This window comes from Heloderma suspectum, chromosome 2 (assembly GCF_057233095.1).
Source record: "Heloderma suspectum isolate Gila_16-S chromosome 2, 16-S_ref, whole genome shotgun sequence".
Taxonomy (NCBI): domain Eukaryota; kingdom Metazoa; phylum Chordata; class Lepidosauria; order Squamata; family Helodermatidae; genus Heloderma; species Heloderma suspectum.
In genome coordinates this window covers 57,246,790-57,318,878 of record NC_139459.1, presented here as the reverse complement: position 1 = coordinate 57,318,878, position 72,089 = coordinate 57,246,790, and the positions used below count along the sequence as shown (strand labels likewise).

At 43.2% G+C, this 72,089-nt stretch overlaps 1 protein-coding gene across 2 annotated transcripts; it reads left to right on the top strand.

Annotated features, from left to right (window-relative positions):
- Positions 1-18,789: 18,789 nt before the first annotated feature.
- On the top strand, positions 18,790-52,662 carry TMEM161B (transmembrane protein 161B). 2 transcript variants are annotated; one of them, XM_084833617.1, is made up of 12 exons: positions 18,790-19,099; positions 28,718-28,821; positions 30,626-30,709; positions 32,833-32,930; positions 34,457-34,613; positions 41,340-41,491; positions 42,158-42,218; positions 43,562-43,702; positions 45,596-45,709; positions 48,163-48,337; positions 50,305-50,401; positions 51,423-52,660. In XM_084833617.1, the coding sequence occupies exons 1-12, from the start codon at positions 18,989-18,991 to the stop codon at positions 51,698-51,700; spliced, it is 1,572 nt and encodes a 523-aa protein (XP_084689743.1). In that variant the 5' UTR covers positions 18,790-18,988; the 3' UTR covers positions 51,701-52,660. The 2 variants fall into 2 exon arrangements, with proteins under 2 accessions (XP_084689743.1, XP_084689744.1); XM_084833618.1 differs by lacking the exon at positions 18,790-19,099 and adding an exon at positions 19,190-19,345 and having other exon boundaries at positions 51,423-52,662.
- The last annotated feature ends 19,427 nt before the right edge of the window (positions 52,663-72,089 follow it).

Below are 72,089 nucleotides of genomic sequence, written 5' to 3'. Positions count from 1 at the left end.
AATTCCCATATTTTCCAACCAGCATGGCCACTGGGAGTGGTGGCCCTCCCTTCTCTAACTGCCAGAAGATGGACTTTTGAAGAACATCTTGCCCTGAGGAGATAGGAGGAGAAGCAGGCACAGCTTGCTGAGCTGCCACCATCTAGCTCTCAGTGGCGGCCCCTCCCTCTCCCAACTGCCACCAGAAGGGCATCTGAGTAAACATTTTGTCCTTAGGGGATGGCAGAAGAAACAGATTAGGCTTGAACTCAAAAGAAGAGACCCTGCAGAAAAGAAGAAAGAAAAGAGGAACAAGCTAGCAAAGAACAGGCCAGCCCAGAAGGACAATAGATGCAGGACAAAACTGAGCTCAGTTAATCCATCTGGGCAACTGAATCAAGAATCACCGTTATGCTTTCTTCTACCTTCCTTCTCCCTCTCAATCCTTTCCTTTATATCTCCTGTCTTTTTAGTTTGTGAGTCTGGGGGTAGGGACTGTCTGATTGTTGATTCTTGTAAGCCAGTGTAGGCGACTTTTGACTGAAGAGCAGGATAGAAATGCTTTGAATGAATGAAGGAAGGAAGGAAGGAAGTGAGCAAATGACCCTGTGGCTGAAAGTGTGTGTGTTTGTGTGTGTGTGTGTAGGTCATTGCTAATTCCATCCTCTAGATCTTTTGCTTACCTTCCTGTCCAGGTCAATTACATTCCTGTGCTCACCTAAATTAGTTGTTGTTGTTATATATATTCTGTTTAAAAGCTAACAACCCCCCCCCCCTCTGAATTGGCAGGGGGCTGTTCAGCTACCACTTTCCTAGATCTTGGGAATTCACATTCAGAGGTGAGTACTGATCCTTATGTAGCGATGTCGCAGAAATTGGCAGCAGAACCAAATGAGTTGGGATTTTCATGAAACCGACCCACGGATTCCACAGCGGACCGGCTTTTCCCCTGTTGGGTGGATTCCACAGACTTGCAGACTGATTTTCTATCCCAAATTTTCATCTGTAGAAAAATATGCAAAATAAAAAAACCTGGCCAAAAATGTGCATTTCCCCCAGAGGCTAAAACTTGAAATGCACATTTTGGGGGAATTTGCACATTTTCACAGTGCAAAATTGCCCAAATGCAAATTTGCACCAATTCGGAAACAAAAAATCCAGTTCCGTCAATGGACAGACGATGGGACAAAAGGTGCCTGACAATCCACAAAACACAGACAGAACAGAGTTTACATAATCCATATATCCCTATCCTTATGTAGCTATTGTGGCACCATCTGTGCACAAGAGGGAGGTATCAGCAGGCTTGAGGGGAATCCCAGGCTTTGAAGAAGTACAAAAAAAATTCTTTAGAAAAGTCCTAAAGGAGGGGAACCCCCCAAATGGCCCTATGTGGATTAAGTATGCTCAGTGGCAATGGGATGCTGACTGATTGTTGGGGAAATATGAAAAACCAGGTAAAAGATGGAATGGATTATCCTGGAGGCAGTCAGATTGACTGGAACAACTGACATTCCACACTACAACAGTTTGTTTCAGGTCCCACTTGTACAGTCGCACAAAACTAAGCTAGGTGAGATGTCATGTTTTTTAGCAGTCAGCTTAACTTGGTTCAGTCCAAAATGGAAGGGTGTTGTCTTTTATTTTTGTCACTGGCTATTCCAAAAGAGGTACTCTTTCAGCATCATTTAGCAAAGGAAAGTGTATCCGCTTCATTGATATCTTCTTTACATAACAGGCAAAATTATGCTTACTGTGCCTCTATGACACTTCTTATTATGCAGAGAGAGTGGAGTTCTTCACATTTTTACCATAGGTCTACTTTGGATTCACAGTAAAGCACACTAGGGTATAGTTGAAAGCACTCAATACTTGCCCTGCTATGCTCTATTTTTTAATTTGAACCTGACATTCTAACTACAGAACTTGTAAAACAAAACAAAAAACCTGACCTAGATTCATCAGTGGTGTAATTGCTGAAGTCAACAAATTTGTACCAAATATGATTTTTGTCTTAGTGTTAACATCCCTGCTTCTCCATAATCAGCCAGCATCAAGACATTTTCATGGTCTCCTCTATTTGAATCAGAGTGAATATTCAGTCATATAAACAGCACTCTCACAGACACACAGTGAGTAATAAGTGCAAACAACAAAAAATCCTCGCTAGCTTTTATTCTATGAACACACAACATTACTTCCAGCTAATGCTACTGAAGCAATGACAGACTTTACTATGGGGTATAAACAATACAGAATGAGCATCTATGGGATGCCACACAGCTCCCATCAGTGAAGAAAGAACTTCATAATTCACATGTTTGTTTACCACTTCAGTTTATTTAACTCTGTCATTAGGTAGCAATTGTGTCCTCAGCTGGAAGTGGCAACTGCATGTTTCTGAAGCACTGTAGGCATAAAGGAGTCCCACCTGTGTACTTTGAAAGGGATCAGGGAGGAGACAAGTTAAAACATGATGCATATACAGTGGTACTCCAGCATTATTGTAGAATCAGAGGCTGCTATAGGTGAGAGCAAAGCACCCTTTAGACTTCCACATGTTTGAGTTACCACTGAAAACTGGCACACTAATTAATCAGCTGATCTTCTCACTATAATTATGCTCCCTTGCATTCCTGCTAGTTCCCTAAAGCAAGGATTGGTTAGAAAACCTGCATATTAAACTACATTGCCAGAGAAGAAGAAAAAGTGACCATATCTTTCCTCACAGAAACCAAAGGATCATGTTTGCACCTGTGTGGTCCTAAGACTTAAAGTTTGTTCTTTTTCTATTGAAACCAAAAGTTTTAAAAAATGTAATATTATTGTATTGGGAATTTCATATTGTATTACACTGAGATTACAGCCTGATTTTAAAAACTGAGGCTGCAGTCTTATATCTACTTACCTGCAAGTAAGCCTTATTGAATTCAATGGGATTTACTTCTGAGTAGGCATGCATAGGATTGTGCTGTCTGTTCTATGATTGTGTTCCAGGGATGTTGCACATAATTGTAACATTGGCTAAAGGCATTTTGACATGGAAAGGATGTGGAAAATACTAGCTTATTAAATTTGAATTTAAATCTATTATAGAGAAGTGAGAATAAATATAATCTATTATAGATTATATTTATAAATATAATAGATTATAAATATAATCTATTATATTTATTATATTATAGAGAATAAATATAATCTATTATATTTCCTTTCCTTTGGGCCTAAAATCTCATTTCTAGGCTCTTGCTGATAATCTTTGTTTCATGGGAGAATTGCTGGGGCTGGAGATCAAAATGTTGAGGTATTCTAGACCAGGTATATCCCTTTGGCATGTATCTGAATTGCTTCTAAGCTAGTTTGTCCCAGTAAATACCAGTCTTTATCAGTAAATGATGAAAATGTGGGTGGAGTTAGATCATTTTTAAAGCAGCAGTTGGTGGTTCTTGAGATGTGTTCACAAATGTCAGAAATGATTGTGTCTCAAATCTTGTTTTTGACAGTTCTGCCTTTAAGGACACAATCCTATGCATGTTTATACAGAAAAAGAAACCTACAACTCCCAGCATTCTCCAGGAAGCCACACAAAACAACCTACAAAAATACAAGTCACTTACATGCCCGGCGTGGGGGAGAGGATGGTGGAAGAGAGGGATGTGATGGGTTAATAAGGGATGAATGCAAGCAAATACAATAGTAAAAACGTAGGGCTGTATCCACCTGTGTCTCCCTGTGAGGAATGGACACCTCGGGGAGAACAGATCTCCTTCCCCCCAGGTGAGCCTTGCCCATTCAGTTCTGCTCCAGACCAGATTTGGAGGGGGCTCTAGGGGACAAGAAGGAGAAGTCCCATGAACATAAGTCTAGATGTGCAACGTTTGATGGAACACTGTTTCATTTCAGTTGGGAGTTCAGACTAACAGCACAATCCTATACATGTTTATTTAATGTGTTCAGTGGGGCACACTCCCTAGTAAATGTGTGTATGATTACAGCCAAAGGGATTATTCTAAAGGCTTCACAAAAGAGGTCAATTTCAAACTGGACTTTTAAGGAAAAGGTAAGCCTGAGTAACTCAAAATACGAGTTGCTCTGCTTCCTTACTACTTTTAAATTTTGTATCTTACCTTCAAGCTCGGTTTCCACTTGAGCACTTTCATTTCAAGAGCTAGAAAATGTTTATTTCTTCACTGAAACATCTTGAATGTTTGTATAAAGAACACTGTATAAGTATGTATAAGGAACACTGCTTGATTGACACAAAATCTGAGTTGCAAAATGTTTTTTTTAAGTAGTCAGTCTAGTTTAAAAAGTGTAACATAATGTCTTCTTGCTCTACAGAGTCACTCTTATTGTCAAGGTGTTCTTAGAATATTAGCTTTCCAATGAAGCAGGTTTTATTTGTATACCATCAAACTTTTCTGGTAGGTCGGTTGTCGTGACATCTGAACAAGGCGAGGTTAAGACCTATCTCTTTTCCCAGGCATTTGGCAGCACATGATGAGTTTTAATCGGTCCTGGATGTATCTTTAATTATGACTGATAGTTCAGTGTTTTTAGTTATGTTATTTGTGTATATTGTCTGTGTGCTTTTATGTGCTTTTTTTAAAATGGCTTTTAAACTTTTTATATTGTATTTAATGTTTTAACTTCTGTAAACTGCCCAGAGAGCTTCAGCTACGGGGCGGTATAGAAATGCAATAAATAAATGAATAGAACAATTTCAACAATGGCAACCAATTTGATAAGCTTACCATGAGTAGAAGTAATGTACCAGAATTCATTTCAATAGCACCTCTGCAAATTAAGATAAGTAAAATAAACTCTGAAAGAGGTTACCTCCTATTAAGACTATTACTTCTAATCAAAGCACACACCCCTGCAAAAGAAAGGATTTACAATTCATTGGACGATGAAGTAAGGTCATGCAACGGAGGATTACCAAAAAATCTTTTTATTACAATCTGTAGAAAGCTAGACAATCTGTTGTTAATTAGAAGCAGCAGATGGAAAAGAACTGGGAATTCTGTTCAGCTATGAATTGCATGGACCAGGAGTGGGGAACTTTTGGCCCTCAAACCTAATTCAGCTCATGGGGCTCTCTAATCCATCCTGTTAAGCCTTTGCCAGACATGCCCGTTTAAACCCCCCACTGCCTCTTACTGTTGATCTGTCCTTCCCCAGAGTTTTTGCAGGGTTATTATTATTGGCTCGGCACTGTAAAAAGCTCCCTTTTTCAGTACTCCAGTGGGGAACTGTTCTTATCTCCAAGTAGCTGCTGACTGGATATAAGAGCTTTTCCTTGCAGAGGAGAATGGGTGGGGCCTGGGGAGGAAGCTGTTGAGTGATTCAGTCCTGCTTATTTTTGAGGCTAGCCCTGCTTACTTCTGAGAAGATATGCAGAGGCTTGTCCGGCTTATTTCTGACAAGACATGTTGTTCATGCTTATTTGTGAGTAGACATGCAGAGGCATGGTACTGGAAATGCTATCGGAAAGTGCTGCTGCTCAGCCCTGCTTATCTGTCAGACATTCAGAGGCTTGTCTTGCTTACTTCTGAGTAGGCTTTAAATCCGTAAGAATTACATTTTGCCCCCACTCTGCCTTTGTCCACACCCAATTTGCTTTTGGTCCCTCCCACAGATAGAATCCCCCCCCCCCCCGGACCTTTCCTTGATTAGAATTCGGCCTTTGGACTGAAAAAAGTTCCCTACCCCTGGCATAAGCTAGGAGTCACTAACAGTATATACTGTGTATGTTTATGTGGAAGTCAGTCCCACTGTGTTCAGTGGGGCTAACTCCCAGATGTGGCATAGGACTGCAGCAAATACAAGGGCCAGAATTCAAAGAGGCCAGATTCTGTGCATACAGAGATGCTTACAATTTACCCTTTTGGCAGCAGTTTCCCAGAATGCCACTCTTCTGACCATTGGGGGCAGCTTTTCTGGGTGGTGGGCTGCTGCCAGAAGAGTGTATCAAAGGTAGGCAACATGGTGCCTGTGGGCACCAGTGTGCCGACGGCACCTTTCTTGGTACCCACCAAAGTGCCTTACTCTTCCCCCTTTCCTTACCAGCAGCTGGGATTGCTTCAAAGCAAAGGCCTCCAGCTATTGCCATCTTCATTTCCCATGAATGCCTCTGGGCCACACATGGGGCTCAGAGACCGTCTGAGCTAATGAAGATGGAAGATGCCTGCAGGCCACTTCTTTCCTTTGCAGTGCATCAGCCTCCAAGAAAATGGGACTCTATCACTTCTGTCTGGTGAGTGTGGGCAGGGGAAATAAAAAGAGCAGTGCAGGCTAGGGAGAGCAATGGTGGTAGTGGTGGTGCCAGGAAAGGTAACGGTAAGCCAGCTTTGGGGCGAGGGGGGGGGGAGATGAGGGAAGCCAGAGATGGGGGAGTGAGTTGAGAAAGAGATAGAGATGTTTTGGCTGGCAGTGGGGAGGGACAAGAGAAAAAGTTTCCCTTCTGTGAAATAGGTTTCTGTTGGTGCTGAAAACTGGGTTCAAATAGTTTAGTATGTTGGGGCTCAGGCCCCACCTCTGTCTTGTACTCAGTCTTTTGGGCAGGTTATTTGTCCTTTATTACTGGCCACACCTCCCATGGCAGCCATTATATAGTGATGCCCAGGCCAGTTTCTCAAATTGCCAAATGTGTCCATGGGCCCAAAAAGGTTGCTTCCCCTGGTGAAGATGAAAGGCTCTGGTACACATGCAGCAGACCTCACGTGGTCCTTTGGATTAGGGCTGTGCACGGATGCCCCGATCCACTTTGGATGCCGCTTCAGATTGTCCAAAGTGACCCTGGTCCGGTTCGGACTGATTTGGACTCCTCCTGCTCTGACTTGGATCAGAATCCGAAGCAAAATTCGGATACCCAGATCACCCATTTGGGGTGTTTTCCCTTTGACTTGCATGGGAAAATACAAATGGTCATAACTTTTTCAGTTTTTAAGATACAGACATGACATTTGGGGGCCTCTCCAACCCCCTGGAGAGGAGGCCTCCTGCAAAATTTCAGACAGTTTGGCCAAGTGGGTTTTGTGCTACATGGAATTAAAATCTGATGTTTTCCACAGAAACTCTCAAAGCAAAGAGCTGTAACTTCTCCCTGTTTCCACACACACATGTCACACCTTGGCCTGTGTGCAAGGTGCTGGTGAAATTTGAGGTTTTCCACAGAAACTCAGAAAGCAAAAAGCCGTAATTTTTCCCTGTTTCCACGGACGTGCGTGACACCTGGTTCCCTCCCTGCCCCCTTGAGGGCATTCCACTTGCCAAATTCCAGGCACTTTGGCCCACTGGCTTGTGTGCAAGGCACAGGTGAAATCTGATTGTTTCCAGAAAATTCCCAAAGCAAAGAGCTGTAACTTCTCTCCACCTCTGCCACTGCCAACACCCCAAAGATGCCTCATATCGCATTTAATTGCTTTGCCACATAGTGGACTGTTATTGGAATAATAAGGTAATTAATATAAAAACTATGAGTCTCATGTTTTTTCAACACTGCCTTGAAATTTGGAGGTATAGTGTTGGTGGAACTACAGCCTAGACACAGACACACAATAGCTAAAGGAAAGCAGAACTACCTAAGCAAATGATGGGTGTCTTTCATTTATTGTTTTATATTCCATGTTTTTTTAAGGAAGGCAGGGTAACTTCAAGAAATACAGGACAGTGCAGGCAGTAAGATAAGAGCAGAAATCAAACAAATGTTAAACAACACCCCTTCTTTAATTTCTGTTTTGGGAGGATCAACAGAGAGAGAAGACACAGATGGTTCACTTCAGCATGGTGGTGGTTGGGGAACAAACACTACATAGGTTGCTACCCTAACCATAACCCTATAATATGCCTTTCTTTCAGAATTTAGAAAGATAAAAGTAAATGCTTGAATATGACTTAAAGGGGAGGGGGACATGTCCAGAAGTCAATGTTTGCTTTTAAAAATCAAAATAAGACTGAGTTTCTAAAAATCTAAAAGAGACAGAGTTGACAGACAAAAATGACAAGGAAATAGAGTGGAGAAAGCAGAAGTCAAGGTCGACGTTACACAACAAACGCAGCCTTTTCCAGAGTCCAAAATCGAGATAAACAAACAAACACAGGAATGGCAAGGGTGGGGAGAGCATAGCAGCAACAACTGAGAAAAAGCTATGTTAGTTGGAAAAATTATGGAAAGATGAATCTAATCAAATACAAATAACAAATGAGTTGGAGGTAGAAGGAAATAGGAGGGTGTGGCTGGAAGAGGTGCTGCAAAAGACACTGTTCCAAAGGGGACGGAGTATCAAGGAGTGAGGAAATGCTTCCAGTACAACCAAGATGTTTCCTTTTAATTTAAATTTTGAGGAGAGCCTAATGGCAATGAAAGTCAAATGAATTGAAGGAGCAACTCCTAGGAATGCACATGCACATGCACACACACACACGATCATCTGTCCACACCAGCCCTCTCCCAAAGACACAGCTTACGCAATAACCGAACGCAGCCATTCACAGAAGCATATATACCGCATATATACCGCCTTCCTTCACCTCTCTCTGATTGGAGACTGCTGGCATTGGTTCTGGCTGAGAGTTCCTATTCATAGAATCATAGAATCATAGAATAGTAGGGTTGGAAGGGGCCTACAAGGCCATCGAGTCCAACCCCCTGCTCAATGCAGGAATCCAAGTCAGAGCATCCCTGACAAATGGCTGTCCAGCCTCGTCTTGAAGGCCTCCAGTGTGGGAGAGCCCACCACCTCCCCAGGTAATTGGTTCCATTGCCGTATTGCTCTGACACTCAGGAAGTTTTTCCTGATGTTCAGTCGGAATCTGGCTTCCTGTAACTTGAGCCCATTATTCCGTATCCTGCACTCTGGGATGATCAAGAAGAGATCCTGGCCTTCTTCTCTGTGACAACCTTTCAAGTACTTGAAGAGTGCTATCATATCTCCCCTCAGTCTTCTCTTCTCAAGGCTAAACATGCCCAGTTCTTTCAGTCTCTCTTCATAGGGCTTTGTTTCCAGTCCCCTGATCATCTTTGTTGCCCTCCTTTGAACCCTCTCCAGCTTGTCTGCATCCTTCTTAAAGTGTGGTGCCCAGAACTGGACACAGTACTCCAGATGAGGCCTAACCAGTGCTGAGTAGAGGGGAACTAGTACTTCCCGGGATTTGGAAGCGATGCTTCTATGAATGCAGCCCAAAAGAGCATTTGCCTTTTTTGCAGCCACATCACATTGTTGGCTCATATTCAGCTTGTGATCGACGACAATTCCAAGATCCTTCTCGCTCGTAGTGTGGTTGAGCCACGTATCCCCCATCTTGTAACTGTGCATTTGGTTTCTTTTTCCTAGGTGCAGAACTTGGCATTTGTCCCTATTAAATGCCATTCTGTTGTTTTCTGCCCAGCACTCCAGTCTATCCAGATCACTTTGAATTTTGTTTCTGTCTTCCAAAGTATTAGCTATCCCTCCCAATTTTGTGTCATCTGCAAATTTGATCAGCATTCCCTGCACCTCCTCCTCCAAGTCATTAATAAAAATATTGAAGAGCACTGGGCCCAGGACTGAGCCCTGCGGTACCCCACTCGTTACCTCTCCCCAGCTTGAGAAGGTCCCATTGATAAGCACTCTTTGAGTCCGATTCTGAAGCCAACTGTGGATCCACATGATCGTTGTTTCATCTAGCCCACTTCGAGCTAGTTTGCTCATCAGGATATCATGGGGCACTTTGTCGAAAGCTTTGCTGAAGTCGAGGTATATGATGTCTACAGCATTCCCACGGTCTACAAGGGAGGTGACTTGATCAAAAAATGAGATCAGATTTGTCTGGCAGGACTTGTTTTTGACAAATCCATGTTGGCTTCGAGTAATCACGGCATTGTTGTCAAGGTGCTTCCAGATGGATTGCTTTATGATCTGCTCCAGAATTTTCCCAGGGATTGATGTCAGACTGACTGGTCTGTAGTTCCCAGGTTCCTCCTTTTTACCCTTTTTGAAGATAGGGACAACGTTAGCCCTCCTCCAGTCATCTGGCACTTCCCCGGTCCTCCATGATTTCTCAAAGAGAATAGACAGCGGTTCTGAGAGTTCTTCTGCCAGTTCCTTTATGACTCTAGGATGCAGTTCATCTGGCCCTGGAGATTTGAACTCATTCAAAGTAATGAGGTGTTCCTTGACCATATGCCTGTCGATCTCAAGCTGCAATCCTGCCCCTTCAGCCTGTACTTCGCCTTTGCCAGGGGGGTCATAGACCCTCTTTTGGGAGAAGACTGAGCCAAAGTAGGAATTGAGCACCTCTGCCTTTTCTTTGTCCTCTGTTATCATTTTGCCATCCTTATTTAATAGCTGAACAACCATTTCTTTCCTCTGCCTTTTACTATGCACGTAGCTGAAGAAAGCCTTTTTGTTGTTTTTAGCATCCCTCGCTAACCTCACCTCGTTCTCCGCTTTAGCCTTCCTGACGCCATCCCTGCAATTCTATGCTACCTGCCTGTACTCTTCCTTTGTTACTTGGCCTTCTTTCCACTTCCTATATGTGTCCTTTTTTGTTTTCAGGTCATCCCTAAGCTTTTTGTGAAGCCACATTGGCTTCTTATGTTGTCTTCCACTTTTTCTTCTTGTTGGAATTGTTTGTGATTGTGCCTTGAGAATTTCCTTTTTTAAAAGTTCCCACCCATCTTGGACTCCTTTTCTCGCTAGCATTGTTTGCCATGGGACCTTACTGATCATTGTTCTGAGTTTATTAAAATCAGCTTTCCTAAAATCCAGGGTACGCGTTTGAGTACACTCGGCTTTTGCTTCCCTTAGAACCAAGAACTCAAGTACAACATGGTCGCTTTCCCCCAGAGTTCCTGTAACTGCTACTTTATCCACTAAGTCATCTCTGTTGGTTAGGATCAAGTCAAGGATAGCCGATCCTCTAGTTCCTTCCTCTACTTTCTGTAGAAGGAAGTTATCCGCCACACAAGTCAGGAATTTCCTGGAGGGGCCATGTTTTGCAGAATTTGTCTCCCAACAAATATCGGGGAAATTGAAGTCCCCCATTACTACTACATCATGCTTCCTTAAAACATTGGCTATTTGCTTTTCAAAAGTTTCATCCTTGTCTTCTCCTTGATTGGGTGGCCGGTAGTAGACTCCGACCACCAGGTTCCTTTTATTCTTTGCTCCATTTATTTCAACCCAGATGCTCTCGATGGGGCTACCAAGCTCCTCCTCCTGTATTTCTGTGCAGAGATATGTATTTTTCACATACAGTGCAACCCCGCCTCCCTTTCTGTTCCTCCTGTTCTTTTTGAACAAGTTATATCCTTCAACTGCTGTATTCCAGTCATGAGAGTCATCCCACCAAGTCTCAGTTATACCTATCAAGTCATAATTTCCCTCCTGTATTAAGAGTTCAAGTTCGTTCTGTTTGTTTCCCATACTCTGGGCATTAGTATATAGACATCAAAGACCATGTGCTTCATAGTCTGGCTTTCTTCCTACCTGTGTCTGAAGACTATTATTGGACGCTATCAGAGCTGTTCTCTCCATTGCAGTGCATGCGCCTACGTCCATTGTTACCCCCAACATTACATCTCCCTTCCCCGTAGGATTCAGTTTAAAGCCCTCCTGATGAAGTTCTTCATGCTGTGGCCAAACACATTCTTCCCAGCCTTTGTGAGGTGCAACCCATCCCTAGCCAACAGCCCATCTTCCAGGAAGTATAGCCCGTGGTCCCAGAATCCAAATCTCTCTCGTCGGCACCACCTTCGTAGCCAGTCATTCACCCGGAGTATTTTTCATTCCCTTTCTATCCCTCTTCTAACTACTGGAAGGATGGATGAGAAAACTATCTGGGCCCCAAAGTTCTTGAGTTTCCTTCCCAAAGCTTCAAAGTCTGACGTGATCTCTTCGTAGCTCCGCTTGGCGGTATCATTTGTTCCCACATGGATGAGAAGAAAGGGATGCCTGTCAGTGGGCTTTATGAGTGCAGGCAACCTTTCAGTCACGTCTCTAATCTGTCCTCCCGGGAGACAACATACCTGGCGAGTCCACGGGTCTTCGCGACATACTTGGGTCTCGATCCCACGCAGCAAGGAGTCTCCCACTACTACCACTCTTCTCTTCTTCTTCTTGTAGGCCTGGGTTTCATCGCCTCTGTTTGACTGACCTTTAGCCTCTTGCTCACTCTCATGCAGGTTCCCCTGTGATTCTTCCTCTGCAGGCTGTCCTCCAGTCTCATCTGCAAGTACCTGGAATCGGTTCCACAGCTCCACCGCTTCCACTGGTGCAGAGTGTCGTCTAGTTCTTCTTCTCCTAACTGTCACCGTTTTCCAAGGAGTATCCTCTACTCCATTTTTCTTCACCTCAGCATTTCCCACTGCCTCATCTTGCTGTTGCTCTTCAAGCTTCTGGTCTGCCCTTTGCTGCTGTAGTTCCCCCATTCTGTCCATTATTCGCCAAAGCACACTCCCTCCTCCTTCTGCACTCACCTTCCTGCCTCCCTGCATCTCCCTCCCTCCTTCCTCCTCCTCCTCATGCAACTCCACGTGAACATTCAGAAGTTGATGCATTTTGGAGACAGCCTGTCTGGACTGCTCAGGCATTAAGTAGAGCTCCAAATATACGAGGCAGAGGAGGCGCTTCATGGGGGGGGGGAGGCTTTGCCCCAGTCGCCCCAGGCCACCTTGGTACTGCTCTGACCCACCTCGTATCACAAGGATTTTGCTCCAAATAAGTCCACTTCGCCTCGTCATTTGGGCTTTGTAACGAGGCAGTGCACAGCCCTACTTTGGAACCTTGCCATTTTGTCTGTATTAGCTATGACATTTCCATTAGTAATAGGGAAGTATTAAAATTATTGAAAAGCACTGGTGAGCTGTCATTTGGAACACTGTGTATCCCTCCCTCCTCCTAGCATTTGAAAAAGATGGATTTGAACCTACCATGTGGGAGAGCAGATGGCAAAAAAGGCCTGTTTCGCAACCTCCATTACATCCCCAAATACTCACCAGTGGAGCTCCTGAGAGTGGCTCAAAGGTTCCTGACCCCAGAGGGAGCTCCTAAAGAATTGTCAGAGGCTCACTGTGATGCTTTTTCATTGCACTTTGAGGACAGCTCATCCAGCTCTGAAGCAATTAGATGTGACAGTGATGGCAGATCCAAGTGAGGTGTCCAATGCTTTGTCCAGCCATGTTTTGTGGGATCAACTTCAATTTATGCACCCTGATGACATAGACAAGGTGCTTGCAGTTACGTATCCAACCACATGCCCTCGCAATCCCTGTCCCTTATGGCTTATTAAGGCTAGCCAGGGTGGCTCCAGAGGATAGCAAATGCATCACTGTGTGGTGCCTGCCATCTTGAAGGAGGCAGTGTCATGGCTCCAGAAGAAGCCTTCTCTGGACCCAAGGATTTGTGATAGTGTTATAGAAATTTCAGTTGTAGTATGTCTGTTATCCCATGATTTTATAAGCTAGGCTATGTCTGTTTTACCTCAGTGTGAGACTGCCATGCTAAACAAAGACACCGCGCCTTATCAGAGACTCAGGAATGCCAAGAATGTGTTTACTAGAGTACAAGGCTACCTCTCTGCGCATGCCTAGATATGTCAAAGGTGCTGCCTGTCTTCTGTTTCCCTCTCAGCTAGACAAAGAGATTAGTACAGCGCAAGCGTAAGACAGCCCCAAAGGTCTTGCCTATATAAACTTTTGAATCACATCACTTGATTGTAACCTTTGTTGGAGCGTTAGCCCCAAGGGTTGCCTTATTCTGCAGAATAAAATCGTGTTGGACCAGATCTCTGCCTCCTCTCATTCTTGGTAAACTAATTGGAAAGTCTACCAGGGAAAAGAACACAATTTTTGTAACAAATTTGGTGACCGCGGCAGGACGCCCTGTGTGACCTGGGAGCTAGGCAAACGCTGGATCAACCCAAGCGGAGGGCGCCCTGGACCTTGTTTGGTTCACCGTGAGGTTTGAGGCAGCTGTTGCCTGGCAACCCAGTTGGGAACACTCCAGTTTTTTGGAAGGTGATCTGAGAGATTTGTGGTGGGGCAACTGCAAGCGTTCTTAGATGAAACTGATTATCTAGCCCCATTCCAGGATGGATGTAGGCCTTGTTTTGGGACCAAATCAGCCTTGGCCGCCCTGTTGGATGATGTTTATGAGAGAAGGAATGGGGAAGTGCAACCATGCTCCTCGTCCTCAATCTATCTGGCTTTTGATACCATTGACCATGGTATTCTCCTCAACCAGCTCCATGGGATGGTATTTAGGAGCCCTGTAATTCAGTGGCTCTGCTCCTACCTACCGGATCAGGCTCAGAGAGCGATGTCGGGGAAAATGCACTTTGTCCCCTTGGAACATGTGATATGGGGTGCCATCAGACACTATTCTGTCCCCAGTGATATTTAACACCTATATAAAGCCATTGGGAGTGATCATCCAGGGATTTGGAGCAAGGTGCCATCAGTATGCAGATGACATTCAGCTCTATTGCTGTATAACATCTGATTCAGGTGTGGCAGTGCAGGCTCTGGACTGGTCCTCAGACCCAGTGATGGGCTGTATGAAGATGGAAGTGTTGTGGGTAGATGGTCATGGGTCCAAGAAATAGGACAGTTGTCTGTCTGGGATGGGGTTGCATTTTCCCTGAAGGAACAGGTGCATAGCGTGGGGGGTGCTCCTAGATCCATTTTTGTCACTAGAGGCCTAGGTAGCCTTGGTGGCTAGGAGTGCCTTTTACCAGCTCTGACTAGTTCATCAGCTATGGCTGTTCCTGGCCTGTGATAGCTTAGCCAAGGTGCTTCGGGCATTGGCAGCTACAAGATTGGATTATTATAATGTGCTCTATGCAGGGCTAGAGCCTTGTGCGGTGCAGAGTGGTAGGCGGCAGTACTGCAACCGAAACTCTCCCCACAACCCGAGTTCGATCCCAGCGAAAGCCGGGTCTCGGGTAGCCAGCTCAGGTCGACTCAGCCTTCCATCCTTCCGAGGTCAGTAAAATGAGTACCCAGCTTGCTGGGGGAAAGGAAGTCCCACTATAGTCTGCCATGAAACGCCAGCGCAAGCGGCATCCCTCTAGGGGTCAGTAGTGACCTGGCACTTGCACAGGAGGAACCTTTCCTTTTTCCTATGCAGGGCTATCTTTAGGCCAGTCCAGAAGCTGCAGCTGGTGCAGAATGCAGCTGTAAGGCTAGTAACAGGAGCCTCTTTTTGGAAGTACGTTACACCTCTGTTAAAAGAACTGCATTAACTGCCAAGAAGCTACCAGGCCATGTTTAAGGTTTAGTTGCTAACATATAAAGCCCTAAACAACTTGGAACCAGGTCACTTTACGGATCGTCTCACCCCTTAAGTCCCCCCTAGTCCTTGTAGTCCTCAGGAGGAGTACTTCTGATGGTGCTGCATGTTCCTGAGGTTCACCTCAGGACTACCTGTAATACAGCATTTAGTGTTGCAGCACCTGCCCTGTGGAACACACTCCCCATTGACATTAGACAGGCGTCTTCAGTTTTGATCTTTAGTCTTCTGCTGAAGACTAGGGATTTACGTACACACAAAACTCAAGCTTGTCAAAGTTTTCCATATTCCACCTTGAAGCTCGTTCTATCTAGTGCCTGTATCAGATTGCGATCTTTGTTTTTTTTCTTTCCTCGTGAAAATTTGTGTGTATTTTCCCGAATGTATGCATTAATTTTGTAATGTAAGCATTCTTCCATTGATTAAAGCATGTTTCTGTGCATTTTTCAAATGTATGCAAGCTGTTGAACACAATCTTTTTGGCCCATGAATCACATTCCAACCTGGAAATGTACAGACTTTGACTGCAGATTGGGTTTGAGTCCATGTTTGATCTGGGAGCTATGAACTCAGTACATCCTCATCAAAAACAAACAAATTTATCATATATCCCTACTCAAGTCCCACCTCTTCATGCAGGCGTTTCCTGAAGGGTGACCCAGCCACTATGGTTATAGTTGACAAGTGATGATTTTAATGTGTTTGTTATACTTTTATGTTTTTATCATTTCTGTAAATCACTTTAATAGCCTACTGGAAAGTGGTATATAAATCTACGAAAAAAATAAATAAAGCTGAAGGCCAGGGCTCTGGGCAGTGCAGTAGTTACTGACAGAACACAAACTGCATTCTGCAAATACATCAGAATCTTGATGTAAATAAACAAAAGCTAAAAAAAAAAATCATGAATACAACTGAATATAAATTATCCATTAATATGTTTGAGTTGGAGACCAGAAGAGGACCATTTCTGGGTCTGTCACCCTTAAATATTTGTAGTAGAGAATCTCATTAGGTTTTTAAAGAAACTCAATATATTTAAGAAAAAATATTTATTACAGTGTGAAAATCTGTCCCATGGGCATAGGATACATAACACTGTAAAAATTAAAACAAATTAAATCCTCTACTTGCTTAGTTCCAATCACTCCTACTAGTTATCACTTATCTAGCACTTTAAATGTGCGAGGCACCATAATTTTGTTTCCCCTCTGAGAGCTGTAATTTGCCCAGGTTAATCCTATGATGGCTATCTAGTGAGATAATATGGTCCATAGTATCTCTTATAAGGAGACAATAACTTACTTTACAGGGCTGTTGTAGGAATTACTGTGATAACTTATGTGAAGACTGCTATATTCTATTGATGTATTACATTTTTATGCCAGCCTTCCTCCAAAGAGCTCAGAACCCCCAGTCCCCATTTTTTCTTCAAAACAACCTGGTGAGGCAGGACAGGCTGAGAAATGGTGTCTTGCCCAAAGTTAGTATACATAAGAGTGAGTGGATGAATGATGGACAGCTGAGACCAGAATTGAATGTTGAGTGGAATTAGTGGGAGTTGGAGAAAATCAATTAGGAGGACAGAGAGAGGGGTCATGGACAGTGAGCTGTGTTAGGAGAGAGACAGTGAGAGGAATTAGAGCCAGAGTTAGTTAAATTAGGATGCAATCCTATAGGACCTTGGAGGCTTATGGACATCTAATGCAGAGCAGGAGGCATGGTATGGCATCTTTGCCTCTGCGTTCTTCCTGCTATGCATTTCAGCTACATGGGGTTTTTTTGCCCATCTAGATGAGGAGTCAGGGGAGGCTGGGGTGGCCGGAGGATTCCTCATAAGCCAGCCTCCCCAGTCCCCTCCTTGACCATGGGAATGCCCCCATTACCTTCCCTCCGAGGTCACTTTTCAAACTTGGAGAGGCAGCCGGCATGGCTCTCTCTGTGTTGGCTGAGGGGGAGGGAAGCTCAGACTCCTGGGTCCGAGTGTTGACTCCGACCTCAGATCAAGGAATCTGAACTATCCTATGGCCTTCTAGATGCTGTCTAGGGGCCGCAGGATTGCTGTCTTAGCCAGCGCGTGGAATCAGAGACAGGATGTGAATGAGAAGGAAAAGAAGTTATTGAAAGCTGATATATGGTCTTAGGTTTTTAGAATCATCATTATTAATCATTGTTCTGAATACTGATCTCATTAAATTAAGAAATATGTGGTCATTCTTTTAAATACCTATGTTCTGTTCTGCGTGGATTTGAAGACTGGTATATCTCACCCCATGTGCTAAGAATAGAAAAGTTTTAGTGCTCTCTAGAACACACTAGGTAGTGGCAGCTAACGCTTTGGGAAGTCCTGGGAAAAGCCTAGACTCAGTGAACTCTAGGGGTCAGGGCCTTAGAGGGGACCCCTAGATAAATCAGTCACCCACTGAGTTTTATGGCTGAGGGTGAGATTTGAAGGCAAATAGTCCCATTTCTAATTGTATGCTACACTACGCAAGATTTATGTAAATGTTATAGCTACTGTATAGCTTAGAGTTAAGCACATTTAAATTCTAACTATTCTTAATTCCCTCCACTGAAATAGGCGGAATGGTAGAGAGCATTTATTACTCACACTTTAAATTTTTAGAGGTTTAATTTTTTTGATACGGATTCTCTCTCCCCACCCTTTATTACAACGTATCTTTATGTGGATTGTAAGCCACGTTGGATATCTTGTAGAAAGGCAGGATGGGTAGAGACTCTTGATAATCAATAAAACACTGACGAGGAAGGCGGCGGCTAATAACCTTACTGAAGGGTGTTGTCAAATTCTTTTATTAAAGCAACTGGAATTGACTTGAGGCGCAATCCTATGCATGTTTAGGCAGAAAACAGGCCTACTGCTCCCTCCGTTCCCAGCCAGGATTGCGCCTTTATATATTTAACCTTAGAGGCTCCGGGCTTCTCCCTTGGGCTGAAAAAAAACATCAGTGGTTTGGAATCCAGGTCTGAGGTGAGCGTATGGGTTTATTTATTGTGTCAATAAGTTGCGAAGTTCGCAACGTCCTCTCCTTCTGAGGTAAACACGAAGCTCCTACTCGCGCCCCCTTTATCCTGCCAGTAACGCGGAGGGCGCGAGCAGCTCCACCCCCGCACTCGCTCCAACCGTCTCCCGACTCTGCAGCTCGCGCGAGATGCCTGGCGCGCGCGCAGACAGACACAGAAGCGCACCGCCCTCGCGCTCCCTCTTCAGCGGCACGAGACGCGCCAGCCAAAACTTCCGGGTTCATGCAATTTCCACGCCACACGACGGTTGGTTATAATAATGCGTTTCTGCGCACGCGCCCACCCGCAGCAGTAGCCGCCGCTCGTCGCGATTCCGGCGGCGCATGCGCTAATATACCAGCCAATCTACTGTGTTTTCTATCTCCCCTCATGTAATATGTCTCTGTCTGGTTTATTCTTCTGGCGTTCTTCACCTCTAGAAACAGTTTCCAGGATCGAACTTTCTCCAACCAGCCTCCCACCTAGCCGCGCATGCGCAACCGCCTCAAACACACACCGGCGGACCCAAGGAGCGGTGAGCGGGGCGCGTCCCCGCTTCACCCCTGAGCCTATTTTCTCGGACGGCGCAAAGGGTGACTCTGCGACCGCCCGTGTCACGTGACAGGCTTTCTGCCGTTGCGGCCGTCCACGCTCTGAACCCTTTGAGTACCGGGCTGCCAAGTTGCGCCTGTTAGAGCAGCCCTTCAATAATGGGTTCTTATGGACAAAATCCAATTCGTTTCCCCTTGGAAATTCACTGCAGGGCACCTGCACCTCTCTCGTGGCGGCAAGAGAGCGATGGTTTAGCGCACGACTGCGAGGTGAGGCTCTTTTAATTCAGGCGCCTTCTTGGGCAGCCTTGGGTTGGGTCCTTGTTCAGCTGGGTCCTGACGTGACCTCTGCAGGCTCAGGAGGCGTGAGCCGGGCAGGGGAAACCGGCGTTAGCTGGGGAGAGGAGTTCTGGTCACCACGGAGTCGACCTCCTCGGCTCGCGCGTGGAGGATTTATGACCCGGGGGTGGGGAGAGCACGCGAGGCGGCGGCGGCGGCGGCCGCTGGAGCAGCATGGTGAGTTTGAAGGGAAGAGTCGGGGAGAGGGATGAAGCATAGAGTCGCTGAGGGTCTGCCTGGAGTCGGTTGACTCTGCTAGGGCTTTCAGCGTTTGGGAGAAGAACCCTGTTTTTGAGGGCGAGAGACCATGATAAGTACATTTTAGAACAGCCTTCCCCAACCTGGTGCTCCTCAGATGTGTTGGACTACAATTCCCAGCATCCGCCAGCCAGCATGGCTCAGACTGGGGGCATGACTGCCTGGGGAATGCTGGGAGTTACGCCATGCCTAATGCTCTTATACAAAACATACTGCCCTTATGCAAATCTATAGTGCAGCCACCTTTAGAATACTGTGTACAGTTCTGGTCACCGCATCTAAAAAAGGATATTATAGAGTTGGAAAAAGTGCAGAAAGGGGCAACTAGAATGATCAAGGAGCTATGAGGGAAGGTTACAAGATGTGGGATTGTTTAGCTTGGAAAAAAGGTGAGTAAGGGGAGGCATGATAGAGGCGAACAAAATTATGCATGGTGTCGAAAAATGGGTAGGGAGACATTTTTCTCCCTTTCCCATTATACTAGAACCCAGGATCATCCCATAAAGCTGATTGGTGGGAGATTCAGGTCAGATAAAAGGAAATACTTCTTCACACAGTGTATAGTTAAGCTATGGAATTTGCCTTTGCAAAACATGGTTAGCTTTAAACCGGGGTTAGACAAATTCCTGGAGGAGAAGGCCATCTATGGTTTCTAGTCCTGATTACTATATGCTACCTCCAGTATCAGAGGCAGTATGCTGGGGAACATGGGCAGGAGGGTGTTGTTGCATTCATGTCCTACTTGTGGGTTTCCCGTGGGCAGCTGGTTGGCCACTGTGCTAACAGAAAGCTGGACTAGGTGGACCTTGGTCTGATCCAACATGGCTCTTCTTATGTTCTTAGGCCAACAAATCTGGAGGGCACCAGGTTGTGAAACGCTTTTCTAGATTAACTCCCTGTTTAGATGTGTCCTACTTAAACTGTTGTGGTTCTGGGCAAAAGGTTGACCTCTTATGATAGAACCACTCTCCCATTCTGCATAGTTTGCTCATAATATGGATGTGGATCTTCCCTGTTTTCAGATATGTGTGCACAACCTTTAGAAGTGCAGCCCCATATTTTATCTTGCTGTCCCTTTTCTTGTGTGGAGAGCATAGCTGGATTTGTTGGGTGGGGTGGGCGAGACAGAAACTCATTTGAACCTCACCCCAGCCACAATGCTAGGCATGTTTATAAGCACTTAGAAACAACAAGGAGTCTTGTGACACCTTAAAGCAGGGATGGGGAATGTGTGCAGTCCAACAACACCAGATGTTGTTGGACTACAACTCCCCGCATCCCTCATTGTTGGTTGTGCTGGCTAGGGCTAATGGGAATTGCAATCCCAGCCCTGTATTTAAAGCTAACAACTTTTATTATAGCATAAACGTAAATGGACTAGACTGGGGAGCCTGTTTCATTAGATGTGTTTTGTCCAGGACTTCTTACACTTTATAAAAAGAGATTCAGGGAGCATTTGTTTTTCTTAAATGTTTTAATTGTTTTAATATGTGTTTTATTATTTTATTTTTGTTGTTCACTGCTCCTAAATCTTTTGTTGTGGAGTGGTATATAGAGGTTGTAAATAAATAATTAAATAAATGATTGATTAACCCATATAATGGAATGCATCACAAGTGCATACTGCAAAGATACTATGAAGCTGAGGGTTTTGTTTAACCTAAAACTCTACAAAGTTCTTTCTAGGTTTGCAGTCATTCTGATCATTAGGTTTATTTGGCTGTTAGGAATTGATTAGGCTGCATCTCTAATGCATTTGACATTGAGTGAACTACAGACCTGTTAGACAAGGTAAGAAGGGGATACAAACCTACTGACAGGCAGTAGTCTCAGTTCCAACTGCCAGTTGCTCTGGATCTGCAGAGCTGAATGAAAGCATGGTCTGGACGCTGTCATCGGCCAGGGGACCAAAGGCCACTGAGAGGCTGCTTCCCCCGCCTCCCAGGAAGAATATCATATGAAGGGGAAGACAAGCCTGGTCCCTCTCCATCAGCCAGTGAAGAAGCAGCTACAGGGAGCTTGCTTCTCTCCTCTGTGCAAGAAATAACACTTCTTCCTGCCAGAAAGTTACAAAGTTCTTATAACTAAGAACTAGTGCCTCAGTTTGGGGTTTTTCCTTCTTTCTCCTAATGCATTTTCCTTTTGTGTCACGTCTTTTAGATTGTGAGCCTGAGAGCAGGGACTGCCCTACTGATCTTTGTAAGCAGTTCTGGGAGCCTTTTTTGGGTGAAGAGTGGGGTAAAAATATGATGAAAAGATATAATTTTATTTATGGAATAATTATGTTTACTGTTGTGGTCAAGTGTAGTTCATTCTGCTCAGTGTTTTTTCTTGTACCAAGTTTGATTATTTCAAGGCTGATTTATTGAGGCAACACTTCCTTCTTACACTTGGATCTATACAGAAGTATGGAAGTACTGGTGGTATTTAACTTATTCTGTAACTCTAGTTGGGAATGTTTGTAGAAGGCGCCGGTGGTGGTACTAAACATTCCAGACTTGAGTGACCTTACCACTGCAGAATGTTTGGTCAGTCTATGCCTGTTCCTCAGGAGCCCCTGCAATGTAGATTTTTTTCAATGACCCGCAAGTCCTTCTGTAAGTATTCCTATGAGGAAATGAATCCTTATTTCATGGATGTTCATAAAACCTATAAATCTTAAAGGCTACTTCACACATTATGCATTACGCTCAGATTAGCTTCCAAGCATACAGTGGTCATAGTTCCCTGTCAAAGTGCTGTTGTTTCACCAGTGCATGTCTGATAGCTCTGTCAAAGGCTGTTAGCCGTGATAGTTGAATGAAACCTCTATGCTGAGATGCAATATACCACTCATGTTGGATGCCTCGACTATCAGGAGGAAATGACTATCAACTGCTTTCATACCTTGCTTAGCTGTTGTTGTATGAAGAGTGCTCACCTCTTCTGATCCAGCAAGGCAATTCTTATTTTTATTTATTTAAAGAATTTGTACACCATCCTCCATCACCTGATACCAGCTTGATTTCCAGCATTAAAGATGATGGGTTAAATTCATCCTCCAGCAGAATGTACACCACTAGTATATCTGATTTCATCCAGTCCCTCACATCCCCCAAACATGTGCTCTGGAGGGTTGAGGGACCCTTGAGCAGATTGAGGGTGGGGTGCAGGGCAGAGAAGAGGGAAGTAAAGTCCTGTTGCAGCAGTGGAAGTTTGCTTGTGCAACATTGGCTGTCGCCCAATAAATCACAAATAACATCCCGAACAAAAAATACACAAAGCAGCATGTACAGCACTATAAATATATACTTAAACAAAAGTACATCTTAGCTGGCTTGGGCAGTAGAGGTCTTTTTGTAATGTTAGAAGTATTGTCTTCCGGTTACTAGCTTGGAAGTGAGAGCTTGGAGCTTGGTTAAATGCTCATCCTCTGGTACTAGTCAAAAGTGTTCAGGACTGGTAAATTCATGTTGAAATGTTGGGAAGTAGATTTTTGTTATCATGTCAAAACCCTTGATTCTCCTAATGGCCAACATTACTACAAGTGAGTGTTTCCTGAAATATAGTATCATGACCAGCTAGGTGAATGTCCACTGATGTGGCTCTAGAAGGGAAGATGTTTTCTTAACTTTTTTAAAGTATTTGGATGCTTTCTGATATTAGTTTAATAGCATGAGAGCCACTGCTGCATGTCCCTTTTCCCCTGGTAAGATCAGAAGCCCCCTGTCTCTGGCAAGGAACCGTTTTTTGAACTCCTCCCACATGACTCAAGGCTTCTGAAGCTACTGAAGAGGCACAGAGGTTCCTGTGCTGCTGATAATAATGGAAGGGCATTAGAATTCTTACGACATGTTATTTTTAGGGGCAAAACATCTAAATGTAGCCATGATAAATGTTGCATGAACAGCAGGAGTTACCGTACTTGAAGTAAGTACCTCTTAGCCAGTGATATTTGAGAAATTAGGTCACTAAGCAGCAGTCTTCTGAAATACTTATTTCCTTCCATTGATTTAGAATAGATTGTGAGTAGCAGCATTGTACAACTGGAGTCTAGTGAGTCCTGTCAGGACCTGTTTAGTTTCTGGTATCAGTCTGAGCCCTAGGTCTGCCATATTTCAGTAGAGCAAAGATGCAGATCTCAGATTTCCAGCTCAAAGTTTTCATTGGTTGCTTCCCATACTATGAATTAAGCAGTTTAAATCAATGTAGATCTATGTATCATGAAGTCAGGATTTCATTTCCTATTTCTTTTTTTGAGACATGCCACCATCAAACATTGTGTGAACTTGGAGGCAACATTAGGAAGAGAAGCGTAGCATTTATCTAGGCTTAACATCAAATGCCCCTGTGCATGCTGATCCCCTTCACACACATACTGGCCTTGGAAATGTGTGCATCTCTATATGCAAACACTTTATTATATCTGCTTGTGTAATTTTATGGTGTGTTGTACATGTAATCTGTCTGGAAAGAGAAGAGGTAGATGGATCATGTGGATGAGAGGGCTGTGTGCATTTGAAGTTGATTTCTTGTGACCTACTATACAAGCCTAAGACTTTCTTGTGCTTCGCTTCATGTAGTGAAGGGTGGGCAACTAGTGGTCCTTGGCCTAATTCCAAATGCAATCAGTTCAGACTTCTGGCAAGAGCAATCTGTCCCTCCCCTGGCAGCTTGAGGGGCAGGAGGAGAGATGGGATAGCAGAAAGAGAAAGTAATGGGTCTGCCAACTTTTGGCTTCCGCACCACCCACCACAGGCATGCATCACCTCCCTCCCCCTGATTACCCCCTCCCCCTGGGAATGCAGCCTTTCACAGGAAAAAAGGGTTCTCTGCCCCATAAACATAATGGGTCTGGAAGACCTATGCAAACCAGCCCCAAGGTCTTGAATTCAAGAAAAATGAAGTACATCTAAGTGGTTTGTGCATATAGTGTAATTATACCCGTTTTTTTGTTGCAAAAGCTCCTAATGCTGCATTGCAGTTTGCGCCCAAATTGGCACAAGAGGTGGTTGTTTAGAGACAATAGATCTGAAAGCCTGAAGAAATAGTGTTGTGGTGCTGTGTATCTAACCCTATGCATCAGTTGCTTACATGCATGTACACACTCTCACTGCTAATCTTGTTTTTCTTGCTTCATGTCCTTCATATTTATTTTGTTTTATCAATTGTCGTATGCTTACCTCGGAACAGTGCCTAGCATGGGGTGGTCCCAGACTGGCTAACCTCTAGATATTGTTACAATGCAACTGTTAAATTCTGCTCAAAGAAGGTGCTGCTGCATAAGTCAATATTAGGCATAATGGTTTGCAATCAGTTTTGCTGTCCTTGAATAAGTGACATAGGTTATTTCCTAGAAGCCCTTTTATAGACTGACCGAATTATTTTATTTATTTATTTATTTATTACATTTCTATCCCGCCTTTTTTCCTCCAAGGAACTCAAGGTGGCGTACATAATCCTCCTCCTCCTCCATTTTATCCTCACAACAACAACCCTGTGAGGTAGGTTGGGCTGAGAGTATGTGACTGGCCCAAAGTCACCCAGTGAGCTTCCATGGCCGAGTGGGGACTAGAACCCGGATCTCCCGACTCCCAGTCCAGCACTCTAGCCACTACACCATGCTGGCTCTTATGGTTCATCATTGCATAGACATGAATGAGGTAGATATCCAGTAGTAATAGCTTTGGTGTTTTACTAATTGGTGGCTTAGTGGTTAAGACGCTGAACTGCAGACTGAAAGGTTGACAGGTCAGCAGTTTGAGACCCGAGTGCTGCGTGACGGAGTGAGCTCCCGTCTTCACTCCCAGCTTCTGCCAACCTAGCAGTTCGACAGCAAGAAATTGCAAGTAGATAAATAGGTACCGCCTCGGCGGGAAAAGTAACAGTGTTCCGTGCACCTCGGTGTTCAGTCATGCCTGCCACATGACCACGGAAGCGTCTTCGGACAGTGCTGGCTCTTCGGCTTAGAAACGGGGATGAGCACCGCACCCTAGATTCGGACACGACTGGTTGGGGACACCTTTACCTTTTTACCAAACTTTACCAGTTGGTACCAAGGGCTTAAATCCAATGTTAGTTGAATGAAGTCCCATTCATTTCAATTGGTCTCCTCTAAGTAGGATTACCATTGGATGCAACCAATGGTCTTGTTTCTTACCTATACTTCGGAAAATATGAATTGCTGACTTCTATGTTTTACACTACTACAAACAGCCTCTATGCCAGTGTTCATGTATTTTGAATATGGAAAGGAAGTAAAATGCTTGCCAGTCCCCTCCCAATTGGTGAATCTTGACCAGTTGTGGGAGGTGTTCATCATTCTGTGAGTTCCTGGCTTAAAACAATTAGAGTGGTGTAGTGGTTAGAGTGTTGGTCTGGGACTTGGGAGACCCATGTTCTAGTCTCCACATGAAGCTTACTTTGTTCACTTTGGGCTAGTCACTGACTCTCAGGCTAACCTACCTCACAGGATTGTTGTGAGGTTAAAATGGACAGGAGGGGGATCATATATGCAGCCTTGGGCTCTTTCTGGCCTCATGCTGTGATTCCATGCAAAGTCAGGCACAATCTCCTGCTCCAAGTTTGAAGCAGGAAAGGGTGCCAAGAGCAAGTTGGTTTGGCCTTTGCCATTGAGGTTCTGCTGTGATATATTTGCAAAACACCCTGAGGATAAATTGCTTATATCTGCTACAATATAAGATGCTGTGGCAACAGTTCACTCTGTGATTGTGTCCAGAGAACCATCCGGTCAAGTTTCATGGGATGATTCTCAGTTGTTGTGGCCTGAGGATGTAGACAAGGCTTTTGGAGTGGTGAGACCAACCACTTGTATGCTTGATCATTTCCCTCCTTGGCTAATAACAGCTAGCAAGACTGGTTGAGTCCAGGAGTTGATTAATGCCTTCTTATGAGAGGAGGTGATCCTGGCTATGCTGAAGGAGGCAGTCATACAGTACTCCTTAAGAAAACCCCTCTGCGCCCTGAGGATTATAACAATTATTGCTCAGTTGCAAATATCCCCTTTTGAGTGGTGGCTGTACAACTCCATAGTCTCTTGGTTGAAACTGATTTTCTAGGCCCATTTCATTTGGGTTTGGGGCACAGAAACAGCCTTAGTCACCCTGATGGATGACAAAAGCCAGAAGCGAATTGGGGAATGCAACTTTTGCTGCTATTCACCTTGGTATACTGGCAACTTTTATTTATTTTATTTAAGCTGCTTCTCTACCACTTGACATCCCAGGATCGCCAAGTGGTTTATATAAAAGCACATACAATACAATATAAAAACCAATATAAAAAGAGTATAAAACTATAAATACCTCAAAACCATTATAACAAAAGCAGTAAAACAACAGTGTCATAATCAATGAGAAGTAAGGGAAGGCCTGAATGAAGAAGCACGTTTTTAAGAGGTGTTTGAAGCTCGCCATAGTTCTGCCCTTTGAACCACATGTGGGAGAGTATTCCAGGGGATGTGGTGCCACTACATACTTATGTGGTGTTACCCTGACAACACACTGTTGGTCCTGAAATGACCAATAAGGCCTTCTTGGAAGATCTCTGGGGTTGATTTGGTGTATATAGGGGAAGGTGGTCAGGTAGGTATTTGATATTATTCACCATGGTATCTTCCTGGATCAGCTCTATGAACTGGGAGTTGGGGGAAATGATGTTAATGGAGGTTTGGCACCTATCTCCATGGCTAGTACCAGACAAGCGTTCATCTTGTCCCCCACGTGATGTAAAGCAGCTTGGGGAAGTCAGCCAGGGGTGTGGGGTTAGGTGTCATCATTACACTGATAGCTCAGTTTGTCCTCGTCATCTAAATCAGGTGGTCCAGTAGAAGAGCTGAGTCATTGTCTGAGCTCGTTATTAGGATGGATGAGAATCGGTAAGGTGAAACTTGATCCTAATTAATTGGACACATCATGGGTGGATGGTTCCCGACACTGGGAAGGGGGGATTCAGCCTGTTTTGGATGAGGTTGCACTCCCTCTGAAAGATCAGCTTCGCAGCTTGGGAGTATTACTTGGGGCACAGGTGTGCTCAGTGGCATAGAATGCTTTCTCCCAGCTGGCTGTGACCTCTCTTGGATAGAGATAGTCTAGCAATGCACTCCGGGACCTTCCTGTTTAGACTAGTACAGGGGGTCCAGGGGCCACTTTTGCCCTCCAGATACCCCCATACTGGCTGCACCTTCCCCACAGGTGCTATATTTCTTTTTTTCTTAAGGCATCAGCAGGTACAGAGCACCCAAAGGGTCAAAATTAGCTTATCTTTTCTGTGCTCCATTGACAATTTTGGTGCTCCACAGCTGCTATGGTTGCTGTTTTTTCCCCCAAAAGTTCTCCCCACCACCAAATTTAAGGGGTGGCAGGGGCTTCATACTACCCGCCCCAGGACTACTATAATATTCTGTATGTGGGGCTGTGCTTGAAGGCAGTTTGACGGCTACAATTAGATCAGTTTGACTGGGTTTTGATTGGCATGGCTCAATGAGATATTTCACCAGCTTTGAGAGAACTGTACTAGTTACTGGCTTACTTTTGAATCCAGTTCAAGGTGCTTACTTTGATCTTTAAAGAGCTTCATGTTTGGGACTCAGATATTTTAAGGACCTCCTTCTCCCATATCAACCTGCCTGAGCACTAAGACTTTCAGTTGAGTCCCTTCTCAGAATGCCACCATCATTAAGTGGGTGACAACAAAGGAGAGTTCAGATGAGAGTTTTCTTATCTGTGGGCCATCCCAAAGAGGTTTCCCTAGCAACTTGTTTATTATCTTTTAGGTGTCAAGTTAAGATAGTTTTATTCTTGGAGGCATTGTAATGGTTTGTGTGTTAAAATATTGTTGGGAGGATACTATATTTTAAGATACTGGAATTGATGTTTTTACTTTGCTGTTTTAATTGCTACTTTAATTGTGTATTATGCTAATTATGTTCATTTATTACTTTTGATTGGTTTGTATATTTTATTATTTTGTTTTATATTGTAAACCACCATTATATAGAAGGGATAGTATATAAATACATTAAATAAATAAGGTGCTCATAGAGCCTGGGCAGTGCAGTGGCCAAACAACCACCAGCCTTCCTCCCAACCTAGCTCTTTTTCTTAAAAAGCCACATTTTAAAATCCTTTATCAGTGCCTTTGTAGAAGGATTAGGACTAGCCATCATAAGTTCATAGTTACAAGGAAACTGTATTATATAAAGGCTGGTTTTGGAGCTGTTGTGAAAAGTAGGCTTTGAAATAGAAAAGTTCGTTCCTGCATGTTAACGTACATTGGCTTATTCTTCCACAGGGTGTGATAGGTGTGCAGCTGGTGGTTACCATGGTGATGGCTAGTATTATACAGAAGATCATACCTCACTACTCTCTTGCCCGGTGGCTTCTCTGTAGTGGCAGGTAAGATAAGAGGAACAAATTGAACATCTGACAAAGTGGGTTCTAGCCTATGAAAGCTTATACCACAATAAATCTGATAAGACTGTAGGGTGTCATAGGACTCCTTGTTGTAGTTGTCCTATTGTAGAGTGTGTTTGAATTTGTCTGGAAATAAATTACAGTGATGGACACCGATCTAGAAATTTTGATTCTCAGAAAAATAGTCACTTTAAATCTTTTAAAGTCTCATCTAGAGATTATCATTATGCTGTAACTTCAGATCTAATTGAGAAATCTTTGGAAGGCTTTGTTATACTATTATATATCCTGTTCATGAACTTAATTCTTGACAGGTGCAATGTTCTTTTTGCAGAAAAAACACTTATGTTCCATCTAAATTCCTCGTAATAATATGACAATACATTTCCTGCAAAACTGTACCTGTAATTAAGAATTGTACCATCTGTAGCTGAAAATCAGAGTAGAAATTAAATAAGGGGATAGCTTATTCAGAATGCAGTCATTAGTGACAACCCTGCTATTTGTGACAAATTACATTGTGACTTTAAAATAACATTCAAGATCATTACACTCTCTGTGTTCCTTAATTATTTTTTAACAAGCACGTTTGGGCTGTCCACAAGCTTCCTAATGTATTTAGGATTAGTCATGAATTTCCATTTTGGTGTGTTCTCCTTCTAGTGGGTTATCTTGTCAACAAACAGATCAGCAGGAAGGGCTAAGTTTTAGCGACATAATCCTCTAAGTTGGGTACTATTTTGCTGATATAAATGTACCTAGTTATAACAAAGTCACTGTAAAATGTTTGCAGCCCAGGTGTTCTAACTAATAAAGGAGGATTTTCCTATCAACTTTATTTCTGTTTTAAGAAGGGTCTGATGGATGAGTGGATCTGAGACATGTTGGAGGACAAGCCAGATGTCTGGGTGGGAAATGCAGAGGGAGGGAGAGTTGGGGGAGCCTGGTACTCCTCCCTGGTAGCTGCTTGTCAACCCAGACAGTTGCTCAAATACCTTGCTGGAGAGGATGGGAAGAAGAACAATGCAGGTGGAAGAGATGATGCAGTACTGGACTTCTTAAGTGTTAAACCAGCAGCATCCTTGTTGGTCCTCTGTAGACTCTTATGGGGATTTGACAGCTGTTCTTGGGTATCCTAGGGAAGTGACACGGAGTAAAGGGAGTGCTGTCACTTGTCTAGCTGCAATAGTAGAAATTGTGTATGATGCCAGTGGCTATTTGTCCTCTGCCCAAAATCCAAATTTCCCATCAGTGATAATCTGTGCAAATCCATATAACATAAACTCCCCCCACTGCATTTTTTTCTAAACTCTCAACAATTGAATGAGCTAGAATGTATGATTTGGGGTGGAACAGCTATTTGATAGAAGAGAAATGTAGAAAATAGGTCAGTAGGGAAATAAGACCCACTGAGGTTGAAGAAGAAGAAAAGAAGAGTGTGGGTGCTTCCCTCCCCCCCCGCACCCAGTCACCAAAGACATGTTCAGTCACTGTATGTATTTAAAATGATTTTCGAACCTCATTAGTTGAGTCACAGAGGCTTTTAAACTGGCTTCTATGAAGCTCCTTATCTGAATCCTGGTAATCAAGTAAGCTGCTCTTTTGAAGTTTACATGTACAAAAGTAATGCTAGAATGGAAACTTTCTTATGAATGGGAGTATGTACTATTAAGCAAAACTTACATGAGGGAGAACTGCTAAGGAATAAAAAAGAAATAATTTGATAGCCAGTCTAATGAACATCATCTGTATTTCTGCTGGTGCCTGTTCCTTCGACATCTTCTAGTTTGCGATGGTATCTGCACCCCTCAGAAGAAGAACTACGCATTCTTGTAGGGAAGCAACAAAAGGGAAAAAGCAAGAAAGATCGGTAAGAAAGCCATTTGGGCAAGGCACTATTTTTCACTCTGTTTCTCAGCTGTAAGGTAGGGTGATTATCTGCTGCTGTTCTACATATGGGAAATTGTATGTGTGGATGGGCACATCTGCTCTCTAATACACTGATACACACATGAAACCCAAGGGAACTCCAAGGACTTATGGGTATATGTGGGGTGCAGAAGAAGGCAGAGAGGAAGGGGAAGGGTCATCGCTATGGTATTTGCCTTCCCTTCACCACTATCCCTGTAGTGAATTAGGGCTATAAGTATTGTTGGTTTAATGGGGTAGAGGAGAATGGACCCTTGGAATTGGCAACTTTTAGGTAGGGGTATGTGTGTATTACATAAAAGCAAACCATTAAAAAGATATAGCAGCAGGAAAAGGAGCATAATCAGAATAAAACCAGTAATTGCACTAAAAGCTTCTCAGGGCAAATCAAAAGGTCTTCACCAAGTACCAAAACCCCAGAGTCAGTGGCAGGAGAGAAATCTCCAGTGACAGGACCTCCTCTGTTTTGGTGCCCCACCACATGGAAGCTCACTGGGTGACTTTGGGCCAGTCACAGACTCTCAGCCCAACCCACCTCACAGGGTTGTTGTTGTGAGGATAAAATGGAGAGGAGGAGGATCATGTAAGCCGCCTTGGGTTCCTTGCAAGAGGAAAAAAGGCGGGGTATAAATGCAATAAATAAATAAAAGGCTACCCTTGAGCTATCTTGGCCACAAGTCATTTAGGGTTTCAAAGGTCATGACCAGTACATTGAATTGGGTCCAGAAAGGGTTCAAGTGGTAGTGCAGTTTTGTAAAACACTGGCAATATGTGCTCCATATGCTCGGTCCCAGTTAGTAATCTTGCTGCTGTATTTTGGACTAAGGTTAGTTTCCAAGCCATCTTCAATGACAGCCCTGTGTCCAGTGCATTGCAATAGTCCATGTGGGTCATAACCAGAACATGAATAACTGTGGCTAAGCTATCTCTCTCTAGCAATGGCTGCAGTTGGCACACCAGCTTCAGCTAGAGAAAGGTGCTTTGTGCCATTGAAAGGAGAGAATAACCATCTACACCAGCCTTCCCCAGCCTGGTTCTCTCCAGATGTGTTGGATTGCAGCTCTCATCATTTCCAGCCAGCATGGCCAATAGTCATGGGAGTTGCAGTCCAACACATCTGGAGGGCAGGTTGGGGAAGGCATAATGGAGGGACTGGGACCTGTTATATTAAGTGGGGCAATCTTGATAAAACAATGGAATGCCATAAAATTGGGGATGCATGCAAAAATGGGGGGCCCCCCGCAGGAAGGAAAAGGGACAGTGTTATACTTCCCCCTCCCACCACACACACACACACACACACACACACACACTGATTCTTTGCAGGAATGGGTGGGAAGGAAGAAGAATAAGGTATAGTCCTTGGCTCCACCCCACCCCAGTTCCAAAACCTCTCCTGTAATGACTGCTTCTCAGTTCCTCCCTTTTTTTGTCACATAAGCGGTGATTGGCAGGAGAGATTTTAGTTCACAGAGTCTGCGCCCACCCCTGTCATTGCTTCAGAGAAGGGAGGGCACCTAAGGTTGATTGACAGATTTAGCATCGGAGAGAGCATGCTCTCTGCGCTGGGTTCAACCATTTGTACTATAGATTTTATAGCTGCTTTAGAGGGGACTGAGCTCAGACTGTTGTTGGGGGGGATGGGGATTTGAGCTTGGATATAGACACCAAGTTTGTGGCCTTTCAGCTCAATCTCTCCCCTTCACAGTTGTGTCAGAGGAGGGCTCAGCCTCCCTTTGTCCCACAGGACAACTGGGAGGGTTGGGTTGTGGATTGTAGATCCATCTGTTCGTTAAGCAGCATACACAGTGACTCCTCATCCCTGTTCTCTGCTTAGAGTTAGCACCATGCTCAGTAAAAGCAGGTTTGGGGAGGGGCAGATGCAGGGTGTGTTATTTCATCCATTCCCCCAATATTTTATCCAAGAATGATACTGGATTTTTGTATCATATATTTTATATTTAAATCCATTTTGAATTGATAATTTGAAAGCTTTGATAGCACTGGAAATGTAAGAGATGAATCGATATTAGTATGGTTTTTAATATGTGTGTATCTCTACAGGAAATATAATGGTCACATTGAAAACAAACCATTAACCATTCCTAAAGACATTGATCTTCACCTGGAAACGAAATCTATTACTGAAATAGATGCATTGGGTAAGGGGCCATGACCATACTAATCTGCATGGGGTTGTAAATTTGTATTTTCCTCCTAAATGTATGGTGATCGTGGGAACACTGTTAAAGCCCAACCTAAGAAGAGTTCTTTAATTTTCTGCAAAACCAGAATCATTATTGTTAATGCTAACATCTAATTAGATCTCTGTGTGACAGAGAAAATATAAAAGCAAGCTTACTGATCTGATGTACAGATTTTCAGAGAGGTGTCAGAGAAAGAACTAGGGTCAGGCCACACAAACTGTCCTGGCTTGATTAGGTAGGACCAGGATTTTCACAACACTGTCCTCTGCTTAATGGGTACAGTTGGTTCAAAGTAGGTGCTGAGTTTCCCCAGCATTTTGTTAGTTTTTGGTACCAGTACTCACTGAATAGTTAAGGAATATTTGCTCTTTGTAGAATTTAAGTGTTATATGGTCATTCCCCCCTGTCCCCAGCTGCCTCCACACACATCTTTTATCATATTCATAGGCTGATGAATAAGAGCAAGCATTACTACTTCCTTCTGTTAGGTGGGGGTTTCTTGACTTGTAAGTGCTGCAAGGGTTTGATTCTGAGATTAATTAGTTACAGTTAAAATATTTTTGAGGGGAGACTATCGTTCTGTGATAGAACGCATGCTTTGCATCCATAAGATCAGATTCAATCTCTGGCATTTTCAATCAAATGTTTTCTGGAAGCAGGGCTGGGAAAGACTTCTGTTTGACATCCTGGCAAGTCACTCTGAGTCAGATTAGTCAGTCCTGGGCTAGCTAGACCAATGGTCTAACTACCTTAGGGTGCAATCCTATGGGTTGCGCCCTGGGTACTCGTAACCCCCCAAACTTAGAGGCTTACTGTGCTACATTTTAGCTAGACAGGCAATTTTGCCTGTCTAGCGGAGGCTTTGAAGAGGGGGAGGGAAGGAGGCTGGGGTGGCAATAGGAAAAGGCATAAGCCAGCTGCCCCAGCCTCCTCCCTTCCCTGCCCCTAGGAATGCTTCCTTTCCCCTGTCTCCTCACTCCATTTACCGAGCATGGAGAGGCAGCCGACGTGGTTCTCTCTGCACCGGCTACGAGGGGGAGCGGGGTGGGGAATGTGGTTCCCTTGCTCTGAGCTCGGCGCCCTGTCTTTGAGTGTGGAGCCAGGAAACCGAAAAATCCTATGTCCCCCAGATGCTGTCTAGGGGATATAGGATTGCTCCTTTAATAAAACAGATTCATGTGTTTGCATGAATCCATTTGAATAGCATGAAAGTGCCATGTTCTCCTTGCTAGAAACATTATGGTTTAGCTAGTGTATTGTGTTTGCCAGAGCTACAGATCATAGCTACATTATAGAATTTTTTCACTTCATGATTTGTCTTCTAAGAGTTCTTATCTTGGATGGTTGTATGTTTCAAAAAACATAACTGTAGTTCATGTATGAACACCCTTGAGCATCTAGAAACCAAAGCTGCAGATGTGATGTTTTAAAATTGTTTTTGTTAAATATTGCAGTTACTGAACAACCATTTTATTTTTCAGCCTTGCATTATTTTCCTGAATATCAGTGGTTGGTGGACTTCACAGTTGCAGCGACAGTGGTGTATTTGGTAACTGAAGCCTACTACAGCTGGATGAAGCCTTCACAAGAAATGAATATCAGCATAGTCTGGTGTCTGCTTGTTCTGGCTTTTGCAATGTATCCTTCTATGGTGTCCTGGCTATTCTGTTCAACTCCTCAAAAGATGATCTGATGTTTTGTGAAACTCACAGGAGGGAGTTTGCTGTTTTTAATTGGAGCATAGAAGGTATTACATTAGCGTTCATCCCTAAACCATGCATCATTACTTACTACGCTGCTTTCTCCAGGAGCATATCTAACCTTGATAACCCAGTACTGTGGCATAACTCTAAACTTGCTCTGCTTGCTGGTCTGGGAAACCGTGAAATCATAGCACTGAAGAGGGGTCTCAAGAGTGCTGATGCTACCTTGCCTGCTCTGCTTGTATCTTGCAGAGATGTAGAAAGTGAGTCAACTACCACATGTCAAGCCAGTATATTACTTGGTCCGAATTATTCCCTCCCAGCTCCCTCCCCCATTTTCTTCTGGATAATTTCAGCTTTTAAAAGTGTTTTGTTTATTTTAGACCTTCCCCAAGCAGTGTTCTTCATCAGATTGGCTTCTGTTCACACCAACAAGATTTGTTATAAGGCTGAGGAAATATCCTTGCTTTTGAATGTTTTCTTCTGCCTGGTTCTGGTGATAGACATTGCTGCTCAGAGACTGATAAATATTCCTTATGATAACATTTGGTTGCTGACGCAAGTTGAATAAAACATATTTATAGTCTTAGGGATTAAGATTACCCCAGAGTTTCTGCAAGGTGCCGATGTTTGGTTTTAATGTCCTTATATTGTTAAAACAAGTTAACTAAACAATGGCATGATACATCGTAAAACTGGCCCTGTTTATGAACTGTATATCTGTCAAGGGCATGGTTTTGAAATCTTAGCCTGTAGCTTGCTTTGTAATTATTTGCATAGGGAATGTTATGAGATACCAAATTATGACATGCTGGAATAGGACTTAAAGGTACATTTTTGTTTTATCCCTTAAGAAACAAAATATAAATGTGTACTAAATAATTGGACTGCAATAAAATTAGGGTTTCTGTCTTCGGCTGCCTATATATAGCACGCAGTAAAAAGTCATAGTTATGAATGTCATATACTAAAAGGAGCATATATGCAGTTTGCTATTGTAGAAAAGTACCACTAACAGCAATCTATATATAGCTCTCCTTTGTAAAAAGATCCCAGCATGTGCCAGCTTCTGCTTATCTAACAGGCTTTGCTGTTAAGGAGTAGACACACGAAAAATCTTAAGTGCAGAACTCAGGCTGTGGAATGAGAAAAAAAAAAGTTGAATTGCTGATTGCGATCTCTCACTTGTATAGATTGCCCTAAACTATTACTTAGCATTCTGCTGAAGCTTTGGATATGCATTAACTTAAAACAAGAAGCTTGCTAACTTTGAAATGGGATAGCCCTGAAGTCCATGCATGTCTTCTTATATGGAATGAGATCTACATTTAAGAGTCCCCACTCCCCTTGCTTGCATCTCCTTTTGCTCAGGTCTTAATTAAATGTTCTATTTGTCTTCTTGACCCTGTACTGCCCCCCGGCTCTCAAAACAAAGATGGCTAAGAAAAGATGAAAGAGGCCATTCATGGTCTCAAAAAGAGAGCTTCGGCTATTGGGCGGTGTAGAAATTAAATAAATAAATAAATAAATATTGCTGATGCAGATGCTTCATAAGCAGCTATTATGGGAGGGACTGAGCTCAAAAGGCAGTGTTACCAGCAGCATGTGGCAACTGTTCTTAGTTCAGCTTGTATGTTGCAACAGCTCCTGTCAACTCCTATACTTGGTATATGCTCTGACCTAACCAAAGCAACCAACCAAACAAAACAACTAAGAATATAGAACCACAAGAAACTATGGAAACCATTACATAATATTAACTACAGCAAAAGTCATGTTTGCAAAGTTTTGGAAGTACAGTAAGGATCTCACACAAAAAAGTATACTGGTTTTTAAAATGTTGGGATATTGACATGTTGTCTAAATTAACCACTTATTTAAAAAGAAAATAATAAATGTAAACATTTTTGTATTATCTGGAAACAAGTGATTGAATATTTGTGTCAAGTATATATTGATAATTATTTGAAGGTATAAAGCCAGAGTGTTGGGCTGAAAGAGGTTCGAGGGCTGAACCTGTCAGGGCTGTACCCATTGGTGAGTGGGGCCAAGGGCAAAACGGATGGGGACAAACATGCCAGCATATTTTAACGTAGAGGTGTTACTGCAAGTAACTAAGGGAGCAATCCTATGGCTGCTAGACAGTGGCTAGGTGGCCATAGGATATGCTGTTATCCTGGAGAACTGAACTCCCCTCACTTCCGCGCTGCCTTGGAGGCAACGCGGAACAGCTCTGTCCTCCATGCTTGCAAGAGGAGTGCAGAGCGGCTGGAAAGGGGCATGGCTGGTGAGTGTTCCGGGGCGGGGAGAGCGGAGATGCCTGTACGACACATCCTATGTCGTACAGCAGCCACCTTCCCCTCTCCATGCTCCTGCGGCTAGACAGCCGCAATTGGCTGTCCAGCAGGAAAAGCAGGGCAGGAGGAGCATGGAGGGAACAATCCCCTCCGTGCTTCTCCTGCCTTGCTTTGGGTAGGCGGTTGCCTCTGGGTTCGGAGGCGGCCGCCTATCTAGATAGGATTGCACCCTAAGCCTTTTATTTCAACCTTTAAAATGGGAAAGACTCCACAAAAGCTGAGAAACCACCAAACCATCAGTGGTCAGGGGGAAAGGGGTGTGGCCTTCTAGGAAACTCCAGAGTGCCAGATTGGGATCTCAGGCAGGCCCAATCTGGGCCCTGGGCCTGACATACTGCACCCCCGCTATAAAGTTTAATAAGATTGAGCTGCTGCATGTATTAAGGAAGCAACAGTCCTCTAACTTAAGGCAAGGCACTATTATTTATGGAAAAATAATTAGGAATTTTATTGTCTGTCTTGTAAAACTGTATAATTCAAAATAGAATAAGGGAGCAATCCTATGGGGATAGGCATCCGCCTTCAAACTTGAAAGCAACCGCCTATCCAATCAGGGGAAGGAAGAGCATGGAGGGGATCGTCTCCTTGGTGCTTTGGCCACCCAGCATTCATGGCTAGATGGCTGATTTCAGCTGTCTAGCCACAGGACTTCAGGGTGGGGTGGGGAGGCCGGATGACACGTAGGAAGCATCATACTGGCACTTCTGTGCTCCCTCACCCCTGGGAATTCCCCCTTTTGCCCTGCTCTGCACTGCTCTTCCTACGAGCTGGAGATGATCTGTGCCACGTATGAGGCAGTGTGGGAGGGGAGGGGGAGGCGGTTTTCTGGGAACCGACCTTGGAGCACAGGCTATGAGGTTGGTTCCCGAAAACCAAACAATCCTATGGCTGTCCAGCCACTGTCTAGCAGCCCTAAGGAATCCATTGCTGCTTCCATGATGGATGCTAGTCAAATGGCTGTCTGAAGGGGCTGGGCTAGGTCAGAGTTCAGTCCAAGGTGTTGGTGTTCCTGGGGCTGATAAAGTCAGACCAAACAATTCAAGGGTTTAATCAGGAAACAAATTAAGGGTTTAATCAGCACAATTTATAGCTACCCCAGTTATAAATAAAATAAATGGCCCAATATGAGATGAAACTATAAATATTTTGTGGCAATCTGTTCATAGACTAAGGAATGCCCTGACTATGAAGTGCATAGTTTTGTACATCTGAATTCAGACTCGGTGCATGACAGTAAAAATCTGTTCTGGATCCTGATGAAGCTCATAAATGTACTTGTTTGAACTTGTTGAGAAATTATTTTCTATTTAATAACTCTAATTTTATAGCGGTACATTTGCATTAATTGGCTAACGATCAGTATTTTGAAGTTCACTGTTGATATAGAAAACATGAAGACCTCTTTATGTAATACTTTACATTATTTTCAAGTCTTTTGGAAACTCTGCTAGTGTGATTAATAACAAAAGTTTAAAAAGGCTGTGTGATCATGGTCTCAACTCGCACTTTGTGTTCAACCTCTGCAAATGACATTGTTAAATTCTATAGTTTCGGATAAGAAAGACTGAAATTTTAATTAGCTAATAGATCTTAATTTTCATTTTCCTTTCGATAAGTAAAAGTAATTAAATATTGAGTTTTTTAAAAGTTTACAGTTTTACTTGGTTTCTACTGAATTTTTGGTATTGGATGTAAAGGGCTTAACAGTAATTCTTGAATGAAAGAGAAGTCAAATGTGGAAAGAGAAGTCAAATATGGTTATGATCAACTCATCTTATATTCTGTTTCTGAACAAGCCCTTGGTGATAGGCCTCTTTAAGTGGAATTTGTTTCCATGTAATACTTGGGATCTGAAGAGCTATTCTAGGTACACCATGTAGGGTTTGTTTATTTTTTTTACTCCCCCCCCCCCTTTGTACCCTCCTCCAATTGCTTATCATAAACTGCTTTCTGGAAGCTGCCTGTTTAAAGAGCCGTGGCTAGGTGACCTAGAATAATAGAATCATAGAATAGTAGGGTTGGAAGGGGCCTACAAGGCCATCGAGTCCAACCCCCTGCTCAATGCAGGAATCCAAGTCAGAGCATTCCTGACAGATTGCTGTCCAGCCTCGTCTTGAACGCCTCCAGTGTGGGAGAGCCCACCACCTCCCTAGGTAATTGGTTCCATTGTCGTATTGCTCTAACAGTCAGGATGTTTTTCCTGATGTTCAGCCAGAATCTGGCTTCCTGTAACTTGAGCCCATTATTCTGTGTCCTGCACTCTGGGATGATCAAGAAGAGATCCTGGCCTTCTTCTCTTTGACAACCTTTCAAGTACTTGAAGAGTGCTATCATATCTCCCCTTAGTCTTCTCTTCTCAAGGCTAAATATGCCCAGTTCTTTCAGTCCCTCTTCATAGGGCTTTGTTTCCAGTCACCTGATCATCTTTGTTGCCCTCCTCTGAACCCTCTCCAGTTTGTCTGCATCCTTCTTCAAGTGTGGTGCCCAGAACTGGACACGGTACTCCAGATGAGGCCTAAGCAGTTCTGAGTAGAGGGGAACTAGTACTTCCCGGGATTTGGAAGCTATGCTTCTATTAATGCAGCCCAAAAGAGCATTTGCCTTTTTTGCAGCCACATCACATTGTTGGCTCATATTCAGCTTGTGATCGACAACAATTCCAAGATCCCTCTCGCTTGTAGTGTCGTTGAGCCACGTATCCCCCATCTTGTAACTGTGCATTTGGTTTCTTTTTCCTAGGTGCAGAACTTGGCATTTATCCCTATTAAATGTCATTCTGTTGTTTTCTGCCCAGCGCTCCCATCTATCCAGATCACTTTGATTTTTGTTTCTGTCTTCCAAAGTATTAGCTATCCCGCCCAATTTTGTGTCATCTGCAAATTTGATCAGCATTCCCTGCACCACCTCCTCCAAGTCATTAATATAAATGTTGAAGAGCACTGGGCCCAGGACTGAGCCCTGCAGTAGCCCACTCGTTACCTCTCCCCAGTTTGAGAAGGTCCCATTGATAAGCACTCTTTGAGTCCGATTCTGTAGCCAGCTGTGGATCCACTGGATCGTTGTTTCATCTAGCCCACTTGGAGCTAGTTTGCTCATCAGGATATCATGGGGCACTCTGTTGAAAGCTTTGCTGAAGTCGAGGTATATGATGTCTACAGCATTCCCACGGTCTACAAGGGAGGTTACTTGATCAAAAAATGAGATCAGATTTGTCTGGCAGGACTTGTTTTTGACAAATCCATGTTGGCTTCGAGTAATCACGGCATTGTTTTCAAGGTGCTTCCAGATGGATTGCCTTATCATCTGCTCCAGAATTTTCCCAGGGATTGATGTCAGACTGACTGGTCTGTAGTTCCCAGGTTCCTCCTTTTTACCCCTTTTGAAGATATGGACAACAGTAGCCCTCCTCCAGTCATCTGGCACTTCCCCCGTCCTCCATGATTTCTCAAAGAGAATAGGCAGCGGTTCTGAGAGTTCTTCTGCCAGTTCCTTTATTACTCTAGGATGCAGTTCATCTGGCCCTGGAGATTTGAACTCATTCAAAGTAATGAGGTGTTCCTTGACCATATGCCTGTCGATCTCAAGCTGCAATCCTTCCCCTTCAGCCTGTACTTCGCCTTTGCCAGGGGGGTCATAGACCCTCTTTTGGGAGAAGATTGAGCCAAAGTAGGAATTGAGCACCTCTGCCTTTTCTTTGTCATCTGCTATAGTTTTTCCATCCTTATTTAATAGCTGAACAACCATTTCTTTCCTCTGCCTTTTACTATGCACATAGCTGAAGAAAGCCTTTTTGTTGTTTTTAGCATCCCTCGCTCACCTCAGCTCGTTCTCAGCTTTAGCCTTCCTGACGCCATCCCTGCAATTCTGTGCTACCTGCCTGTACTCTTCCTCTGTTACTTGGCCTTCTTTCCACTTCCTATATGTGTCTTTTTTTGTTTTCAGGTCATCCCTAAGCTTTTTGTGAAGCCACATTGGCTTCTTCTGTTGTCTTATTTGGACTACTACTATTTGGACTACCTATTTGGACTACTGTTCATGAAACAAGCCGATGTCCCTTTGGGCATATGGAAGTAGTTGTCTGTTCTTTGGATCCTAATCAATGTATTAATTGTAATGTGTATTGGTGTGTTTAAGCGAATTCAATCATTTAGATTTCTCTAAGGCACCTAGCTCCCTGAATGTAGTTTTCCTTAGAGGCTAACCTGTGGCATTTTGGTCCTTGGGTTCAGAAGATCTTTATATAAATCAGCATCCTTCTTAGGAGTGTACAAAACTATTTTTTTTCCTTGACTTTTCTTATGTAGCAAAATATTGTTCTCATTAACTACACACTACTTCAAAGTAGAAGAGGGCGGAGAAAGATCAGTCTGTGTAACCTTTGGCTTCTTCTTTTTTGTTAAAGCCATGGCAATTCTGATAGTAACAGAAAACTATCTAGAATTTGGACTCGAATCAGGTAATACCTTAAAATATTGGACATGGGCAGTATCCTGTCAATTTTAAGAGTATATGGGCAGTATCCAATGGTGACTGCCTCTGAGCAGCCAGCCCTGCCTAGTGCTTGTCAACAGAGACGTAGTGCTTCCAGGGGTAACCTGAAGTGAGGTGGAAACTCTAGTTTCTGGAATAGGGCATGTAGGCAGAGCTCGCACAATTGGTGGGTTTGGCGGTGGGTCCCACTCGTGGATGGGCAGTGCTGGAAATTGCCCCATGTATAACATGTAGCCTCATTTTTGAAATATTTACCGTTATTTTGTCTATTTTCAAGATTTGTGTTCTTATTTCTTAATCTTTTTCCCATCCTTGCAGTTCCCCTAATGTATCTGTTTGGCAAATTGGGTATGCTCTTAGGTTGTAAGATCACTGAGGCCTTTCTTGTTGACTTTGAGTTGATATGGATTGCACTCTTAAAGAGCTGACATGGTTTGTTCACACTTCGAGAGATACGAATAGCAAAGGGATATTGTCAAAGGTGTGGCCTGTTTATAACTGAATTGGTGCATTCTGATTAGCAATTGGAGAAAAATCTGACCAGGCACTTAACAGCTACTTCTAAAATGTTCTGTGTTAGCATTTTGAGACTCTACATTCACCTTGTGCAATTATTTTTTTCCGTCTTCAGGCTTCTCAAATTTTTCAGAAAGTGCTGTGCAGTTTTTTGAAAAACAAGGCTTGGAATCCCAGTAAGTATAAAACAACTCAGTATCTTACATTCAACATGCTATCCATGCTTTCCCTTAGTTCAGCTTGGATTATTCTAAGGACTTTGGATCCTTTAGTTCAAATGGTACACGTGGCAAGGTCTGTAAGCATAGCAGAGCCTTTCTCGTTCTATTCATGACAGTAATTCTTGGTTCACCTTGAACTGCTTCTGAAACTGTTGGAAACAACTTCTAATGGGCATAGGGGACAGAAAGTAAAGGTCCCATTGTGTGTGTATTAAGGGTCCTGTTGTAATGGGGCCTCAGATTGCTAAACAGACATGCCTGATATACCAGACAACACTTTCCATTTTTCAATTCTTACTTTTTGAATTGGTAGCAACTGTTAAGAAGCCCTATAAACCAAATGCTTTCGAAATGGAAGTTCATCATTTGAAACTTCATACTTCGTGTGGAAATGGGGGTGGGGATTTACTTTATATTGGGGGGCTGAATTACATCAATAGGCGTGGTCATACCCACTGACGACATCCCCCCTTTTTTTTCCTTTCTCTGTGCTAAGAGAGGCACATAGTACCATGCCTCTCTCAGCATAGAGAAAGGGACTCAGCTGGTTCTGGGAGGAGTGGCTCCTTCCAGCGCTGGCTGAGTCCCAGCTTAGTGCACCGCCCACCCCAATGATGACAGTACACAGTGTGCAAATGGACTTGGCCAGTGCTGGGAGAAGTCCCAATGGGGTGAAAGGGACTCAGCTAGTGCTAGGAGGAATGGCTTTTCCTTTCACTAGCCGAGTCCCTGGCTTTGTGAGCTGCCTGCTCACGTGGGGATGGTGAGCAGCACCTGAATGGAGTCACTGCTGGAGCTGCTTATCCCAGGGCTGCTGAGTCCCTGGCTTCACATGTGCTGTATCCCCGCTGCTACCTTTGATCTGTGATAGAGAGAATGAGATTCCACTGTGCACTGCTTGTCTTTCCGATTGGGCGTGGGAGTGGCTTGCAAGGGAATCCCCCTTGTTATTTCTGGTCACAGACTTGGTCAGCTTTTCTCTACCTGAGGGATGGGGTGCTGTTCCTCCCCTGTAAGCAACAAGAGCAACAAACTATTACTGGGCAGTGGGTACAAAAGGAGCTTTTACTTAATAAATTTGACATCTAAGATTACCTTCATCCTTTCATTTTTTTGCTGTGATGCATCTATAGGAGTATATATGTTTAATATTTCTGATTTTCAAATATAATTTAGTAACAGACTTTGTATTGTGGGGTGGGAAAGGGCAGAATATGTGCCATGTCCTTAAAAATGTCAGAAAAACTGACACTTTCTCTCTCTCTCTCTCTCTCTCTCTCTCTCTCTCTCTCTCTTAGGGGTCCTGTGTCTAAACTAACTTTCAAACTCTTCCTGGCTATCTTTTGTTCGCTTATTGGTGCTTTTTTGACATTCCCGGGATTGAGACTGGCTCAGATGCATCTGGATGCTTTGAGTTTAACAACTGAAAAAATCACCCAGTAAGCTACATTTTGCCAAATTTAAATTAAATCGAAGTCTGCTCTACCAGTAGTAATCTTTACATAGCACTGCTCCACTTTTCCAGTCAAGCTGCCAATTGATGTTTTCAGGGTACTTTATGTAAAAGTCAATATATCAAAAATACAGTTAAGCTGCAGTTTAAAATCTATTAAATATTTTAAAAAGAAGAAAATAGAGAGAGAATAAGAGGGAAGATAAACTAAAAGGCACAAGGAAAATAAGACTGTTCAGATAGTTAAAGGTGAGGAGGGATGAACAGATGAATATCTGGATGGAACAAGTTGGATGGACCTTCCGTAGCAAAGGCCTAGTGGCCCATGTGGTCTTAAGACACAGTTGTAGGAGCTCCAAATTGTGAGTGATATCTGAGATTCTGGGAGTAAATCTCAAGAATGCTGGACATCAGTAATAAGATTATGGCTGCTTAGGCTAGTAAGCAACTTTGCTACTGCATTCTGAACAAGATGCAACTGATGGAGAAGCATTGGTGGAAACCCATATAAAAGGATTTGCAAGCATCAAGCCCTGTGAATAACCCAGGCATGGGTTGTAGTGGAAGGTTAGCCTGGATCAGATACAGAAGTAGCTTACTCACGTTGAAAAATCCTTGAGTTACTTGATTATTGGTACGCTGACAGGAAATATATGGTCAAAGATGACATCCAGCATAGGCTATGTTTGCATACAGAAACCAAAGAGAAAAGATAACTGTTGCTCTTGTTCTTTCTATCTGCATTGCCTTAATTCTTTCAAGTAGAGGTGATATTTGCTATCTGAACAGTTCACCTGTTTAAAAGTTTCCTTCTCTACAGCTTGATCAGCAAATGTGTTGCTGTAGAATGTTTCGTGTTTAGTTCTTTTATGGTGCAATACTATGCATGTTTAGACAGAAAAAAGTCCTACAACTCCTAGCATTACCTAGCCATTCACGTTGACTGGGGAATGCTGGGAGTTGTAGGACTTCTTTCTGTCTAATCATGTGTAGGATTGTGGCCTTAACAAATTTTTGAACCAGGTTGCTGGCCTTTCATCAGCCCTGCCCATTGCTGTAGGTGTAACTGATGTTCTAGTCCAGGGGTGCAGAACCTCAGGCCCAGGCTCCCAGTCTTGCCCTCCTGGGGTCCCAGTCTGGCCCTTGCCATGTGCCCTTCTCCTAGCCCCACCTCCTTTCTACCAGACACTAATCATTTCATGGTTTCCTAGCTTTTTCAGTTTTTTCCCACTCCAAAAGGTTGAAATACCTCTCCTGAGGCTTAGTTACTGGCAGTAAGAGCTTTATGCTAAAATATGCTGGTAGTTTTGGCTCCACCCCTTTTGCTTTTGGACCAACCCACAAATGGAATGCAGTTCCCGAAAGCTTCTCCAAAATGGAATTTCTCCGCCCGTGTTCTAGTCCATTGTAATGGACTAAAGTATCTGTGTAGGAACATACTCCTGCTTTCCTGCCACAGAACCTCTGCGTTGCTGAAGAACTTTCTGAGGCATATTCTTAGGCAGCTAACCAGCTCACATTGGGTGCTGTCCACTTCTGTTGAGCCTCATTATTAGCCTGTGAATCCTGGAACACACCCAAAGTTCCTGCAGCTGCAGGGGAAGATTGGTAGCAAGCAGCAAGCATGCTGGATTTGTGGGGAGCTAGTCTACCATTATTGATCTTCTCCCTCATAAGCTTTCAAGGAACTCCAGAGTTTTCAGGAATCAATTGGAAGCCACTGTCTGATCAGATAACTTCAGTACATATTTCTTGATGTAGCAGAAGGGCAATAAACTACTTTACATTTATTTCCCTTACTTTCAACACACAGAAGCAGAAAACGCATTTTCTGTAGGAGTTATAACATATTGATTTTGTTTTCCTTTTCAACTTTCAGAACACTGCTGCATATAAATTTCCTGGCACCCCTGCTTATGGTCTTATTGTGGGTAAAGCCCATTACCAAGGACTATATAATGAATCCACCATTGGGGAAAGAGAATGTGCCTTTGTAAGCTGCTTTTGAACATGTACATTGCAAAACTATACCATGTGTCTATAAAGTAGTACTACTATAGCTATACTGATGGGGAATAAGACAACTTGACAATTACCCCAGCCTTTATCCTCAATTTTTAGGACAGAGGTGGGCAAACTTTTCAAAATGTGACACCAATGGATGGGGTTAACATCAGTAGTGGGTGGAGCCATCCTTCTCTCCACTCCTCATTCATTCATTCATTCTTTCTCACACACACACATACACCCTCTCTCCTTATCATCCATCCATCATCTGTTCATTCTCTCATTCATTCTCTCTCTCTCTCTCACACACACACACACACACACACACACACACGCGCACGCACACACACACTCATTTATGCAAACGCATACACACACACACACACACTGTGGCAGCCTCCCTCACAAAATCTGCCAGCCAGTCTGCCTTCAGCTTGCAGCAAGTGAGAAGAATCCCTGAGACATTAGGAGCCACATGGGCAGTTATTTCAGATCAGAAAAGAATGCTTTCATGAAGAGAAGAGCCTTTTGAAAGCATAGATCCTGCCAGATCTGTGCTTTCAAAGCACCCTTATCTCCTTGAAAATGCTGTTATCTCCTTTGAAAGCACTCTCCATTTGGCCCCTGACATGTCCCCTCCCTACACTTCCTGTACCTTCTTTGGCAGGAAGGCAGTGAGTTACAAACCATAGAGCACATCACCTGGAGTGTGGTTCCTAAGGACAATATGTCACTGTCACCATTTTGTTGAACTCCACTGCCTTCCAGCTGCTCTCTTGCTTTTTCTCATGGCAGTGGCAGCTTGATTGAGCTGCCAAGAAGGTGCAGGAGATGCAAGACGGGTGTTGGGGGCCACATGCAGACTGCGGGTTGTCCACATGTATTTTAGGACCAAGGAATGTCGCATTCATTGTGGCAGATGATCATTGTCTTAGTTTGATGGCAGAACTTGCGATGACAGTAACATTGAAAGGGGTAAGACTATTCAGCCATCATATGGTTGTCTGGCACATACTGGAAGTTAGAAAGGCAGAGATGTAAGGTTATGAGCAGATCCTCCTGCTGGGTCATCTTGGCCTCAAGGAACTACAGAGGTCTAAACTACCCGCTATCTTGTGTGTTTGGCTAAAGGCAAAGGAGGCAGCAGGAGATCTAAATCGGGTGGGTAGATCTCAAGCTTGTTGGATCTACTTCTTTTTCCCCCTAGAACCCCAGTTTCCACCAAGAGACAGGTGCAAAAGCATAGAATTAAAAGAACAGGGTGTCTCTGGGCCTAGGAACTTGTTTTCAGTGCCAGAACTGAACTGAGCTCACAGTCCTTTCACACAAAAGTCCACCCCTGCTTTCTTCATTTGAATGGCCTAATTTAGGTGGGAAAGGTCATTTTGCTGTTGTTAGACAACTGGGAATTAGAAACCCTTCCAATCTACTGCAAATCCCTCAGAGGTCTACCAGCAACCTTCTGCCCACCCCTGTTCTAAATAGTCCTGGGAAACTGTAATTAAAAGTTAGAGGCTTCTTCTCAATAGCAAGACCAAGAGATCCTTGGGTCTCCTGGCCCGTTACAGCTATGACCACTGTGTGTGTGTGTGTGTGTGTGCGCGCGCGCGCACAAAGAGCAATATGTACCATCAGTTCCTTAGCAAACTCAGGTGGAGAGAATCCATATAATGTGTTGTGTATCCTCCTGGATCCTTCAGGTGAAATATGCATTGTCACTTCATACGTAATTTCACAACTGTCAGTGGGGGCAGTGTTTCGTCAGAATTCCTGAACTTGCTTGTGAGGCCAGCATAAATAGCACCATCTTCTAACTTGTCTAACTTGCTGTTTATAAGAGAGAAAGGAGTGCTTTCCCTGCTGTAACAATGAAAGGATAGCATGAGCGGTATAGTTTGAAAGATTTTTTTGTAATTGCTTGACATTTAATAGAACTGAAGTGTAAGATAATGAGACTGTAATACAAAGCTTGAAGCAATAAAAAGACCAAATATCCTGTCCAGTGTACTGCATAATTTAAAAACAGTCAGTAGTAATCCTCTTCGGTTGCATCTCACTGCCTCTTAACATATGCTGAACATATTTTGTCCTTCAGTTTGGCAGGAGAATCAAGAGATAAATGGCTCATGACCCATTTATTTACTTGAGCATATATCATACCCAATATCTTGGATGGAATGCTAACTAAAGTAGGAGGCAGGAGTTTGCTATAGTTCAATCCCCAAAAGTTTACAACCACCACCATCTCTGTATATGCCCTTGGTGTTTGAACAGTGAACAGATGGTATTCTTACAGGACTTCTATTACTCTGTGGTGGAATTCTGAAAGGATATTATCCATTTTAGTGCTCCAGCAATCTGTGCAAAATTAAGAATACTTGGTTAGTACAGTTTAGAATGACATTTGGAAAATCATTGTGTTCCTTTTTTAATCTACAGAATGTCAGAAGCTACATTTGATACTATAAGGTTATGGATTATAATTCTCCTATGTGCTTTGAGATTAGCCATGATGCGCAGTCATCTCCAAGCCTACCTGAATTTAGCGCAGAAATGCGTGGATCAGATGAAAAAGGAAGTTGGCAGAATAAGTACAATTGAATTGCAGAAAATGGTAAGCCTGACAAACAATAAGGGTGTATGAAGGAACTAGCTGATGTTTTGATTCATGAGCATAATGGTGACCCTTCTTGTCCTAGCGCTAGAACTTGAAGTGTTATCCAGAAACATGATACTGTGACTTTAAGGACTTTTAAGTCAAAAATTTTCAGGCAAGATCACTACTGACTCATTTTTCACTAGCCCTGGGGGATATTAATATAGTTCTCTTGTGAATGGCTATGCGTCTAACCTACCCTGTTCCTTAATGCTGTATGTGTTCCAACTATGTAACATTTCAAAACAACTGAGTAGCTAAATGTTTATCTAAATAATATTATACGTAGCTTCACTTGTTTTTCCCAAACTTAAGAGGAGGATGCGTTTTCCAAAATGGAGAGTTACCAATAATTTATAGGATCGTGCTGAATGTTAAAAGGCAAACATTTTCAGAGTTGGGGTGGGCCTTGAAAAACTCTTACGTATACCTCTTTTTGCTGTTATTCATAGCAGTTGTTTCCCCTCTGCTACTTCAGCGTCATTCTAGCCACCTCTGGCTTAATCCTTCCCTGATTCCAGCCAATCTGGGATCACGTGATGATGTCACGATGCCATAAAGCCAGTTCAGAGTGAGGGAAAACTGCTCTCCATCTGAATAAGTAGAGTGGGGTTGGATTTTTTGCAGCTGAAGGAAGTTTCAGCACTCCCTGTCACTTTTGGCTGAGCACAAGCTATAGTTGTAGTCCTTTGTGAGAACAGTTGTATTTCCTATTGCCAATTTGCCATTATGGTATCTGTCTTTGGTTAGGGGGTGTAGGAAGCAGTGACATAGTAAGTGGGAATGTAAGTGGTTGCCAATGCAAATGGCAGGCTTGCATCAAAGGATAAAAAAACAGATTGTCCATCAACTGCTCTATGTCTTCTGGTTTGGAGAAATAGTTTAGCACTATGGTAGCAGGAAGAGGTGTCAGAACAGTTTGCTATTTGCTTTCCAGGGGGTAATCGCTCTTTTATTAGATAAGTACATAAGTGGCAAACATATTCCTGATGTAAACCATATATTCACCTTTCAGAACTATTTAGGACAAACATGGGACAGAGATAAGCAAATGGCTTTTACAAAGGAATCACTATTAAATCGGTGGGGCCGTGGTGGCTTAGTGGTTAAGACGCTGAACTGCAGACCGGAAGGTCGGCAGGACAGCAGTTCGAGACCTGAGTGCTGCGTGACGGAGTGAGCTCCCGTCTTCAGTCCCAGCTTCTGCTAACCTAGCAGTTCGACAGCAAGAAATTGCAAGTAGATAAATAGGTACCGCTTTGGCGGGAAAAGTAACAGCGTTCCATGCACCTCGGTGTTCAGTCATGCCGGCCACATGATCACGGAAGCGTCTTCGGACAGTGCTGTCTCTTTGGCTTAGAAATGGTGATGAGCACCACACCCTAGAGTCGGACACGACTGGTTGGGGACACCTTTACCTTTTTACACTATTAAATCACATGGGGTTGGATCCAGATATCCACAGATGGAAAGGGGGCGGGCAGAAGCTGACTTTCCTGCTCCCCCGAGAGTCAGAGGACCCTGCTGAGTGGAGTGCACTGTGGCACAGGGAGGTGAAGGGGACAGGGGAGATTGCGGAAAATCAGGTGGAAGCACCTTTTGTTCCACTCACAGAAGGTGCCTCTGCATGATTTCCCCCTTTGCCCACAGCCCACTCACCAGGGCCCTCCAGCCCTCAAGGGAACATTTTTGGAGGACTCGGTGAGTCTGGCAGGGTGTGTGGGGGGAATCAGCTTCCATGCTCCTACTTCCATGGATGGATATCTGGATCCAACCCATGCTTGATGATTGCCAATGCATTAGGTAAAGCTGTTTGGTTTGATTATGCCAACAACTGTGCTTTATTGCTGGCTATGATACCTTCTGTGATAGTCATAGTATATTGTCTTGTGCACTAAATTATCCAATATTTTTGTTGACTTCAGGTGGCCAGAGTGTTTTATTACCTTTGTATAATTGCGCTTCAGTATGTGGCACCTCTGGTTATGCTGCTTCACATGACTCTGCTGTTGAAAACTTTAGGTAAGAAGTATCCAGTAAACAGAAGAAACTGCTCACTGAAAAGCTCTACTCGTTTTTTTGTTCAGTATTCTGGAAAGAGATGACAAGCCAAAATGTTGAGCTATGGCTCCCTGACAAACATTCCTGCGTACGTCTGTCTGCTTAGCTCTTTCCTCTGTTCCAAATCCTAGAATGGCTGGCAAGCTGTGCATACACACAGCCAGTAATTTAGGTCAGTTCTTGCTCAAAAACAGCTGAAGAACTGAATAGATCTATGATTTCACATAAACCTGTAGAATAGTGAGCTTCTTGTGAAGAGAAGCATAGTATTTGTGGTTTCTATGCATGATATGCTTGCTGAACGTGACATGGCATGTGACTAGAGGAACACTCATCTCCACAAAAGTGTTGCCCTTGCTAAAAGACACCAGTTGGCCTTTAATGTGTAGAAGTCTTTCCTAAAGAGATTTTTGTACCTGGCGGTTACTGGAAAATGAGGATTACTTTTGCTGGTCTCTAGAATCAGGAAAAGGTGAGAAGAAGTTTTTGGGACATGGGCATTAGCTGTCAGACTGTAGGACAGAGGAAGAGAGTGAAGAAATCCCATTTCTTTGTCAGTCTTCTCTCTGTCCACCCCCCTCCCCCAATCATGTACATATGTACATTCAAACTGGTACATGCTGCCTTCATCTTAATTCTCTGCTGCCCTCCCCCCCAGCTGAGGCTTTGCACACTACAAACGAGGTAACAGGAAGCAACAATGGCATGTTCATCTGGAGCTTGCATGTCTGGTTATAAACAGAAGTGCACATTCATTTCACCTGTTGCTGAAAGCATGGAAAAAGGAAATGTTAAGTTAGTATTGTGCAAAGCTGCACTGCGGCTCTCAGGATTGAGGGGGATGCCATTTTCTTTTGTCCTGGAAACTAGATTCTGCTATTTGAAATATGAACACCAGTCATGTCATTTATAGGCATGTAATTTAAAATGATCAAAGCAAGAATCTATAAACCTTAACTTTGTATTTATTTTCTTTCTGCAGGTAATTATTCCTGGAGCATTTATCCAGAATCAACTTCAGATTTACCAGTGGTGAACAACCCACTGAGCAGTTCAATAAACTCTGAATCTTCATCTGATGATGGAAAGATGAAGGTAACTGCAATACAGCTAACAATGGCACTGGCGAGCCTGAAGAACATTTTCACTCCACTCTTATTCAGAGGACTCCTGTCCTTTCTCACCTGGTGGATTGCTGCTTGTCTCTTTTCCACAAGCCTTTTTGGGCTGTTCTATCATCAATACCTGACAGTGGCATGACCTGACGGTGGCCAATATTCAAAGCTAGGAAATCCATATACCCCAAGAAGGCAGAAGAAAATGGAAAGACAAAACATGATGAAGAGAAAAACATATCAGTTTTTCCTTGAATGCTTCTTCTGTGTTCTCAGGCAGTGTTGATGGGTATCATTGGAAATCACAAGCAGGTTTATAACCTTGTTACCTAAACTTGTCGGTAACTGCTGAATTATTGGTGGGCTAATTTAAAACATGTCCAAGTACCATTTTCATAAGCTCCATGCTGCCCTGAAAACATTGTGTATTCAGTCACTGATTGGCTGAACTCAGTGGTGTTAAGGTACTAGGGTAATATTAATGGTGATTACTTAGAACATGAACTTTCAATTGAGCCATATAAGGGAATCAGAGAAGTTATCCTGTCGGAATAACATGGATGATTTTTCCACTGAAAAGCAAACGAATCCAACAGGACAATAGAAATGCTGTATATTACAGTAAAGGAACCTGTCTGCATAGAGTTTATTGTAAATAAAATGCATGGACTCAGCAAGCATTCATGCTGAAGGACTTGTATACATGTTACAGTAAGGGTATTTATTGCACTATTGTGTCACTTGGTCATTTAATGCATAAATATTCAGGAGTGTGCAGTTACCAGACTTTAAGAGCATTTCTCTGCTTGTGCACTCACATACTTGAAACTAATCTTTTAGTGGTTATAATTGACAAGTAGTAAGTCCAAAATTGTGTGAAGGCTTACTTATCTGTACCTCGCTCCTGCACATTCATGTATTAAACTATACAAAGTGGTATAATACGCAGTGGCATCCTCTTAGTGAGGCATTGTACCCCATAATGTAACGCGTCAGGAAGTCCTAAATGATTTTCATATTGTAAGAGTAATATTATAAATATATTGTTTCAGTCTTAACAGTCTTTTTAAAAATAATAAATGACCATATGAATCTTTGGATGTTTAGTACTGGTGCTAATATTTATCCACAAAATCCATTTGGGTTTTACTCTCTTGGTATTAGACAAATTCCATTGCCTTTACAACACTGGTTGGAGTTGCTTGTTGGCACCAAGCTTTGAGAGCAGAATTAAGATCATACCCTGTGTGAAGGTTCTTTAGTATAATTCCATGCTGGGCACTGAAAGAGGCTTCCCTTTCTCAGCACCCAATGTGGAAACACAGGTGATCTGTTCCTTCACCAGCAGCTTGAGCTGGGGGCCAAATGAGAAACTTCTACAAGCTGCATCTAGCCTGCGTGCCTCTGGTTCCCCAGCCATGCTATAAAGCAGAGGTGGGGAACCTGTGGTTTCCCAGATGTTAGACTCCAACTCCCATCAGCCCTTTCTAGCTTGGCCAATCTTCTGATGGGTCTTGTGGTCCCAACAACCTCTGGAGTGGTGCAGATTCTCCACTCCGGCTATAAAGGGTTCCTATCAGATATTAGACGGTGTCAGTGTAACTTGTTCTGTGGTAGCCAGCTCTTTGTTACAATACATCTGGTAGAAATGGCTGTTGCTGCCAGACTACCGTACAAGTACAATAGGCTACATAATTTATTTATTTATTTATTTATTTATTTATTTCATTTCTATACTGCCCAATAGCCGAAGCTCTCTGGGCAGTTCACAAAAACTAAAACCAAACAACACACAATAAAACAATTTAAAATATATAGAACATTAAAACCACAATATAACAATACAACCACAATAAAACCTAGCAGCAGTACAGGAGTTTAAAATACAGATTTAAAACAGCAAAGATAAAAATTTAGAAAGCTAAAATGCCTGGGAAAATAAAAAGGTCTTCACCTGGCGCCAAAAGGAGTACAATGTAGGCGCCAGGCGAACCTCACTAGGGAGCTCATTCCAGAGCCGGGGTGCCACAACAGAAAAAGCCGCCCTCCTAGTAGCCACCCGCCTCACTTCCTTTGGCAAGGGCTCACGGAGAAGGGCCGCTGATGATGATCTTAAGGTCCAGGCAGGCACATATGGGAGGAGGCAATCCTTCAGGTAACCTGGCCCCAAGCCGTTAAGGGCTTTGAATGTTAACACCAGTACTTTGAATCGGGCCCGGAAATGGACTGGCAGCCAGTGCAGCTGGAAAAGTTGGAAAATATGACGCCATGATAGCAGACTTCCACTTACACAGCATCATCTTCCCTTTTCCTCCTCCCCGCTGCCATCCCTGTTTGTCCCCCCAACCTATTCTAGGGGGTCCCTAACCCTCCAGAGCAGATTTGGGGGTGTGGGGCTGCAGGGGAGGAGGGGGAATCCATTCCACCAGAGGTTCTGTTCTGCTGGCAGATGGACACTGTTGGATGAACCCCAATATGCAGAGTTGGTTAATGACAGCACCACAGGTCACTATATCACACTTGCACAATGTTTACTGTGCTCTATCCCACGTGTTTGCTATCACAGTATCTGTTGAACTATGTTAACCTTCATTAACCCTGGTGAAAAAGTTCCAGAAGAAAATCTGCATTTGCTTGTCTTTATATTTCATATACTTGTTCATGATGTTAAATTGAAAAATTAGAATGACTGGATATTTTTAAATTTGCTCTTTCTAATATTTTGCTTGTATTTGCTTCAGGAATGGAAGTTGGATACATAACTTTGATGATGGAGACAGATTTCTCAGTATAGCATAAAAACCCCAATTCGTAACAGTCTTAGCACTTGCCTCTAGTAGTGTAAATGTGGAAATGGAATTATCCTACATCATTTTCAGTACAAATTCAACCTGAGAAAAATATATGAGGTTAAGCAACATTTCTCAGATGTCAGGCTCACCTTGCTGCATCTTTCAGCACACACCCTGTCAGACCTTAAACCTTTTTTTAGGATACCAGGCTTGGTTTTGCACATACATGCAGACACAGCATCAGTAAACCGAAGAAATGGTTTGTGGGATCATACTAAAGGGCCATCTAGACCAACCCTTTTGTCTTCTGCAGTAGCCATCCGGATGCCCATAGAAAGCTCACAAAAGCAGGCAGCCATTTTGTCATTTGGTCCCAGTTACCGTCCTCATAATATGGAGGTTCCACTTCTCTGCCTTGCGTTTTTCTCTTCCACTTTATCTGTAGCCTGTTGTAAATTGGCCTGGAGCAGTCAGGGACTCACAGTCCCACTCCTCCGTGTGAGAAGAGTCATGACTTAGTTAAGACCTAAGATACGTTAAATAGTCACCCTCACTGCTAGTGTTCATGTGTCTTATGGAAAGACTGCCATTAGGACTCCAATTCCCATCAGCCCTAGCTAGCATGGCCAGGGGTCAGGAATGCTGGGAGTTGTAGGCCAAAACATCTGGAGGGCACCAGGTTATGGAGGGTTGTGTTAGGGCTACAAATATTTCAAAGGTGATTATGCTGGAGTAGATAGTAGATGCCTTGAGTCTGCTCAAATCATTTGTCCAAATGGTGGATCAGGATCAATAACTGGGTAACACCTTGACCTATAGTGAGTGACACTTTTTGCACTTTGAGAAAAAATATACTATTTTAAAAGAAGGGGATTGAGGAGAAAGTTGGATATGTATTATCAAAAATTAGAATTGGATCCCATTGTTGGGATGGGTTTAAAGGAGGACTCCAGATCTTAAAGACTAGTAGGTTAAAACAGAGCAGTTGAGAACTTTGTTGTTGTTAAGTCGTGTCCAACTCTTCGTGACCCCATGGACCATAGCATGCCAGGTCTTCCTGTCCTCCGCTCTCTCCCGGAGTGTGCTCACATTCATATTCATTGCATCGGTGATGCGATCTAGCCATCTCATCCTCTGCCGTCCCCTTCTCCTTTTGCCTTCAATCTTTCCCAGCATCAGGGCCTTTTCCAGAGAGTTTTCTCTCCGCATTAGGTGGCCAAAATATTTGAGCTTCAGCTTCAGTATCTGTCCTTCCAATGAGCAGTCAGGGTTGATTTCCTTTAGGATTGACTGATTTGACCTCCTTGCAGTCCAGGGGACTCGTAAGAGTCTTCTCCAGCACCACAGTTCGAAAGCATCAATTCTTCGGTGCTTAGCCTTCCTTATAGTCCAGCTCTCAGAGCCATACTGGGAAATGGTAATCTACTGGGAAAACCATAGCTTTGATTATACGAACCTTTGTCGGCAAGGTGATGTCTCTGCTTCTTACTATGCTGTCTAGGTGTGCCATAGCTTTCCTCCCAAGGAGCAAGCATCTTTTAATTTCATACAAAAATATAAAACAATTTAGAATGGAAATCCCTCCCTGGCTGGTGGACATTGGTAAAACTGGTGTAAACATTTTGTGGGCCAGTCCTTGCAAATAGTATACCTCTCCTGCAAGTCTTGCTGCAAATAGAACACAACTGCAGATTTGACAAGACAGAGATATATAAGGCCATTGTGTGAAGTACACAAGTGTGTTTCATTCATAGACTTGAAACCTTTGTATGAAGTGCCCAGTCAGGCTAATATATTGTCTGTAATGCTGCTTGGGTCCAGCACTACTGGACTTGCTTCCCTTTTGCTCTTTGTATGAGGAGAAGTACATTTGCACTTAAACCTGAGTACCAACTTTGCATAAATCACATCTGTTTGACACTACAAAGCCTAGTAGTATACTCAGAAGTAGCAATGACATTCAGGGTTTTTTTAGAAAACAGGATTGAGGCATTCTGCTGTTGTTTTAAAGTCTGCTTTCCAACCCCAGAGATTTGCATCAGCTTAAAACCAAAAATTAATTGTAGTTGAATTAGTTGAAAGTAGGTTTAAATGTAGATGGACTTCATGGAGTTCTGAAGGAGGCAATTTTTAAAAATAATATCTTGGATCCTAAGACATACAAGTGGAACTCCACTCACTCAGTGGGGCTTTCCTGCCTTTCCTGAAAAGCCGCTCTTGAGGGCTGGAACCCTGGAACGTTGTCATGGGACTGCAGCAAGAGGGAGAAATCAGTGGAAGTGGGGTGATGCCACCTTGCATGAGCAGAAGTGCCTTTTGCTTGCACAAGTGCACCTTGGGAATCCAAGCCATTATTTCGAACTTGGCCTTTGCCCTGTGATAATTCTTCACAGCAGTAACTGTTCCTCTGTAAAATAGCTCTGACAAAACTAATAAAACATTCATATTACAATGGTATTGGTTTGATTGATCGAAAGAACTCTTGTTTTTCTGCAGTTATTGTGAATGTTTGTTCTTATCCAGTGATGCCTTCACCATGCACCTTGCTTCCCCACAAGAACTTTCCCACTTTTTGGTGGAGAGGACAGCTTTGTATGCATGGAGGAATGTGTGTATCACTGCCTCCCATCAAAGTGAATGGGACAGCCTGCTTGCACAGTTTCCTCCTATTGACTACATCATACTTGGTTTACTTGCTACTTGGGTTCTCTACAGTATGCACCACTTCTGATACATATGTGTGAGCTTGAGAACATTAAGTGTAAAGGAAATGATTGCAGAGGAAGGAAATGTTAGTATAGAAAAAGGCACTGTAAAAATCAGATTGTCAGTAATGGCTGAAATCCTATGCCTCCTTGAGAAATGGAATCAAAAAGCATACAAGCTAGAAAGAATCTGAAGAATAATCCATGTTGGAAGGTTTGGTTCCTTCACTTTGTGGATCACCATATATAATCGTTTCCATACAGGTGATGTCTTTAAGGGTGCAATCCTATACATGTTTAGACAAAGGTCCTACAACTCCCAGCATTCCCCAGCCAGCTAACTCTCTGTTAACCTGTGATTGCTCATCATAATTTTGACTGAAATTAGGATTGGCAACCTTTTTTGGCAGGTGCAGCTGTTTCCCCATCACTGCATCTCCAGGTTGGAAAAAACTTTACCGGCTGAATGTCTGCTTGTCGCATAATTTCGAATAAGCATAAAAGTTCTGCTAGAAAAAAATGTTGGCAACAGTGAAATACAGAACTAATATCTTGTTGCTTCATCAAATCACTGTCTATATTTGGGTGTAACTAAACTTGCTAGCCAAATTGGCTCAATTTCTTATTTGTGCAGCTAGCTTAAAGTATACATCTGTGATCATTAGAAACCAGTGTCTTTTATAATAACTTCCTTACGTATTTGTTTTTAGTAGTGGATAAGACCTTGATGACTATTTTAAAATGGAACATTGTAGCAATCGTTGCTTAACATAGTTAGATCTAACATAGTTAGATCTCTGTGTGATCTAATTTTTAATCCTGAACCATGTGGACAATCTAAAAGTATGAATATGTTGAAAACTTTCTCAAAATTTGTTTTTTTTCTGGATCAAATCAATTGTTCCTGGAACAGCCATTTTTGCACGCTGTAAAATATTTTCATGCTTCAAGGAAGCTGTTTTCATGCCTCAAAACATACCTGGAAACAACTTGTCAGCATTTGGGAAAATTTTCAATCTTAAATGGTATAATCATTCATGAAAATGCTGGATTAGATCACAACCCACATAATTTAACAGTATCATTGTACGTAGGACAAAATAGATCCTTCTGATCCTCCAGTAAATATATGTGAAACCTACAATGATGAAACTAGTGCAGTGGTTATGAAAATGTGTATTTGTTTAAATAGAGTGCTTAAATAAAATGCTTAAGGAAGCAATCCTATGGTCGCTAGTCAGCGGCTAGAAGGCCATAAGACACGTCAGTTTCCAGGAACCTCCCCCCCCCCCCACGCTGCCTCGCAAGCAGCTTGGAACGACTCCGTGCTCAGGAGAGAAGCATGAAGTGGCGAAAACAGGGTGTTCCTGGGGGCATTCCGGGGCAGGGAAGGCGGAAATGCCAGTATGACACATCCTATGTGTCATCCGGCAGCCACTCCCCCGCTCCGCCTTCCTGCGGCTAGACAGCTGAAATCGACTGTCTAGCTGCAAAAGCAGGGCGGCTGAAGCATGGAGGGGACAATCCCCTCCACGCTTCTCTTGCCCTGCATTGGATAGGCAGTTGCCTCCGAATTAGGTGGCCATCTATCCCAATAGAATTGTGCCCTAAGAGCACAATGTTGTACATCGCCCAGAGTGGCTGGGTGACCAGCCAGATGGGCAATTAATAAATTTAATAATAAATATAAATATGGTCCCCGATTTTCAAACCTAGGATCTCAAAACCCAGCACTGAGGAATTCCAGTGGAAAATGAACCCTTAAACCCCCCTACTGTTTCTAGTAGTAGATCAGTGTACGTGTCAAGATGCCATACTTATAAGTTGAGCTTTGCATTAAATTAAATTACCATTATACTAAAGGATGCACCCCTTCAAGGAAAACTTTGTTCTTCTATGTTTTGAGATTTGGGCATGTTCAGCTCTTGGCTCATTGCCTGATGCAATTTGTGTAGTACTACTGCGTCCATAACAAATAGCACATTTTTCTGAACCCTTGATATAGAGTAGGCTATACATTCAAATCAGTAACAAGTTAAAAGGTATACATAGAAGATGAGGGCCAAGAGACCTCTTCTATAACTTACATATTTTTACACCAGGTGTAAAGAAACTATTGCTTATTGTTATATTTTATGTTGATGAATAAAGCAATATATTAATCTACTTTATATTTGTGTATGTCAGGCAGCACTTTAGTAATAATCGTGGGGAAGGATAAGAGGTAGTTGTAATAAGGCCTGCAAACCTCTCTGTGCTATAGAAATTATAATATCCCCTTCAGTGTATTGATGCCAATGTAGTAAATATTGTGACTCAAGGATTGCTTTTTCTATAATTTGTCAATGTTTTCTAAAGGAAACTAGATTATTCAGTCTTCACTGAGATTTGTTACTGGCTAAGCCCTGGCCACACTGGATATATATGAATGTTAATGCCTACTGTGTATGGTAGTAATTACATCAGTAAGTTGTCTCTGCAAAGCATCACTTCAGCTGGTGGGAAGCAATATCAATGGTGTTAAATTTGCTGGGCAATAGAAGGTGCTTCGTACTGTAATCTTATGTATCCTGTCATTTAACCATTTAACCAGTTCATACCTTACACTGGACTGTGACAGTTTCTGTTGTTGAGTTTCGAAGATCAGAAGGCAATTTAACCAAAGATCAATAAATATATTTTGGTGGGCTGACTTTTTGTATGTGTGTGTGCAGTCACAGATTGCATAAACAGGCCTGGTCTGTTAAGACTGTACTAGTGTTTGATTTGTCCTATTTCAAAGCCCTTGTTAGTATCTTATCAGTACTGTGAAAATCTAGATTGCCTGCCATGAAAATTCAAATCATTTGCTTAGATAATAAAATTGTTATTTAGCAATCCAAATAGCCATGTGCCTGACATCTTGAGATTTGGCACAGTTTAGATTGTTTCTCTTAATTTTTTTAGAGACTAGTATCAGAGTAAGAAATATGGTTAAGAAGGGAGCTGGGAATAGTAAAGGGATAGGAGATGGCAACTGGAGCCCAGAGAGGAGGTATAGGCTACCAAGGTGGGAGTTGTCTGCTATCCGGATGCCGCAACTGGCCCTTCCTCCTATTTCGAATGTCGTGATACCACTCTTTTTGGATCTTGAAAAGAAAAGAAAATATAAAGCAGCGGTGTTGAATACATTTCAGCCCAGGGGCTAAATTCCATTTTGGAGAAGCTCTCGGGGGCTGCATTCCAGTGAAAGGTGGAGCCAAAGGGAAAAGGGGTAGGTCCAAAAATACCAGCAAAGCCCTTACTGCTAGTAACTAAGCCTTAAGAAAGGGATTTCACCCTCATAGAGTGGTGGTGGTGGTGCTGGGAAACTACATGAAAGCCAGGAAACGGCCCAGTGATTAGTGGTCAGGGGAAAGTGGGCGGGGCCATCTAGGGAACACTGGAGGGCCAGATTGGCACTCCAGGCCTAGGGTTCTGCACCCCTGGTATAAAGGTTTGTTATTTATTGGGAGTTTGTCCGCAGTTTTGAGAGACTGAAGCTTATTTGTTTAAGAGACCCACTCAGGATTCCAAGGTTTATGCATTATATTAAGTCTCCACACTGATTGCACAAACTGCAAAAGCCAAAGAGCTCTGGTTTAAGTCTCTTGGAATGCTGTAAATGGTTTCAGTGCACAAATAGAAGCACAGACTCTTTATCCTAAGGTGCTTCTCTCTGCAGAATCACTGTCCATATAGTATGTCACACGCTTTGTGTCTCTTAACATACAACTCCCAGTTTGCCTGCTGTTTTGTAACCAATGTCCCAGCCCTCCTTTATAATACTTTTCCTACCTTCCCCTCTCAGTAAGTGATATGCTTAGTTGATAACAGATTTTGCAGGACCAAGGAGTCAGATCTGCACACAATGTCATGGAATTTGGCTGTTATACACCTGTTCTTCAAATAAAGAAGTAAGATAGTTTTCTGGAATGTTTTTGCAAAAGTGCCCACTATAAATGCAATTCCAGAGAGAATTGCAAATGTAGATTACAGACGGACTGCTAGCAATAGCATTGTGCAGCTGTTCCGTCTTTTTTCGCTGTAACAGATTTCTGCGTTAAGGGAAAAGACAGAAAAAGCTATATAAGAAAACACAGGAGGGTCACAACATTGTCTGGACTGCCCATAAACTTCTGTGATGGCACCCTAAAGCCTCAAGGAAGGACACCCCAGAGACATACATGTTCTCATTGAGAATGCTTCCAGATGAGGCTCTTACAGGGGGTCCAGACATTGTCTTAAGAACATAACAGCCATGGTGGATCAGACTGAGGGTCCATCTAGTACAGCATTCTGTTCACACAGCGAGCTCTTGACCAGGAGAACCCCCAAGCAGGGCATGAGCACAACAGCACCCTCCTACCCATGTTCCCCAGCAACTGCTGTACATAGGCTCACTGCCTCCAGTACTGGAGGCAGCACATAGCCATCAAGACTAGTAGCCATTGATAGCTTTTTCCTCCAGGAATTTGTCTAACCCTCTTTTAGAGCCATCCAAATTGGCGGCTATTGCTACATCCTGTGGTAGCAAATCCGTAGTTTAACAATGCGCTGTGTGAAGAAGTATAGAATCACAGAATCATAGAATAGTAGGGTTGGAAGGGGCCTACAAGGCCATCAAATCCAACCCCCTGCTCAATGTAGGAATTCCAAGTCAGAGCATCCCTGACAGATGGCTGTCCAGCCTCGTCTTGAACGCCTCCAGTGTGGGAGAGCCCACCAACTCCCTAGGCAATTGGTTCCATTGTCGTATTGCTCTAACAGGAAGTTTTTCCTGACGTTCAGCCGCAATCTGGCTTCCTGTAACTTGAGCCCATTATTCCGTGTCCTGCACTCTGGGATGATCAAGAAGAGATCCTGGCCATCTTCTCTTTGACAACCTTTCAAGTACTTGAAGAGTGCTATCATATCTCTCCTCAGTCTTCTCTTCTCAAAGCTAAACATGCCCAGTTCTTTCAGTCCCTCTTCATAGGGCTTTGTTTCCAGTCACCTGATCATCTTTGTTGCCCTCCTCTGAACCCTCTCCAGTTTGTCTGCATCCTTCTTAAAGTGTGGTGCCCAGAACTGGACACAATACTCCAGATGAGGCCTAACCAGTGCTGAGTAGAGGGGAACTAGTACTTCCCGGGATTTGGAAGCTATGCTTCTCTTAATGCAGCCCAAAATAGCATTTGCCTTTTTTGCAGCCACATCACGTTGTTGGCTCATATTCACCTTGTGATCGACAACAATTCCAAGGTCTTTCTCGCTTGTAGTGTTGTTGAGCCACGTATCCCCCATCTTGTAACTGTGCATTTGGTTTCTTTTTCCTAGGTGCAGAACTTGGCATTTATCCCTATTAAATGTCATTCTGTTGTTTTCTGCCCAGCGCTCCAGTCTATCCAGATCACTTTGAATTTTGTTTCTGTCTTCCAAAGTATTAGCTATCCCGCCCAATTTTGTGTCATCTGCAAATTTGATCAGCACTCCCTGCACCTCCTCCTCCAAGTCATTAATACAAATGTTGAAGAGCACTGGGCCCAGGACTGAGCCCTGCAGTACCCCACTCATTACCTCTTCCCAGTTTGAGAAGGTCCCATTGATAAGCACTCTTTGAGTCCAATTCTGTAGCCAACTGTGGATCCACTGGATCATTGTTTCATCTAGCCCACTTGGAGCTAGTTTGCTCATCAGGATATCATGGGGCACTTTGTTGAAAGCTTTGCTGAAGTCGAGGTATATGATGTCTACAGCATTCCCACGGTCCACAAGGGAGGTTACTTGATCAAAAAATGAGATCAGATTCGTCTGGCAGGACTTGTTTTTGACAAATCCTTGTTGGCTTTGAGTAATCATTGCATTGTTTTCAAGGTGCTTCCAGATGGATTGCCTTATCATCTGCTCCAGAATTTTCTCAGGGATTGATGTCAGACTGACTGGTCTGTAGTTCCCAGGTTCCTCCTTTTTACCCCTTTTGAAGATATTGACAACATTAGCCCTCCTCCAGTCATCTGGCACTTCCCCCGTCCTCCATGATTTCTCAAAGAGAATAGACAGCGGTTCTGACAGTTCTTCTGCCAGTTCCTTTATTACTCTAGGATGCAGTTCATCTGGCCCTGGAGATTTGAACTCATTCAAAGTAATGAGGTGTTCCTTGACCATATGCCTATCGATCTCAAGCTGCAATCCTTCCACTTCAGCCTGTACTTCACCTTTGCCAGGGGGGTCATAGACCCTCTTTTGGGAGAAGACTGAGCCAAAGTAGGAATTGAGCACTTCTGCCTTTGTCATCTGTTATCGTTTTGCCATCCTTATTTAATAGCTGAACAACCATTTCTTTCCTCTGCCTTTTACTATGCAGGTAGCTGAAGAAAGCCTTTTTGTTGTTTTTAGCATCCCTCGCTAACCTCAGCTCATTCTCAGCTTTAGCCTTCCTGACACCATTTCTGCAATTCTGTGCTACCTGCCTGTACTCTTCCTTTGTTACTTGTACTTCTTTTTATCTGTCTCAAATCTCCCACCAATCAGCTACATGGGATGACCCAGGTTGTAGTATTTTGAGAGAGTGAGAAAAATGTCTCCCTATCCACATTCTCCACACCATGCAAAATTTTGTACACCTCTTATCATGTCTCCCCTTACCCTCCTTTTTTCCCAAGCTAAACAGTCCCAGCTGTTGTAACCTTCTCTCATGGTGGAGATGCTCCAGCCCCTTGATCATTTTAGTTACCCTTTTCTGTACTTTTTCCAGCTCTACAATATCTCTTTTTAGATGTGGTGACCAGAACTGTAAACAGTATTCCAAGTGTGGTTGCAGCACAGATTTGTATAAGGGCAGTATGGTATTGGCAGTTTTATTCTCAATTCCTTTTCTAATTATGCCGAACATGGAGTTTGCCTTTTTTACAGCGGCTGCATACAGAGTTGACATTTTCATTGAGCTATCCACCACAACCCCAAGATCTCTTTCTTGGTCGGTCACCACTAGCTCAGATCCCATCACGTTATATTTGAAGTTGGGATTTCTTGCCCCAGTGTGCATCACTTTACATTTGCTTACATTGAACTGCATTTTCAATTTAGATGCCCATTCTCCCAGTTTGGAGAAATCCTTTTGGAGCTCTTTGCAATCCCTTTTTGTTTTAACTACCCTAAATAATTTGGTGTCATTCACAAACTTGGCCACTTCACTGCTCACTGCTCACTCCTCATTCCAGATCATTTATGAACAGGTTGAGAAGCACTGGCCCTAATACAGATCCCTGTGGGACCCCACTATTTACTTCCCTCCATTGGGGAATTTTCCATTTATTCCTACTCTCTGCTTTCTGTTCTTTAACCAGTTACTAATCCATAAGGGGACCTGTCATCTTATTCCATGACTGCTTAGTTTGCTCAGGAGTCTTTGGTGAGGGACTTTTGTCAAAAGCCTTTTGGTAGTCCAAGTAAACAATGTTTACTGGATCACCCCTGTCTACATGTTTACTGACACTCTCAAAGAACTCAAAAAGTTTAGTGAGACAGGACTTACCGTTGTGGAAGCTGTGCTGATTCCTTTTCAGCAGGGCTTGTCCTTCTATGTGCTTACTAATTTCATCTTTAATAATGCCTTCAACTGCCTGGAACAGACGTTAAGCTAACCTGCCTGTAATTTCCTGGATGCCCCCGGATCCCTTTTTGAAAATTGGTGTTACATTGGCCATCATCCAGTCCTCTGGTATAGAGGCTGATCTTAGGGGCATGTTGCATATTTTGGTTAGAAGATCAGCAATTTCATATTTGAGTTCTTTGAGAACTCTAGGATGGATACCATCTGGGCCTGGTGATTTATTTGCTTTCAGTTTATCAATAAGGTTGAGAACATCTTTTGTCACCACTATTTGCCTCAGTTTCTCAGACTCCCTTCCTGAAAACATCCGTTCAGGGACAGGTATCTTTCCTTTATCTTGTGCCGTGAAGACAGATGAAAAGAATTCATTCAGCTTCTCTGCAATCTGCTTGTCCTCCTTCAGTATTCCTTTAATTCCATTGTCATCCAATGGTCCAACTGCCTCCCTAGCTGTTTTCCTGCTTCCTCCTGGTATATTTAAAGAATTCTTTATTGTTGGCCTTGATGTTGTTAGTGATATGCTCTTCAAAATGCTTTTTTGCATCTCTTATTGTCTGTTTGCATCGCCTTTGTGCAAGCTTGTGCTCCCTTTTGTTTTCCTCACTTGGGCAACACTTCCATTTTCTGAAGTCTTCTACTTGTAATCCTCTCATATTTTGTCACTGCTTCTACTGTCTTTTCTTCCTACCACAGAAAATCTGTTAAGGGAAAGGTAGAGTAGTAGCTGCATAGTGTCTTGGTTGGTAGTAGGGATGTACGAATCCCTTACCTTGCTCTGCTGAGAGACATCTGTGGTGGGGGGGAGGTGCTCCGTCCCTCCCCCCGGAATCCTCCCCGGCTGGCTCTGCTCCACGGCGACTCCATGGCTACGCCATTTGCGTCCCTGCCTTTTCCCGTGATATGTAAGGATACTTACATACCCTATCACGGCCTCCGCAAGGATGCAAATGGACACAGCCTGGCAGCAGCCGGAAGATGACTCGGAGCCGCCGCCGCCGCCACCGCCACCAGGTAGGCTCTGTCCTGGAGGACTCCGCGGGGTGGCGGGGGGATTGCCCTGTTCTGCCACGGACTCACTGGAGTCCATGGTGGAATTCTCCAACATCCCTAGTTGGTAGTGCTAGAAAACATCTGTCTGGAAGTACCCTTTGTAACAACCAAAGTCAAGGCATTTCTGAAACTTCAAAAGAATTTGGGTCTCATGTATGTCCAGATGGCAAACAGGAACACTCCTTTCTTAGTATTTTTGCCAATGTAAAAGAAGACCACCAATTTCCTTAAATGAGAGTTCAGTTGCTTTTTCATATTAGGAGAACTTAAAAGCCTCTAAACTGAGGATGCATTATTTGAGAGAGATGTGGCAGGAAGCATGTTATATATACCATTAGGGAGTAACATCCATGGTTCTTCAAAACTTTTGTCTGTACATGGTTGTAACCATCATGATCAAAGTATGTTTTCTTCTAGAATGATCTAAGGTTCTTAAGATGAGTCCTCTTATTTATTTAGCAATAAACTAGGTGGGTACTGTGGTGGCACAACTGTTTTTGTAATATTGCTGCCCTTCTTGAATCTTTTCCTTAAAAAAACTCATCTTTACCAATAGAGGTTATGAATAATGTGCTAAATTTTATGGGCTGGAAGTTAGGATGTTGAAGACTTTCCCCTTTTAAAACCCATTTTAGATCTCCTTGCTTCTGTGTTCTAGTCCAAGTGCTTCAGAAAAAGAGTAATGATTAAACCTGTGGATAACTCTTTTTATTTCTATTTAAGGATCTTCCATGCAGTTGAGATACACCTACACTCAGCTGCTAAAGAACAGTTGTTGTTTTTTTTATCTGTACAGTGTGGTTAAGGCATTATATATATTTTTTACAATTACCTACATGTTGCTGTGGGGTGGGGGCTAGAATTCAACAGTAGAAAAACACAAACCCACTGTTGGTAATTGCAACAGCTCATGGAAATGAGGTTCATTTGCACAGATTGGCTTAAGATGAACAATTTCTAGCTGTGAAAATGAGTTCTCTTTTGTTTCTTTTGCAAAATTTAAGGAACTGTGGCAGTCATGGCATCCTGGGAGGAAAGGAGGAGGGAATAGCAGTGAGAGAGATGGTGTTTACAGATTACCATTTTACTACACATCTACTACCACATCTGAGTTGTGGTGAAATTCTTACTGGAGTAAGAAGCAGGCTGATAATGGGCAAACAACCTATCCCTGGAGTGTTCCTCCTGAGATCGTTTGGCTATTTCTATTGGCTCACGTATGGTGGCAATACTTGTGTCATGAATGCTATGGGGTGGCAATGGCATGAGGCTTATGAGGTGCAGATCACTGAAACCCATCCCATGGAGTCTGAGGAAGTAGAATCAGCCTTTATGATTTCACAGTTTCTATTGAATGAGAAGAACTTCAGAAAGTGTTTTCTTCTATTTTGCCCCAAAACATAAAATGAGGTTTTTGAAGAAGCAAGACTGTGTATTCAAGGCTCCAACAGTCCAAATTTTTTTTCTTCCAATCTTGTCTTTATGAGAAGAACCCATGCCTTATCATGTCACAGAGCCAGCAGATGTGAGAGCTGACAACGACCAGGTTCACATGATAATGGGGGAAATAAGTCATGGTGGGATATTTCCCCCACCCTCACCGCATCTGCAGTTGTAGAGTTCTGGCTTTTTTTTTTTTTTTTTTATACACAGCAACAAGCCACCCTGGCTGGGTTTGCACAACATAATAAGCCCCGGTGTTTGAGGGTTATTATGGAAATCCCACCAGTAAGTGACCAGCACAGGCAGAGCGGGGAATTAAGCCACCATGGCATATCCCCTCCATGATCATGGGAACCAGGACAGTCAATTGCCTGGGGCTTATGCAAATGAGGATCTTGATCTTGATCTTGGCAGGCCCTTTTCATCACTCCCTGTTCTGTCTCTTGCCCCATCTAGAATACAATAATTCTTTCCAGGGCCAGACTTGGGGAACTCCTTAAGGTGCCTATCATGGGGGATATAATGAGCTACCCAGGTAGCAGCTGAAGCAAGTAACACAAACTGTTCATCTGCTTGGAAAGCCGGCAACACTGACCTGCATGGCTGACATCACATTAATGTGTTTCATTGGTTTTCTTAGTTTGCAAGCAAATTTACAACATCAGTTCTCATTTCCAACTAACAGTGATTGTGATCATGATCAGAGCCATGTGTGCAAATTCATTTCATATGGAAGTGATAAGTCATGCGTGCAAATTGTGCATCAAAGTTGTGAAATGGGCTGAAAATGCAATAAAAAATAAGGTATTCAGAAGTCGAACAAGTGTGTGTGTGTGGGGGGGGGGGGCAGTGTTGATTATTTCCCTCAAAGCAACTGCATAAAAAACCCTTTACTCACACAAAGACAGTTTCTGGTGCCAGACAATAGTACTAACAGCTCCTTCTATTCCTATGATACTATAAAAATGATAAGTTATTTTATCTGTAGCCTGATCCTATATGTTTCCTCAGAAGTAAGTCCCATAGGATAAAATGGGCTGCAAAAAATAAAATATAACATTTTTAAATAACAACAAAAAGTTACACTACATTAGTTATTGGGCAGATTAGGAATGTAATACATACATAATACATACATACATACTAGGGCACAATATGTACTAAACCTTGCCCCTGACCTGACACAACAAACTGTTTCCTGAAAGATGCTGTACAAATGGAGAAATCAGCCAATAAAGGTGAACTCCAGCAAAGTATATGAGAAAGAAAAAAGAGGATACCTGTCACACTGCTGAAGATCAAACTTTAAACTCCTAAAAATAAGCCATTTCTTACCCTTGCTCCCTAAATATCAGCACGGATCTCCTCACACCAACCTCTCCTACAGTGGGTTTTCAGATCAATATGTTGAACTGTTTTCCAAGTATATTCCATAAAGCCCCCCTGATTCTATATATAATTGGAGGTCACCCTTTTCTAACTCTACTGGACTCTTTTCCCCTTTTACTTTGTTAGCTTCCTCTATGTTCTTTCTCAAAGGCCTTGTTCTCCCAATCCTGTGTCTGGGCTGTACCACTTCATTCAGACTGCACACAGGGGCTCACATCACTCAATGTTCTTTCTCAGAAAATGCAGCGCATAGCAGACTAGATGCCAGAGAGAAGGGATGAGCTTAACCTTTTCCCTGACCTTTAGTTTTCTATGTGGAGTGAGGGGACTCCCTCTCCCCTTTAGTTATAGAGGAATATTTTCATGTGAGACCCTACCTACAGACTGAAGTGGTACAGCCCAGATGCAAGTTTATCCCTTCAGTGAGAACCAGGCCTATGTTGCAGCTGGGGCATAAAGGTATTTTTAGAAGGGTGTCAAAGACCACCAGGATAGGCTAGATGTCCTGCTGGTATCTCTTAACACTTTCCCCTTGAAACCTGCTCTGCGGCTGCTTTGGCTGCAAGGTGTAAAATTTCCAGATCATGTCTAAAATTACCTAGCTGCACCACTGTTCTCAGTGGGTGAGAAAAGTGCCCCCAAACTGCATATGACTCTCTATGCCCCCAAATTGTTCAGGATCTTCCTTGTTAAGGAACAAAGAACATTCAGGCAACTTCACTTAGCTCATTACATCTTTCAGTGCTGCTAACTAAAGCTGCCTCTACAATTCAGCAGCGAGCCTCTTGCTACCCAAGGTGCAGGACCCTATTCCCAGAATGGGTCCAGCACCTTGGATAACTCCTTTAGATGCCTGACTGTTGTAAATAAAACCCAGAATGGAAACTCCACCCCTCCGAAATTGGAGCCACCAGCCTCCCCTGCCCCCCTGTATGTTTCCTACCTATAGGCTATTGAGGACTTCTTTCCTGCCACCAAGTACATGGGATCCCACCAAGGATATTTAAATGGGGAAACACATTATATGCCAAGACAGAACCACAATAATAACAACAACAGTAGCAATAACAGGTTTTGATTAGTGCTCCTCATGGACCCCTCGCTTTGCTTCAGACCAATTCAGACCCCATCCACCTTGCTTCGAATTCAGATCCAAAATGAGATTCTGAATCATCTGGATATCTGAATCATTTGGATTTGACGTTTCCGCTTTGACTTGCAATGGAAAACAGAAACGGCCATACTCTTTTCAGTTTTCATGATAAACTCATGAAATTTGGGGATCTGTCAGCTCGCATGGAAGGGATCCCACCTGCCAAATTTCAGACAGTCTGGCCCAGTAGTGTTTGTGCTAGGTGCAGCTGAAATTTGATTTTTTCAACAAAAACTCTTGAAAGAGCTATAACTTTTCACTGTTTCCACAGAAGTGCATGGAATTTGGAAAGCTCTAATTCGCTATAGAGGGGATCTCATCTGCCAAATTTCAGACAGTTTGGCCCAGTAGTTTTTGTGCTGGGCACAGATAAAATGTGCTGTTCTCAGAAACTCAAACCAAAGGGCATAAAGGGATAATCAGAGAAGTTTGGTGTTTAAATGGTGATTAGGAGGAGGTCACTATCCTTAAACTCTGCTGTAGGTTTCTTTGAAGCGCAAATAACCCCAGTCCCCTAGTACTTTCCTATTCAGAATCACAGTCGATGATCTCAGGCTCTCAGTCGTCTTGTCTGACAGAGGAAGGAAGACGCAGCAACCCTGCCAGGTGGGCACATTGACTTGAACTAAGAGCAGTGATGGGCTCCCCTCTTCCACTACAGAAGGAGATGCTGCTCCTTTGGCAACAGTGCTGCTGCTGCCTGCACCAGCCTCCTCAAACAGTGACCTCTGGGCACTGCGACTGGCTTCTGCACTCTGTTGCTCTACACCAGGATACACTATCCAGACTGGGGGTGACTCAGGTTGGCTACTGGTCCCAGCAGCACCTTGCCCACCTCTGCCCCTGCCAAGACCCTGAAGATGCCTCATATTGGGCTTGCTTTGCCACACAGTAGTATAAAATTTAGATAATGTATGTTAATGTGTGTAGTGCTTTGCCCACTGTTTTTTGAAATGTGGACTGTGTAGTGCTTTGCCACACACTGTTTGCTAGTCCACAACACAAGTGTGCGCGCACACGCACACACAAGCAAAAGAAAAGCAACCACTGAACTATCTACAAGCAAAGGGTGGAGGAGGCAGGGGAGAGGACTATCTATAATCCTAACAGAAGAGAAATAATCATTTTTCTTTTCCATCCTGCCTGCCTGTGTGTGTGTGTGTGTGTGTGTGTGTGTATCAGGGAAAATAGATAAAAAATGGGAAGGGAAGGAATACAGGAATTGAGATGGGTGGTGATGGTGGTGGTGGTGAGACAAGAACAAGGAAAGTGGCACGCGCGCATAGACAGAAAGTAAGGGAAAACTTAATGGTTGAGAATTGAGAAAGTGCATGGGTGTGGGGGAGAGATAAAGAACAATAGAAAGCAAGGAAAACTAAAGTACTTTAAAAATGTTTTTTAATAAACAATCAAGAAAAGAATGAAAGGTAAAACCTATTAGAGAAGGGGAAGGGAGAGACAAAGATCCAGGCAAGGGAAACAGGGAAGGAAACGGGGAAACTCAGACTAAGTACTTTTTCAATGTGTGTGTGTGTGTATAATCTACAGAAGGAAGAAAGGGAGTAGTTGAATTGGGAAGGAAGAAGAAAGACAAAGCTGCAGTACAAACACAAACCAACCATCCAACCAACTAACACATACACACACCCCACACAGATCTAGCCAACTCTCTCTAACAACAAGCAAACCAAAACCTCCAGCTCTAACCAGTGTGCTCTCTCTCACAACGAAACAAAAGCAGGCCAATCTCTCCAATATATACAGTATCCCCACCACCTTCACTGATTGGAGACTGCTGGGTTAAGTCTAGCCCTAATTTGGCAACTAGAGTTGTCATTTACCAAGGCTCACCATTTCCCCACTCCCCTTCCTCTCCCTTTCCCCCCTCTATTGTCCTCCTCACCCCCTCCCTGATCTTTCACAAGTTGATACATAGAGATAGTCTGTCTGGGTAGAAATGGCTTCAGTAGCCCTGAAGCTCCGAGGCAGACCGAGGTGCCTCGGCAATGAAGTGCTTGGCTTCGGGCGCCTCAGTGCTCTTCTGATCTGCTTCAGATCACTCCAAGGTACCTCCGAAGCAGCCCTCTTTGCTTCGTTATTTGGGATTTGGACCAAAGCGGTGCATAGCCCTTGTTTTGATGAGCTTTAATAATCAGAAAAGGGAAACTTTAATTGAAGTGCTTGCAATTTAAGTGACAGGTTTAGCGTGTCTTTTGATGCCAAAGATGGTTACAAAATTAGTGTGAAATACTTAGTCTCAAGTCAGTTACAAATAAAAAGGAAGTAAGCACATTTAAAAATGGATTAGTGCTGCATGAAGCTCTTCCCCAGAGATCTGAACTCTTGTGCATATGCCCTCCAAGCTATCTTGCTCAGTGCTGCCTTGCCCA

Excerpts from the sequence above, each read along its gene's own strand:
- TMEM161B (XM_084833617.1), top strand. The coding sequence starts at position 18,989 with ATGGGTTCTTATGGACAAAATCCAATTCGTTTCCCCTTGGAAATTCAC. Across the intron at positions 42,219-43,561 it reads AAACAAGGCTTGGAATCCCA|GGGTCCTGTGTCTAAACTAA; the intron begins GTAAGTATAAAA and ends TCTCTCTCTTAG. Across the intron at positions 43,703-45,595 it reads ACAACTGAAAAAATCACCCA|AACACTGCTGCATATAAATT; the intron begins GTAAGCTACATT and ends TTCAACTTTCAG.